This window comes from Pan paniscus, chromosome 5, assembly GCF_029289425.2.
Source record: "Pan paniscus chromosome 5, NHGRI_mPanPan1-v2.0_pri, whole genome shotgun sequence".
Lineage (NCBI taxonomy): Eukaryota > Metazoa > Chordata > Mammalia > Primates > Hominidae > Pan > Pan paniscus.
In genome coordinates this window covers 51023513-51095601 of record NC_073254.2, presented here as the reverse complement: position 1 = coordinate 51095601, position 72089 = coordinate 51023513, and the positions used below count along the sequence as shown (strand labels likewise).

The 72089-nt window shown below is 45.0% G+C and overlaps 1 protein-coding gene across 1 annotated transcript; it reads right to left on the bottom strand.

Annotated features, from left to right (window-relative positions):
• Positions 1–23260: 23260 nt before the first annotated feature.
• SRSF3 (serine and arginine rich splicing factor 3) lies at positions 23261–32547 on the bottom strand. Its single transcript, XM_003818903.7, has 6 exons — positions 31682–32547; positions 29204–29411; positions 27187–27321; positions 24984–25022; positions 24381–24467; positions 23261–24228 (listed from the first exon to the last, which is right to left on the bottom strand). The coding sequence occupies exons 2-6, from the start codon at positions 29407–29409 to the stop codon at positions 24201–24203; spliced, it is 495 nt and encodes a 164-aa protein (XP_003818951.1). The 5' UTR covers positions 29410–29411; positions 31682–32547; the 3' UTR covers positions 23261–24200.
• Between the last annotated feature and the right edge of the window lie 39542 nt (positions 32548–72089).

Sequence of the window (72089 nt, the reverse complement as noted above, 5' to 3'; positions counted from 1 at the left end):
TAACATGGCGAAACCCAGTCTCTACTAAAAAATACAAAAAAAATTAGCCAGGCACGGTGGTACGCGCCTGTAATCCCAGCTGCTCGGGAAGTTGAGGCAGGAGAATGGTGTGAACCCGGGAGGCGGAGCTTGCAGTGAGCCGAGATCGCACCACTACACTCCAGCCTGGGCAACAGAGCGAGACTCTGTCTCAATAAATAAATAAATAAATAAATAAATAAGTAAATAAATAAATAGTGCCTGGCATGTTTTGAGCTTTTGTTCACTTTTATTATTTATATTGTTGTTAGTCACTAAAATGTCCATAGAGGATGGATTTTGTTTTGTATACCAAACCTATCTCAGTGACTAGAACAATGTCGAGCATGTAGTAGAGGCTCAATTAATAGTGTTGAATTTTTCTATTCTGTAAACTCTGTTCCAGCCAAACTCTTTCCCATGACATACCTTATACATTACCACCTCTCTGCCTTTGCTCATGCTGCTCCCACCTCTTAAAGGGCCCTTGCCCCATCTCACATAACTCCTACCAGCTCCAGCTGCCCCTCTCCTCAGAAGCCCTCCCTGGACTCAGAACCTGCACAAAACAAATGTTCAGTGGTTTGTGGCTAAGGTTTTTTTATGCTTTGGCTCCAAAACAGAGTTTCCTCTCTTCCTGGCACTTAGTGCTCACCACCTCCGGAGATGGCCCCTAAGAAGTGGACCACCCTAGCTACTATATATATGTCTTTTATCTCATGGCTTTGACATTCAGAAAGGGCTTCCCAGGTGAAGCCATCTGAATTACTAGACATAACCAGACATGTGGTCTCCAAGCCACATTTTCTGGGCTTCCTAATTGGTGAGTTGAGAGACACGGCATCTGTTTGCCCAAGAAATCTGAGCCAGGCAGTTCCACATCAACAGGCTGCTTTCCACCCTGGACGGCACAACAGCTGCCTAAAACTTAGCTGTTTACACACTAAAAAAAGAAATTCCATGGAGACCAGTTGACTCAAGCCAGCTCCCAGTGTGAGGCAGAGAAGGGTTTCAAAGCAATCCCCAATGACACCAAAAGCTCTCCACCCAGTTCTCGATAAAAATAAAAAAGAAAACAAGAGCGAAATTAGAGCCAAGAATGAAGACTGCCTGGAGGATGAGGTGTTGGAAGCTGGAGTTGGACTGGGAATCAGACTGACAGTTCCCTCCAGGCAGGCTTGTCCACTGCCACCCCTGTCCCCACCCCAGGGACGGGACACTCACCACTTCTTGAGAAAGCCCATTTCGCCATTGGAAAGGTTTATTAAACATGAAATGAGGGAAAAGCCTAGTAGCTCCATTGGATTGGGAAGAATGGCAAAGAGAGACAGGAGTCATTTTCTAGAAAGCAATCTTCACACCTGTTGGTCCTCACCCATTGAATGTCCTCACCCAATCTCCAACACAGAAATGAGTGACTGTGTGTGCACATGCGTGTGCATGTGTGAAGGTATGAGTGTGAATGTGTCTATATGGGAACATATATGTGATTGTATGTGTGTAACTATGTGTGACTGGCAGCGTGGGGAGTGCTGGTTGGGAAGGTCCTCTCTGGAAGGCTGGGAGTGCAGAGGACAGGAGACTGACCTTGCTGAGTGGAAGCCATGGGCCAGGCTCTCCCCAGGCCTCATTGCCTAGAATGTCTTCTCCACACCCACCAGACGAGTACCACTCACACCCTAGACCTTCTTCTAAGTGCATCACGTACATAGCTCTTTTCATCCTCACACACTGCCGGGAAGGTAAGCTTGGTTACTTCTGCCATTTTACAGGTGGGGAAACTGAGGCTAAGAGAGGTTAACTTCTGCCGGCAACACTTGGAAATGGTTGGTATGGTTGGAAGCCGGCACCGCCGGGCCCAGGGTCTGGGGCTAAGTGGAATTCAGTGTGGGTCTTTCCTTTCCCATTAGAACCCCTCAAGTGTCAGACCCTCTGCCCCTCCTCGCAGTACTTCCGCCTTGCCTCATGCCTCCCAGGCACTATCTCTGTGAACTTTGAGCTCTGCCCCTATTGCCCAAGAAAGGCTCGCTGATGAGGAGGAAATTGCCCAGGTTTATAGTTTCCTCCCAGCCTCTCTGGCGACACCTGAGCCTGCTGCTTCTCCCCTTCCGCCTCCCGCCACAGTCATACACACAGCCACTCATGCATACTCACATCACACCACACTCCAACCAGCACTCCCCACGCTGCCAGTCACACATAGTTACACACATACAATCACATATATGTTCCCATATAGACACATTCACACTCATACCTTCACACATGCACACGCATGTGCACACACAGTCACTCATTTCTGTGTTGGAGATTGGGTGAGGACATTCAATGGGTGAGGACCAACAGGTGTGAAGATTGCTTTCTAGAAAATGACGCCTGTCTCTCTTTGCCATTCTTCCCAATCCAATGGAGCTACTAGGCTTTTCCCTCATTTCATGTTTAATAAACAAGCCGCTCTTGCGGAACGATGGTTGGATCCCTCATCAACCACCACACACTCCCGACCCCACCCTCCTTCCTGCCCCTGCCAGCAAACCTGACGGGTCCAAGGCCTGGAATTGAGAACCTGTTTTCTTCCCCATCCTGCCCCCTTGTGACGGGAGCCTAGAACTGCTGGCTCTGTGCCCAGAGGTTAACCACATTTCTCAGGAAGGTTCCAGTAGCCAGGCGGGTTGTTAGGAGAGGTCTGTATCCAACTCCCCTCCTCCTGCAGAGGGGCAAACTAACTAAATGAAGATCCACTCTTCCTTCACCCTGATCCTCAGGGCCACCAGAAGAGCTGACCGCTGTTTCACAGGCACACTCCACTGGCACAGGAGATGGGTGGGCGTGCCAACTGGACCAGCATATGGCAGGACCCTTATGATGATCAAGCCTACAGTCATCATACAATCACAGGATTGTTGCCCTATATCCATATTTTCTTGACACCCTAATAGTGCATTTGGCTAAACCTTGGTGAAATAAGCATGACAGCAGGTGACTGTGCCGCCTCTGACACTGACCACCCAGGCCTTTCTCTTCACTCCTTCCCTGAGGCCTTGGAGGGTCTGCCTGTGGCCTTTAGTCTGGTGTTTGAGCTCACAGAACTGGGTGTGGTTGACCCTCCCTTTGTCCTCACCCCCTCCACACACACACAGGGACGCTCTTGCAAGCTCCTGGTTTGATGAGGCAGCCCAGGATGTGTCCCCACCTTTCCTCTTTGAGCCCAGGGCCAGTGTATTTCAGGCCGAGTGATTTCACCCAGGGTCTTGTTTCCATTCCATTTTATTTTTAGTCCTCAGGTGCAGTGGGATGAGTCCCTCCTATTCCCCAGGTGATGGCTGGCTGTCATCATTGGTCCTGACTAGTCACCTCTTGCTTCATGTATTCCCCCCTCACTCCATTGTCATTTCCATGCCCCCACCCCACAGGCAGCCATTCTACTATATCCTTTATTTGTATGTGTTCTTGTGCAGTGCTTTGTAGGCATGGATTTTGGTACTGCAAAGTGCTGCATTGTACACATAGTATTGCATAGTGTTGCCTTATTACCATTTCTGTAACAAACTGAATGTGTTACTTTATGTTGGAGCGTGGTGGAGCCTTAAGAATTTATTGAGAATCTCTGCATTAATGATTATGAAAGTGACTGCAAGTTTTCGCTGAGTCTTATTTCCTGAACATAAACTCAGGATCCTGGACCATGGTCATGTGGGAATAGCAAGAGAACTGAAAGTGGAGCCTGTCACATCTCCAGACTCAGTTTTAGTTCTCTTGCTATTTCCACCACATCTTTCATCACTTCCTCCACTAAAGTCTTGAACTCCTCAAAGCCATCCACGTGGGCTGGAATCAACTTCTTGATGATGGATGAAGCCACTTCCTTGTGGCTGGAACCAACTTCTGTGTTTCCTAAAATGGAGACAGCAATAGTACCTACTCTCTAAAATTTGTTGTGGGCTAGGTGTGGTGGCTCACGCCTGTAATCCCAGCACTTTGGGAGGCCGAGGCGGGCAGATCATGAAGTCAGGAGATCGAGACCATCCTAGCTAACATGGTGAGACCCTGTCTCTACTAAAAATACAAAAAATTAGCCGGGTGTGGTGGCGGGCGCCTGTAGTCCCAGCTACTCAGGAGGCGGAGGCAGGAGAATCACTTGAACCTGGGAGGTGGAGGCTGCAGTGAGCCAAAATCACGCCACTGCACTCCAGCCTGGGCGACAGAGGGAGACTCCATCTCAAAAAAAAAAAGAAAATATTTTTTGTGAAGATCAAATGGGTTAATACAAGTGAAGAGTGCCTGGCACTACTAGTGCTCAGTAAACATTGTTTATGGATGCTTTCTTTTTTTTTTTTTCATTAGGCCTTATAATAGCCCTATGAGGTAATATAATTAGTTCCATTTTACTGATGAAGAGACCAAGGTCCAGGGAACAAAACAACTTGCCCAGGTTTGCATCATGATACTGCCAGAAGCTAAATCTAGATCTTCAGACCCCAAGACGGCCACAGGACCTCCATCCCCATGTGTTCCCTAGAGGTGTTGTGCAGAACCTTCCTGATGCTGATCTGGATGACGAGCGGTCACCCACAGGCTGCTGGAGATGATTCCTGGTCGGGTGGCCCTCAGTCCTCCTTGATCTTTCTCCCACACTGTGATCTTGACACCCACTGGCCATTCCTGAGAAAGAACCTGCCTTCTCCAGGGCTTTTGTGGGTGCCCATGTTCACCAAGCAGCCTCTAAAGTGATGTGAATCCTAGCGCCAGGCCTGGTAGTAGCACATATGCATGGTAGATGCGTGCTGGAAAAGTAGGAGCCCTAGGAGCCTGCCTTGGGTTCTAGTCCTAGCCATCCATTGCCTTACCCTAGGGTCTAACTTTCTATCTCTAACCTTCAGTTTCCACATCTGCACAATGGGGATAGGAACTTTTCTGTGAGGATCAAGTAGGTTTTAGGAGACTATTCCAATCTTGATCAAATACTAACAGTCGCCTGAACCCTGCAGAACAATCCCTGCTTGTTGTACAGTCTGATGCCACCTCAGATGAACCATTACCCACTGTATGCACTGAACATTTTCCCCTCCCCTCCAGGAAGATCATCCTCTGGATCTGCCCTCCTCACAACGGCCTTATTGCTTTTCTGGAGTCACCGAATCTTAGAATATCGGTGCTGGAAAAGAACTTGAGGACCATCAGTCCCAGTGTGGCAAACTTATCTCCTTATCAAGGACCCCCGCTGCCTAAAGCAGTGGTTGACTCAGTCATTGCTCCCCTCACTGCAGGGTGCAGTGTGAAGAGGGGACAGATCATCCTGTGAGTTACAGGCCACCTTCAGCCCAAATACCCCCTTTCTACAGATAGGCAAACTGAGTAAATGATGATCCCAACTTCCTTCACCTGACCCTCGCCTCAGGGCTACCAGGAGATAGGGACGCCATGTTGGCACAGGAGATGGGTGGGTATGCCACCTTCCCCATGGGCAGGCCCCTATTGCGGTCACATCTCAAGTGACTACTTACAACAATCAAACAATTAGAGTTTACTGGTGGATGTCTTTATCTTTTTGACATTCTGTAGAATTATGCTAACAGATTTTGGAAAACAATTTGCCCAAAATCTACGTGACTTCATCCTTTGATTTTTGTTTGTTTGTTTGAGACAGGGTCTTGCCCTTCACTCAGGCTGGAGTGCAGTGGCGCCATCACAGCTCACTGCAGCCTTGACCTTCCAGGCTCAAGTGATTCTTGTGCCTCAGCCTTCCAAGCGGCTGGGATTACAAGCGTGCACCACCACGCAGTTTTTTTGTTTTTTGGGGGTTTTTTTTGAGATGGAGTCTTGCTCTGTCACCCAGGCTGGAGCGCATTGGCATGATCTCGGCTCACTGCAACCTCTGCCTCCCGGGTTCAAGCGATTCTCCTGCCTCAGCCTCCCAAGTAGCTGGGACGACAGGTGCGTGCCACCACACCCAGCTAATTTTTGTATTTTTAGTAGAGACGGGGTTTCACCATATTGGTCAGGCTGGTCTTGAACTCCTGACCTCATGATCTGTCCTCCTCAGCCTCCCAAAGTGCTGGGATTACAGGCATGAGCCACCGCACCCGGCCATGCCTGGCTAATTTTTGTATTTTTAGCAGAGACAGGGTTTCGCCATGTTGGCCAGGCTGGTCTCGAATGTCTGGCCTCAAGTGATCTGCCTGCCTCGGCCTCCCAAAGTGCTGGGATTACAGACGTGAGCCACCGCACCTGGCCTTAATTTTTGTATTTTTTGTAAAAATGCAGTTTTGCCATGTTGCCAGGGTGACTTCACCCATTTTCAATGCAGAATTTTAACACAAGAGTGTACTTTAGCCAGTGAAATGTGCACGCTTACTTCTTTTAGGAAAAAACTGAAATATTTGCTGGGAACCCCACAACAGTTGCCACAGGAAAGACCAGAAGAAAGCAAAAACAGGTAAGGAGCATCCTTTAAAGTGAGGGGAGGCCGGGCTCATGCCTATAATGCCAGCAATTTGGGAGGCCAAGGCAGGCAGATCACTTGAGGCTAGGAGTTCGAGACCAGCCTTTAGCAACATAGCCAAACCCTGTCTCTAATAAAAATACAAAAATTAGCCGAGCGTGGTGGCACGCACCTGTAATCTCAGCTTATTGGGAAGCTGAGGCAGGAGAATCACTTGAACTCAGGAGGTAGAGGTTGCAGTGAGCCAAGATCGCACCACTGCACTCCAGCCTGGGTGACAGAGCAAGACCTTGTCTCAAAAAAAAAAAAAAAATGTGAAGGGAAAGCCCACAATGATAGCACTTTCATGCTGGCAAGCCCACGGTGCATACTCAGTGTCTCTGGGGGAGCAAAACTCAGGGGCCGACAGCCCTCACCTAGTCAGGTGGTTTATTCACAAACTTTCCACTCCCAGGACTTCAGGATGGGGCAAGTCACAAAGCAGGATGTTTTCAGTGGGGAATGTTTAAGTCCTTCAAGGAAAATACCATATCATGAGCTTTTCAGGGACAGCTATCTGTGACCCACCTGTGTGCAACGCCTCTGTGGTCCTGATATTCTGGTGCTGGGCTTGGACTCAAGTTGTGGGTTTCAACCCAGCTTAACCTTATCTGCATGACCTTGGGGAAGGCACTTCCTCTTTCTGGAATTCAATTGTCTCGTTTGCAAAGTGGGACCATGATATCATCTCTACAAAACCCTCTAAACACAAATGAAGAAACTTCCCATACCAAGCACCCAGAATAAAGAAAAAGGCTAGAAAAACCAGAAGCTATTGAGTCACTTTTTTCCCTTTTTTTGCTTATATGTGCTAATTTTTCTACCATGGTCATGGGTTACCTTTGAATTATTATAAAAGTGAGTAATTAAAGGGGGTGGAGCAGAGCTGATGTGAAGGAAAACGCTGAGCTTGGCAACTTTCAGGGCCTCCTCTGTGCCAGGCACAGTTGTTGATGCTTCACCTATGTGACGTCATCTCTTTGTCCCAACAAGCCTGAAAGGGAGGCATTATGGCTCCTACTTCCAGCTGGGGAGACTGAGGTTCCCGAAGGAGTCAAGCCCTCACTATCATGAGAGCCTGCGGTGATGGTGATGTACCAGGAAGGCGCATACAGATGTGTGGCAGCAGCAGCAAGGTGAGCACTGCAACTCTGAGAAAGCGGAGCCTCCCCCCTCTCTTGAGACACTGCCTCAGAGCCTCTGAGAAAAGCCTTCCCCACTGGTGATATGCCAGGAACCTGCTCCTGGGGGACCTGCTCTGGATTCTTTTAAGATCAAAAAAGTTTATTATTAAATAGCAGCATCGTGTCCAGTCAGAAAAGCTTAAGTGTATGAACGTCCTTTTTTATTTTTTATTTTTTTTGAGACGGAGTCTCCCTCTGTCTCCCAGGCTGGAGTGCAGTGGCGTGATCTTAGTTAACTGCAAGCTCCGCCTCCCGGGTTCACGCCATTATCCTGCCTCAGCCTCCCGAGTACTGGGACTACAGGCGCCCACCACCACGCCCGGCTAATTTTTTGTATTTTTAGTAGAGGCAGGTTTTCACCGTGTTAGCCAAGATGGTCTCGATCTCCTGACCTCTCGTGATCCGCCCACCTTGGCCTCCCAAAGTGCTGGGATTACATGCATGAGCCACCACGCCCAGCCTGAATGTACTTTTAAAACATGTTTCTGCTGCTGGGCGCGGTGGTCCACGCCTGTAATCTCAGCACTTTGGGAGGCCAAGGTGGGTGGATCACTTGAAGTCAGGAGTTCGAGACCAGCCCGGGCAACATGTCAAAACCCTGTCTCTACTAAAAATACAAAAATTGGGTGTGGTGGCACATGCCTGTAGTCCCAGCTACTTGAGAGACTAAGGCAGGAGGATCACTTGAACCCAGGAGGCAGAGGTGAGCCGAGATTGCGCCACTGCACTCCAGCCTGGGCAACAGAGCAAGACTCTGTCTCAAAAACAAAAACACATGTTTCTGCATAAAAGCATTGTTTGTATGTCATATTCTCCTTCTATTGAGTAGCAACACAATTCATCCTCTAAACAAAAAATGCTAATTATACTTTGCTAAAACATATCTCCAAATATGGATTTAATAAAATGCTTTTCTCAAAAAAGAAAATAAAAAGGGTCCTGCCATTTATAAGTAGATTGCTTCTTTCAAAAGGCAAATGCCAATAAATGACACTTTATCCTGGAGATGTGTAGTCCACCTGTTCTGTGCCCCTGAGCCACCACCTGTTGCCAATGTGTCTGCAGCCAACAGGGCTAGTCCTAGTAACACGGTGCCCCACCCCACACCACTGCCCCATCCTGATACTGAAACTGCAGCTGATGGGGTAATGCTCTGAGCTTCCCAGAGGAATGAGGCAGACAAGTACTGCTGTGGCCTGGAAAACCCTCAAAAGAGTCAGTGCAATTCTCAAGATCACAGGTATCTGCCTGTTGCTCAAGAGTCCCAACCTGGCCACAGTGAGGGTAGTGAGTGATAGAACAGGGGAAAGGAGACAGCCTGTGGCGCTGGCTCGGGCACAAACCACTGGTGAATCAGACCTGAATTGATTCCTGGAGCCAAGTACTGTTTGCCATCTGTCTGAGGCTTTATCTGCCAGGGAGATGGGCAAGTGGCCAGAGCCCTCTCAGGGTGAGGGGTTGAACAGCCAGGCTCCAGCACACTGCCATACCAGATGTCATGACTGGTCACTCAGAAAGGGCACCGGATGGGGTGGCAGGAGGCCGAGCCCCTGGAGATGGCCCCCCTAGGCTCCCTGAGTCTCAGCCACCCCCTCCTCCTCCCTGGGCCTCAGGCTCTTCATCTGTAGCATGAAGGTGTGGGCAGTATAAGGACTTTTCCCACTATGGCTGCAGAGGGCTCACAGGCACTTGGTTGAGTTGAAAATATATACACGTCTAACAATTTTTAAGTTTTCTGTTTTTTCCCCCACATAAAACCCATTCAACCAAATGCCTATAAACATGTTGAGGTGATGTTCTTCTGACGTCTGTGCTTCTAGGTTGTTTATGGGGTGGACCTTCCTATCCTGTCACCTCGGGGATTGCAAAATAAAGTGTTAAAAAATGTTACCATTTGCACTTCTCTATTCAACCAAAATAACAGAAGGAAATTGGATTTCTCTTGTCTTTATGAGCCAATATTATCTATTAGAACCTATACTTTTTATAGCTATACCATTTTTAGCTGTTTTCTGTATTCTACATAAGATTTCATTCCAAAAACTTTAGCTATGTTTAAAGTTTGAAAATCACCATCCCTGGCTGGGCGTGGTGGCTCACGCCTGTAATCCCAACACTTTAGGAGGCCGAGGCAGGCAGATCACCTGAGGTCAGGAGTTCCAGACCAGCCTGGCCAATATGGTGAAACCCTGTCTGTACTAAAAAAGCAAAAATTGGCCGGGCGCAGTGGCTCACGCCTGTAATTCCAGCACTTTGGGAGGCCAAGGCAGGCAGATCATAAGGTCAAGGAGATCGAGACCATCCTGGCTAACACGGTGAAACCCCATCTCTACTAAAAATACAAAAAATTAGCCGGGCGTGGTGGCGGATGCCTGTAGTCCCAGCTACTCAGGAGGCTGAAGCAGGAGAATGGCGTGAACCCGGGAGGCAGAGCTTGCAGTGAGCTGAGATCGCGCCACTGCACTCCAACCTGGGCGACAGAGCAAGACTCCGTCTCAAAAAAAATAAATAAATAAAAAATAAAAATTAGCCAGGCGTGGTGGCAGGCGCCCATAATCCCAGTTATTCAGGAGGCTGAGGCACGAGAATTGCTTGAACCCGGGAGGTGGAGGTTGCAGTGAGCCGAGATCACATCACTCTACTTCAGCCTGGGCAATAAAGTGAGACTCAGTCTCAAAAAAAAAAAAAAGAAAAAGAAAAAGGAAATCACCATCCCTGATAATCTCTAAGGTCCCTGTAGCTCTGACATTCTACTAGTCTACCTACCATTCTAAAGCTCTGAACGAATTCATAGGGTTTTAAACCTGTCAACATGGAACCTTTTAGTTTCCTGCCTTTGTTTTTATGCACTTGGCTCTTCATATATCCAACTTCCTATCCAAATCCCATTCTTTCAGCACTTCAGTAAAACCCCTTCCTCACAAAGCACTTAACATGGGTCTCGGATCTAAGCCTTGGTTTCAAAATAGGGTAACAGAGCCTCCCTCAAGTGGTTAGGTTTAAGTGAGTAGGTAGTATGTATATGTAAAATGCTTAGCAAAATGCTGACACATAAAGCTCAAGGATCAGTAATTACTGTTATGATTATCTTTGTTAATGTGTTATTATTGTCATGGTGGAAAAGTCAGTGCAGACTCAATTCCCTGAAGAGATGTGCAACCTCAGGCAAAAAGTCTGGCCCATTCTCGATGGTGCAGTACTGCCTCCTAGTGGGTAGCTGGGCATTTTTTTTTCTTTTTTTTTTTTTTAGACTCCTGTCCCCCAGGCTGGAGTGCAGTGATGCAATCACGGCTCACTGCAACCTCAATTTCTCAGACTCAAGCGATCCTCTCACCTCAGCCTCCAGAGTAGCTGGGACAACAGGCACGTGCTACCACACCCGGCTAATTTTTTATTTTTAGTAGAGACAAGGTCTTGCTATGTTGCCCAGACTGACTCCTAAGCTCAAGCAATCCTCCCACCTCTGCCTCTCAGCCCAAGTGCTGAGATTACAGGCATGAGCCAGTGCGCCCAGCCAATTTTTTTTTTTTTAATGACTGTCACACTGGCCAGGGAGGTTAACTGGCTGTAGGGTGAAGAGGACAGAGATATTAAATGTCTGGCACACAAAGAATTGCCCATGCCCACAGGACTGAATCCATTACAGGTATAAAATATAAAAAGTGCTTTAAATTTTTCGAAACCTGGCTGGGCACGGTGGCTCACGCCTGTAATCCCAGCACTTTGGGAAGCTGAGGCAGGTGAATCACCTGAGGTCAAGAGTTCAAGATCAGCCTGGCCAACATGGTGAAACCCCGTCTCTACTAAAAATACAAAAAAAAAATTAGCTAGGCTTGGTGGCAGGTGCCTGTAATCTCAGCTACTCGGGAGGCTGAGGCTGGAGAATCACTGGAACCCAGGAGGCAGAGGTTGCAGCGAGCCAAGATCGTACCATTGCACTCCAGCCCGGGTGATGGAGATTCCATCTAAAAAAAAATAAAAATTCAAAAGCTGGGGAACTTAGCACAAGAAAACATTATGTGCACATTTCACATATAGACATACCTCAGATATATATGGGTTCAGCTCCAGACCATGTCAATAAAGCAGGTCACACAATTTGTTTCCCAGTGTATATAAAAGTTATGTTTACACTGTACTGTAAGTGTGCAAAAGCATTATGTTTTTAAAAATGTACAGGGGCTGGGCATGGTGGCTCATGCCTGTAATCCCAGCACTTTGAGAGGCTGAAACAAGTGGATGGCTTGAGCCCAAGAGTTTGAGACCAGTCTGGGCAACATGGTAAGATTCCGTCTCTAAAAAAATAGAGGCCAGACGCAGTGGCTCATGCCTGTAATCCCAACACTTTGGAAGGCCGAGGCAGGTGGATTACCTGAGGTCAGGAGTTCGAGACCAGCCTGGCCAACATGGTGAAACCCCATTTCTACTAAAAATACAAAAATTAGCAGGGCATGGTGGTGGCTGCCTATAATCCCAGCCACTCGGGAGGCTGAGGCAGGAGAATCACTTGAATCCAGGAGGCAGAGGTTGCAGTGAGCCAAGATCGCACCACTGCACTCCAGCCTGGGTGACAGAATGAGACTCTGTCTCAAAAAAAAAAAAAAAAAAAAATTAGCCAGGCATAGTTGTGTGGGCCTGTAGTCCCAGCTATTCAGGAGGCTGAGGCAGGAGGATCACTTAAGCCCAGGAATGCTTACAATCATATAAGCCTTCAGCCACATAACCTTGCTGGTGGAGGGTCTTCCCTCAGTGTTGATGGCTGCTGACTGATCAGGATTGTGGTCGCTGAAGGCTGGAGTGGCTGTGGCAATTTCTTAAAATAAGACAATAATGAGGTTTGCCGCATTAACTGACTTGTTTTCACAAGATGTCTCTGTAGTATCTGATGCTATATGATAGCATTTTGCCCACAGTAGAACTTCTTTCAAAGTTGGAGTCAATGCTCTGAAACTCTGCCATTGCTTTTTCAACTAAGTTTATGCAATATTCCAAATCTTTTGTTGTCATTTCAACAATGTGTGCAGCACCTTCAGCAATAGATTCCATCTCAAGAAACCACTCTTTGCTCATCCATTGAAACAAGTCTTCATCCGTTCAAGTTTTATCATGAGATTACAGCAATTCCGTCACATCTCTACGCTCCGTTTTTAGTTCTCTTGCTGTTTTTTCCACCACATCTGTCATTACTTCCTCCACTGCAGTCTCAAACCCCTCAGTCATCCATGTGGGTTGGAATCAACTTCTTCCAAACTGCTAATGTTGATATTTTGACCACCTCCCATGAATCGCATGTGTCGTTAATGACATGTAAAGCAGTGAATCCTTTCCAAAAGATTTTCAATTTACTTTGCCCAGATCCATCAGAGGAATAAATATCTATAGCAGTATAGCCTTATGAAATGTATTTCTTAATAAGACGTGAAAGCTGAAATGACTCCTTGATCCACCGGCTGCAGAATGGATGTTGTGTTTGCAGGTATGAAACTACTAATCTCCCTGTACATCTCCAGCAGAGCTCTTGGGTAACCAGGTGTATTGTCAATGAGCAGTAATATTTTGAAAGAAATCTTTTTTGAGCAGGTCTCAATAGTAGGCTTAAAATATTCAGTAAACCTGGCTGGGCACGGTGGCTGACACCTGTAATCCTAGCACTTTGGAAGGCTGAGGCAGGCGGATCACTTGAGGTCAGGAGTTCAAGACCAGCCTGGCCAACACGGTGAAACCTCACCTCTACTAAAAATACAAAAAATTAGTCGGGCGTGGTGGCAAACGCCTGTAATCCCAGCTACTTGGGAGGCTGAGGCAGGAGAATTGCTTGAACCTGGGAGGCAGAGGTTGCAGTGAGCCGAAATAGCAACCACCGCACTCCAGCCTGGGCGACAGAGCAAGACTCCTGTCTGAAAAAAAAAAAAAAGAAAAAAAAAACAGTAAACCATGCTATAAACAGATGGGCTGTCACCCAGGCTTCGTTCCATTTATAGGGCACAGGCAGAGTAAATTCAGCACAATTAAGGGTCTTGGGAATTTCAGAACAATAAATGAGCATTGGCTTCCACCAGCTGCCTCAGTCCTCAACGAGAGTTAGCCTGGGCGGGGCGTAGAAGCTCCACGCCTGCAATCCCAGTGGAGTTCAGGAGTTTGTAAAGATGGGGTCTCACCAGACTGGTCTCCTGGGCAACATGGTGAGACCCAATCTCAATAAAAAAATTTTTACAAATCAGCCGAGCATGGTGGCGCGTGCCTGTGGTCCCAGCTACTTGGGAAGCTGAGGCAGGAGAATCGCTTGAGCCCAGGAGGTTGAGCCGTGTTTGTGCCACTACACTCCAGCCTGGGCCACAGAGCAAGACCCTGTACCAAAAGCAAAACAAAAAATCAAGAGTAAGACTGTCCTTTGAAGCTTTGAAACCAGGCGTTGGCTTCCCCTCTCTAGCTATGAAAGTCCCAGATGGCATCTTGTTCCAATGGAAGGCTTTTTTCTACAATGAAAATGTTTAGTGTAGTCACCTTCATTCATTATCTTAGGTAGATCTTCTGGATAACTTGCAGCTTGTACATCAGCACTTGCTGCTTCACCTTGCACTTTTTGTTTTTTTGTTGTTGCTGTTGGTCTTTGTTTTTGTTTTTGAGACAGAGTCCTGCTCTGTCACCCAGACAGGAGTGTAATGGTGTGATCTTGGTTCACTGCAACCTGTGCCTCCTGGCTTCAAGCAATTCTCCTGCCTTGGCCTCCCAAGTAGCTGGGATTACAGGTGTCCACCATCATGTCCGGCTAATTTTTGTATTTTCAGTAGAGACGGCGTTTTGCCATGTTGGCCAGGCTGATCTCAAACTACTGACCTCAGATGACCCGCCCGCCTCGGCCTCCCAAAGTGCTAGGATTACAGGCCTGAGCCACCGTGCCCAACCTGACTTACATCTTACAGCACACTCATATCTGATATTTACATACAGAACATTTATTTTATAAACTGCTTTTCTTGTATTTTTATATTATTGTTAAGGCTTTGCATTTCTATAATCCATATAGAAAATGGATTTCACTTCAGAAGAGTCAAGGGTCATTACCAATTTTTTTTTTTTTTACAAAAAAGGGGCCCATGTCTGATAAGTCAAGACCACTTGTCCTCTCTGAGCTTCTTGAGTAATGGGAGATAATTCCAACGTCACAAGGTTGATGGAAAAAAGCACCATTCATGTGCTTGGCATCTATTTATTCCACTTCAGTTTTCTTCCTATCTGGTTGTCTACTTTTTCTCTCCTACACCTTGCTCAGGGGATATCCCCAGTACTGGCAATATGAGTGTGTTTAATAAAGGAGCAAAGGAAAGCATTTTCTGGTGACAAGTCTCATCTGGCTGTTCAGTGACACCAAGGCACATGCCCGGGAAACTGGTAGTTTCCAGTCTGGCACCACAGCCTCTAGAGAAACTGAACCAGGGCACCTTTCCCAGCAAGTTTATGGAGAAAAAACAGGGATGGGCAGGTATCATCAGGAAGCAGGGTCCCAGGCTGAGGGCAGAGATGTGGCTTGTTTCCCTATCTAGGGATGCCTGGGGGGAATTAGGGTAAAAAGGCAAACAGCAGGTCAGGGTAGCTTATTTGGGCCAAGGTTGAAGACTGCAGCCTGAGACACTTCCAGGTTGCCTTGGAGAGTATTCCATCAAAGGACAGGCTCAACTTTTTACAGAAAAAAGGATGAATCAGAAGACGGGTGATTACAAAAGTTGTTCGTCAGGAATTCTCATTGGTTTACAGAAATAACACTGGTTAGTGATTGGCTATCCACTGTTGAATTACAGGACGATGGCACTTTATGGCTACTTGGCATCACAGTCTAGAACCCACATGGCAAGTGACTTCAAGAGGTAATTATTTAGCTCAAGGAGGGAGTGAAGACAGGACTGCTGTTAAATGCCTCTCTGGCCCTAATAATTTAAAAGGAATCACATTCCTCAGATTAAAAGGTGTTTTTCTTCCTTAAAACATACTGGGTCAAAGTGACAAACTGCACTTCTGTGGGATCAGAAACAGACTTTAATCTTGACTGCCCAGGCCGTAGTGCAGTGGCGCGATCTCAGCTCACTGCAACCTCTGCCTCCCAGGTTCAAGTAATTCTCCTGCCTCAGCCTCGCCTCCCCAGTAGCTGGGATTACAGGCGCACTCCACCACGCCCGGCTTTTTTTTTTTTTTTTTTTAGTAGAGACGGGGTTTCGCCATGTTGGTAAAGCTGGTCTCGAACTCCTGACCTCAAATGATCCGTCCACCCGGGCCTCCCAAAGTGCTGGGATTACAAGCATGAGCCACTGTGCCCGGCCCAAGTTATTGGTTTTCTAAAGTTCCCCATGATTCCAATGTGCAGCAAAGGGGAGAGAAAACACCATGAATACCCTGTGAAGTATACCGTTATCCCCCAACTTTTCAAACAAGGAAACTAAGGAAGTGACTTGCCCTCAGCACACAGCCAAAAAAAAAAAAAAATTTGAACTCAAGAAAGCCTAATTTGAAAACCTATTTTAAAACAGCTATCTAGCAGTTTTAACCCACACCATCTTTCCTACCTACCTATCCCTTCAGAATCCCCTTTCTTAACATATGCCCATACTCCCTTATCCACAAATGTCCCTCTTGACCTTGGACCACTCAACTCAGTAGTCCCCCTTCCGCACTCTTCGAAACTGGCCAGATTCAAAAGTGGCTGAGGAGGAGCAAGGTCAGCGGAAGCACACTCACAGCAGGCAAATTAGGGTCATTTCTGCCTGCCCAGCACCCAAAAGAGCCTTTCTTAAGCCATTACCTGAGTGCTTACTGCATGCCAACACAAGCCTGCACAGAACACCTATTATTTACTGAGCAGTGTGCTATGCTCCGTGCTGAGTGCTTTACTTGCATTACACTATATTCTTGATATTAACAATAGGGGATAGGTGCTTCCTATTATCACCATTTTAAAGATGAAAAAAATGAAATTCCAGAGATTACACAATTGGCCCAAAGCCACAGAGCTGTAAGGAAGCAAGGATTCAAATCTGGGCTGCTATTTCCAAGCCTGATGGCCTTAACGTTACACTGCTCCCTATAACGAGCCCTGGATTTGCTGTTGAGGCACCAGAGCCCTGCTCTGCCACTGTGTCCCTGTGTGACCTTGAACAAATCCACTTTCTTATCTCTAAACTAATAAGAATTTGGACTATCGACTCTGAAGCCCTTTCCAGTTTATCTACACCAGGTCCTGCAACCAAGTTTATAGTTTCAGCTCCATTACCACTGGGCTGCGAAGTTAGACAACTTGCCAAGCCCCTCCAAACTTAAATCTCTTCCTCAATAAATGGAGATGATCACATTAACCTTACTACTAACACCCTTTTGAATCATTTTATTCCTGTCAACTGCTGTCATACCCAAGAGCTGGCAGTGGTTCAGGTACCAGTCTTGGATGACAGAGTAAGTAAAAACCTTTCCTTCCACCCACTTCTGTTGAATATTAATCAAAATTACTTGAGGAAAGGAATGGAGCTTTCTTCCAGGTCAATAGACTGCCAGCTGCTGTAGAGAGCTTGTTTTTGTTTTTTGTTGTTGTTTTTGAGACAGGGCCTCACTCTGTCACCCAGGCTGGAGTGCAGTGGCACAATCTCAGCTCACTGCAACCTCTACCTCCTGGGCTCAAAGCGATCCTCCCACCTCAGCCTCCTCAGTAGCTGGGACTACAGGCACATACCACCATGCCCAGCTAATTTTTGTACTTTTTGTAGAGACGGGGTTTTGCCATATTGCCCAGGCTGGTCTCCTGAGCTCAGGCAATCCACCTGCCTTGGGCTCCCAAAATGCTGGGAAGAAAAAGAGCTTTAATTACCAAATAAGTGATCACTTAAATTTGTCTACTTAACTTCGACCACTATTTTTTCAGCAGCAACTCAGAAATAAGACACAACAGTCTCCTAACTTGGGCTATCATTTTTAAACAAAAGAGCTCATGAATCTCTGGAAGAAAAAAAAAAAGAGAGAGAAAAAAAGGTTTGTATACTTTTCTCTGTAAAACTGAAAAGTCCTCCCTGTTTGATGTTTTGGGTTTGTTTTTTTTTTTGACAGTTTCACTCTTGTTGCCCAGGCTGGAGTGCGATGGCATGATCTCGGCTCACTGCAACCTCTGCCTCCCAGGTTCAAGCGATTCTCCTGGCTCAGCCTTCCCAGTTGCTGGGATTACAGGCATGTGCCAACACGCCCGGCTTTTTTAAGCAGAGACAGGATTTCTCCATGTTGGTCAGGCTGGTCTCAAACTCCCAACCTCAGGTGATCCGCCCGACTTGGCCTCCCAAAGTGCTCGGATTACAGGTGTGACCCACAGCACCTGGCCTAAGGCAGATACTTTCAATGATTCAGTTCTTAGCCCTCCTTGTCAGTGTGTTCATAGTCCAACTTACAAAGCACGTGACTTCTTCCAACCTCACTCTGAGGCCAATTTCATGTCAAATGGATTGCTATATATTGCCAACTGAAATCTAACCAAGACTGCCAGCTCAGTAAACCTGTCCTCATTAAACTCCAAGCAGCTAGAATGAGCGAGCCAGCCATTCATCAATGCACTCTAATATTCCCAACTTCTTGGCTTTCCTGTCAGTGTTAAAGCTGGACAAGTTATCTTATACACGCTTATTCAAATACATGGCTAAAGGAAAGTAAAAAAAACCAATCAGATTTGGACCCACTTCAAACTTAAATAAACCCTTTTATCTCTAAATCCTAGTGCAGTTTACATTCTCAACCGTTTCTGGCTCTAAACCCCTATTTCATGATTAAGGCATTTATTTCTTCCTCTTCACCTCAGATTGGTTAGTCTCTCCTTATCATTTGAATGTGAGCTCTGGAACTGGGATGGCCAGTTGCAGTGGCTCATGCCTATAATCCCAACACTTTGGGATTACAGCCAAGGCTGGAGGGGTCCTTGAGTGCAGCCTGGGCAACAGTGAAATACCATCTTATAAAAAACAGCCTGGGGTGGGGCGCAGTGGCTCACGCCTGTAATCCTAGTACTTTGAGAGGCCAAGGCGGGCGGATCACGAGGTCAAGACATCGAGACCATCCTGGCCAATATGGTGAAACCCGTCTCTACTAAAATACCAAAAAATTAGCCAGGCATGGTGGTGCGCACCTGTAGTCCCAGCTGCTCAGGAGGCTGAGACAGGAGAATCACTTGAACCTGGGAGGCAGACATTGCAGTGAGCTGAGATCACACCACTGCACTCCAGCCTGAGTGACAGAGTGAGACTCCGTCTCAAAACCAACCAACCAAAAAGAAAACTGGGGTGAAAATGAATTGTTAAAGGTCAACAGCCTAAACTTGCACTCCAGTCAAACACAAATATTATATAGATTTTTCTTTCTAGATATTGAGCTGGTGTTGTGATTTATCACTGTATCCCAGTAAGTGTTTGTATCATGGACTTTTGACATGTAGGAAAAATATGAAACAATTAAATGACAAATCAACATTCCAATTTGTATTTGTAAAATATTTTCATTGAAAACATGGGTAGTTTTATCTAAACTAAAAATAAATGTCATTACGAGATTCTGGTGGCAGCCAGCCAGCTGGATGAGGTTTTTTAAAGTTACCAGCTGCCTGAGCTTAAGATTTAGAATTGTTTCCCAAAGGAGTTATTCTTTCAAAAATGAAACTTCTAGGTCGGGCGCGGTGGCTCACGCCTGTAATCCCAGCACTTTGGGAGGCCAAGGCAGGCGGATCACTTGAGGTCAGGAGTTCAAGATCAGCTTGGCCAACATGGTGAAACCCTGGCTCTACTAGAAATACAAAAAGCAGCTGGGCGTGGTGACACGCGCCTGTAGTCCCAGCTACTCGGGAGGCTGAGGCAGAATTGCTCGAACCCGGGAGGCGAAGGTGGCAGTGAGCCAAGATCGAGCCACAGCACTCCAGCCTGGGTGACAAAGAAAGACTCCATTTCAAAAAAAAAAATACATAAATAACATTAAATAAAAAATAAACTTCCGTATCTCGACTTACATTTTTTTTTAAATATTCAAATATTTCCTTCTCCAAATGACCAATATAAACTTCACATCTCCACCCCACCTCCTCCCCGATCCCCCACTGCCGCTGCCCAGCTCCAGGCAGCATTAGGCAACAACTTCAACAACATTCCCCTTAGCTCTACATTTTGGGGCTTTGTGAGCAAATAAAAAAACAGTGAACAACGCTAACTTGGCCAGGGAAAGGTGCCTCAGGCCTGTAATCCCAGCGCTTTGGGAGGCTGAGGCAGAAGGATCGCTTGAGGAGTTCCAGACCAGCCTGAGAAACATAACCACGTCTCTTAAAAAAAGTTTTTTTTAATTAGCTGGGCATGGTGGTGTGTGACTGTAGTCCTAGCTACTTGGGAGACTGAGGTGGGAGGAACGCTTGAGCCCAAGAAGCCAAGGCTGCAGTAAGCTATGTCACCACTGGTCTCAAAAAACAAAACAAAAACAGGAATGCTAACTTGCCCCAGATGAAATCTGAATGAAGTATATACTGAAATAAAGGTGCACAACCACAAATGAACAAGGCTTTCAAAAGAGGAGGACTCCTTCAACCTATAGACTACTTTTCTGAAAGGTTTAATTTTGCCCTGGAAATAGTATCCATCCCAGGACATTCCAAATGATTAGGGAGAAGCAAAGTATCAATGTTTTGATATTTCCACTTGCTCAAGACACATGTACATGTACAGTGAGGCACTACATGGCCATATTCTACATCTTTTATAGTAGAACAACTATACAATGCCTTACATCAGAAATGAGGAAAACTAAAGATTAAAACAGCAATGTTTTACACACATATTTCATGTGTTAGTTTAGGAATCATTTTGGGTACCTTCATCAAATCCAGACAGAGAAAGCAGGATACTAAATGAGAATCTAAATACTGTATTATTAAGTACAGTCCAACAAGGGGAAAGTTGCATGGACAAAACTAATCAATTATACTAGGCTTACCAAAACAAACTTTTTTTTTTTTTTGGAGACGAAGTTTTGCTTTCACTCAGGCTGGAGTGAAGTGGCTACATCTCGGCTCATGGCAACCTCCACCCACCAGGTTTAAGCACTTCTCCTGCCTCAGCCTCCCAAGTGGCTGGGATTATATGCGCCTGCCACCACACCCAGCTAATTTTTGTACTGTTAGTAGAGACGGGGTTTCACCATGTTGACCAAGCTGGTCTCCAACTCCTGACCACAAGTGATCCGCCTGCCTCAACCTCCCAAAGTACCGGGATTACAGGCATGAGCCATCACACCCAGCCAAAACAAATTTCAATGACCTTGTCTCAGAACCTTAAAGGGTCTACAGCTGAATTATCTTCAGGTACCCGATGAATCCCCCTAATAAAACAGGATGAAAAAAATTATAGTGGACATAAAATCAAATTCAACACTACTGGATTATTTAGAGAAAAATATACTTCCAACCCAGTTTTTCTTCAGTAACTTTAATTAGAAATCTTTCTCAAAAAGATGGAAAACCAGAAGGCAACAATCTGGCAGTACAAAAATATACAACTAAGAAATTACCACCAACTAGGTATGACAACTAAATCTCATTCAGAACTCTGAAAAAAAGCATACTTGGACAAAATACTAAACTAGTGGTTCTCACATCACCAAGGGTATTTATCAAGTAGAACTCCTCAAAATTACACAGGGTTAGGTCACCCTGAAAAACTAAGTTAATGAGCCTGGAGTCTGGCTGTTATCTATTCTGAAATACCTCTTCAACAAAATTTCTAATTAGGCAGCACTGTACTAAAATGAATGCAGTAATAACCTGGATTTTCCATCCACATATGGGTTCGTGTGAAAGCCACTGACAGCAGTCTAACAGGGTGGGAGTGTCATGGACATTGACGGATCACATGTTTATAAGGATCTCTAAGATACTCAAATGGTAGATACAGGGTACCTGTGCTTGGTAAAACTACAACTTCCCTACTTTCTGCTTAAGACATGGAGGTCAGAAGCAACCCACAATGAACTGTGAACCAGAGATCAAGCTAAATATTCCTTTTAATAGAAATGTGAATCTTGCCATGTTGGGCAGACTGGTCTCCAACTCCTGGCTTCAAGAGATCCTCCCACCCGCCCTAGCCTCCCAAAGTGCTAGGAATTACAAGCGTGAGCCACCACATCCAGCCAGTGTCTTTGAAAACAATCAAATATAATCCTTAATATTTCTTTACATTGTCATCAAGTATTAGTAACAGTGACTTCTAGTGAACACCTTAATCCTTAAACCACAGGTCTAAGTTCAGTTTTGTGATTCCTTTCATTTTTACACTCAACCCTGAATATGGACAAGACTGGTTAGTGTGACCTGTTATTTTGGGAATTACAACAACTTTAAAAATTCCTAATAGCCACAATCTAAATGTGCAATTCAAAGCTTTTAACAATTTCCATGTTCTAAAGTTTCTAAGAGTCTTGAGGTTGTGCTAGGGCTCCTGGTTAAAGTAACTGCAAACTGGGACTGTATGTCACCTAAGTCAGGATAACTCCCTGGTGAAGTTACTTTTATTTCAGGTTCTGTATTATTTCTCTTACCCATATTATACCTGTAACTGTCCTTTTTACAGAAACCCTTCCAACTTAAGAGCCTGCAAGGAAGTCATATACTGCCCAAAAATGCCCACATAAGTTGTCCATTTATAAAAAGCAATGTAATTGACATATTGCATGGCTTCCATAACTTCTTAGCTATCTTGGCTTGTTCCTAACAGGAACAGGTTGTAGGCTATGTGGGAATACTGAAAGACAAAATGCCCAACGCCAGAGCTCTCAGTAAATAAACAGGCTGTCTGAAAAGTGTCTTTCTTGAACATGCTTAACTTTAAGGCTGAACCTTCCTGACACCAATTCTCCCAAGATTTGTGTAAGAGGTGGAAATAAATAATTTGTTTAGGAACTGTATCTTAATATATCCATTTAGCTTGAACTCTTAATGCAATGACTTATCTTTCATATTTAAGACAGTCAATACCGCATAATCCAAAACTATCTTGAGAGCATATTTAAGGAAACTAAGCCACAAGACTGTTGCATTATGATTTAATCTAATTGCACAAAAATTTGAAATTACAACACCTCCCATTTTCTAAGAGGAAGGTTATGCATGCCTCCATATTCAATTCTGCACTGTTACATTTGAACCATATTGTGAACTTTACATCATGATGGATCAGCTTAGAATTCCCATGCAACACCTCAAATTATAAAATGGAAGCAATTTTTAGACCTGTGGAAAGTTTTCATGCTAAAGATAAAAGCCATTTGTTAATGGGCAACTTACTTTGTGTTTAAGAACCAGGTTGCTGCTATACTTTAAAATGTTGGTCACTAAATATTATGGACCCTGAACTGGCTTCTATGCCTTAAAAAAAAAAATGGGTTAACTATCACTTAGGTGACATCTATATTTCCTTCACTTCAGAAGACTAAGCCATAGTGCCTCTCAGCTGTTTCTTATAAAATAAGAATCGTGTAACCAACTGCTTCCCATGGGATAAGAACAATGGTAACAGTGGGTTCAACTGACTATACACAATTATGCTAATATTTTATTAATTCAAAAGCACTTTACAAGAAAATATAAGTATGGCTTCCAATAGGAATGTTATACCTGGACTTGGTACCAAGCTCACAGATTTGAGTTTGCAAGGAAAAACAGGCTTTCAAGTTAAAGAACAATTTGTAACCAAAACTTTAATCCCAAGGATTCTCACAAAACATATTACAAATGACAGCATGAAAAAAAAATCTTGCACAGTAACTCAAAGTTCGGCTCTACAATGTACCCTTAAACTGGCAGGACATTTTTGAAATCACAAATTTGCACATAAAGAATGTCATGAACAGCCATGTATTCATATACAGCAATCAAATAAGGAACTTATGACCTAAAGCAAAGGTAAACTTTCTTGAAACTTAACATTCTATACCAACTAGGCAACCTCTGCCCAGGATGAAAGTGAGTTGGATTTTTCAAAAACCTCTAATTTAATAGTGCAGCGTTTCGTTTTACCTGATGGCCTGTGTTTCATAGCAGTTTTTGAAGACTGCTTGTTCAACTATAGCTGCAGCCTATATCCCAGCTATGGAAAAAAAAGTAAATCTTAGTTCAATTTTTGCCAGTTGTTTCTGTATTTAAATTTAAAAAAAACACACTTCTGCTGGGCAGGTTTAGAGGTTTATTATCAGTCTGTGCATAACTAAAAGTTCAAAGCAAATTCAATTTTGCTTAAGGGAACATTGTAAAGTAACAATTCTTGGTATTACATGCCTCGTATGATCCATTTCAAACCATAAGAGAATTACACCTTTGTGTCACTGTTTCAAGACACAAACAGATTTGAACAGCTAAAACATCTTAAAAATGCACCAAGCTTATGAAGTCTCAAACAAAACTTGAATTTTCTGTACATACTCCTGTCAAATGAAGTAATTTCCTGTACACCACTTCTCTTGCAAACTATCTTCTATTTCCTTTCATTTGACCTAGATCGACTAAAAAAAAAACAGAAAACAAAACATTACATCTGTAACTTGGTGACACTTTATCAAAATAGAACTTTAAGGTAAAAAATTTATGGCTTAGAAGACAGGCCTTAGCATACGATGTATGCAAAGTCTTAAATACAAGTTATCAAAGATCTTACCTACGAGACCTAGAGAAGGATCGGGACGGCTTGTGATTTCTCTCCCGAGACAGCGATCTCTCTCTTCTCCTATCTCTAGAAAGGGACCTAAACAAGCAAAAAAAATTAGGACCAATGAGGTATGATAAAATTATACATAAATATTTTCTTGATCTGGCATGGTGACTCATGCCAGTAATTCCAATATTTTGGGAGGCAGAGGCAGGAGGCTCACTTGAAGCCAAGACTTTGAGAACAGATTGGACAACAAAGTGAGATCCCATCTCCACAAAAAATAAATTAGCCAGGTGTGGCAGTACGTGCCTGTAGTCCAAGCTACTCAGGAGGCTGAAGAGGGAGGATCACTCCAAGGCCAGGAGTTAAAGGCTACAGTGAGCTATAATCACACCACTGCACTCCAGCCTGGGTGACAGATCCTTTTTTAAAAAATTAAATACTTTCTAAAAAGCCTTTGAAAACTCAAAGAAAGCTGACTCATCCTTACAACTTGATTCACTATTAAAGCCAAGGTTTATTCCCATTAACTAAGCCACCTGGAAAAGTTTAGGAATAGCAGAAACACTGCCATTTCTAAGAACGTAGCCAAAAAAGGTAGGCATTTACCTGCTCCGGCTGCGAGAGAAGCTTCTCCTTCTTGGAGATCTAAAAGCAGAAACAGGAAAATTAGGCTCATCATCAATTAGTATTTATGGCGTGAGGCATTTCCCAACTTTTCAATCTCACTGTTGGGCCCAGTGAATGTGCCGAAGAACTGGCACCCATCGTCCAAAAAAAAAAAAAAAAAAAAAAAAAAAAGAAAAGAAAAAAAAGGCACAGAAGGATTAAGAAACAAAAAGCTCAAGTGAAAAGCAGGTATTCCAACCATGGATTCACTTTAACAAAGAATGCTTCACAGCAGATCTGTCCAATGCAAAACTTCATGTCAAACTAACTTCACTACCCAAACACCACACCAAAATATAGTCCCACAAGTAGTTCCAAAAACAGTACCATAAACCAGTATTTGGAACCCATGCAAACCTTTAAGTCCATGACAAGACTTAGGTACCAGGTGGATAGTGTAATTTTGTGAAAACGCGGTAGGTGTAAATACTGATGCCATTAAGTGCTACATTAGAACTGCATTTGTGATCGTCACATTTAAGAGTGTGTTTAGGCTTACCAAAATTACCTTAGCTTGGCCCACACTTCAACCCCAAAATTTTAAATTTTGAAACTGTTAGTAAAACCATTTAAAGGTGATAGGATTCAACAAATTTTTGCCAGAAAAGCTAATCTGTTAGAGATATTAAAATTTTTAGTTTGGCATCTTGCACATGCAAATAAGTTTCACTTGAAGGCCTAGTTACATTACGAGTTCCCTATCACCCTTAAAAGTTTTTCAAGCAATATATATGTACGTTACCATTCAATTATGCACAGCCAGCCTTTGATCCAGAAAAAAGAATTACTTTAAGCCGCTTACTCCTTATTTTAACCAGCAGTAAACTGTATAAGCAGGAAAAACTTACTAGTTTTGGGTTTCAACAAGCTAGAAATGGTGAGGTGAGGCTGCCGGACTGACGGCCAGGAAGAATTTGCTGAAAAGGTTTTGCCAGATGTTGCGTTGGATTTAGTTGGTTGGCGAAGGGGGTGTTGTGGATTTTTCCTGCTTTTTTGTTAGCCGAAGGCTGCTGCTGTAGTTGTTGTGAAGACATTTGGTAAATAAACAGCTGAGCTGATTGGCCAGGAATGTGTGGGCGGTCGAGGTGGCTGCTGCCGATTTGGTTAAGGTTGGAGAGAAGGCTGAGAGAAAACAGCATGCTCGGGAACCAAAGGGCGGTGCAACCTGACGACTGGCCAGCCTGGGTCATGTGAAACGACACCAGCCAAGCTGAATGGGGCGCGCTGGTCACATGACGCTGAAAGGGCTAGTTGACTGGCTAATGCAGATTCAGAGGGTGGTGAGAAGAGACATGATGGTGACTCTGTAACGGGGTTCATTTTTATTAATAGATGGACCAAAAAGCACAAAAAAAATGAAAAACAAGCCATCAGTACAACCATCTATTAGCTAACAAATACTCTTTATTATGATGGGCAACAGTGTGCTGTTGTTTTTCAAAATAGCAAAAGGGGCAAGATTTTGAACTCCTGTCTCCTAGAAGGACTCCACTCACCTGTAAGAGGTAAATTTAGTCCTATAGAAACTATTTTGGAGGTCTGAGGAGATGTGGAGTTAGCACCCAGACAATAACTGCCTGGTCCAAGAATGATGCCATTTTCAATTATAAAAAAACTGAATTTTCTCCTATTTGGGATTGAAGAACAGATGACTGGGATTACTTCTTTTTTAGCCCCCTTTATTGGTCAGTGACTTAAGTTAGTCTCAGAATGATTTCTACTTTACCAGTTGTAACATTAAAACAGCTGCCTGTTTGATAAATATTACAATTGTGCTAGTAGTAGAAAACACAAATTTGTGAAGAGCTAGAGTTGAATGTAATGTTTGTCATTATGGAGCCAAGAAATGGAAAAAGGCCTAAACTGAAGTATAAGGGAAGATTTGGAAAGATGCAACTAGAAAGATGAACTAGAAGACAGATCCAAGATAGAAGTTACTGACTACCAACATGAACAGTGACCTAAAGACAAAAGCCAACACTCAGCACAACTCACATACCCCAAATTACACCCAACAAATGTTTCACAGAAACCTCCGATTCTTCCAAAGTTTAAAACCCACCAACAAACTTTAAGAGAAATACCTGCTCCTACTAGCTACTCCATTACACCAATACCTCTTAACAAGCTTTCTCTCAAGTACCTGCGACGAGGTGGAGGACTCCTCCTACGATAATCATCTCGAGGGCGACGACCCCAAGAGGGAGGTGGGCCACGATTTCTACTTCTTTTTTCACCATTCGACAGTTCCACTCTTACACGGCAGCCACATAGTGTTCTGAGGGGGCAAAGATATTAAACTTAAAACAGCCTGACTTTCTGACATGTGTATTAAAGCCAAAAGTACTCTCAGTTGACTATTCTGCAAAGAACACACCTAAGTGTCTGTGGAATTTAACATCAAATTTCTAGCTCCCTTATTTTTACTAATATAAAATGAGCTTTGGCCAGGCACGGTGGTACACGCCTGTAATCCCAACACTTTATGAGGCCGAGGCAGGCGGATCACAAGGTCAAGAGTTCGACACTATCCTGGCCAATGTGGTGAAACCCTTGCTCTACTAAAAATACAAAAAATAGCCAGGTGTGGTGGTACATGCCTGTAATCCCAGCTACTCAGGAGGCTGAGGCAGGAGAATCACTTGAACCCAGTAGGCAGAGGTTGCAACGAGCCAAGATCACACCACTGCACTCCAGCCTGGGGGACAGAGCAAGACTCTGTCTTGAAAAATAAAATAAGCTTGTTTCCCAGTTTCAAATTAAAATTTCAATTAATTTCAAATTAAACAAATAGGATTTTCTAAAGTACCAATTCACAAGGAAGTCAAATTCTATTTTATCACCTAATTGTTAGAGCCAGTCTGATTACTGAACTCAATGTTAATTTGTTAACAGTTGCAATTTAAGTGTGAAGATCCATTTATCCTTGAAAAACAAGTTCTCCTGTATCTTCATTATGATTTCTTCCCTTGAAGTCCCTGCACTTATTTCAGTTATTTACCAGGCTGTATTTATTGGTCTCCCCCTGCCCCACTCCAAGTAAAAAATCGGTTCAAGACAAGACAGAACCATTTTGGCCATTTTACAGCACCCTCTCCCCTCAACAGTCAGCACAGAAGAAATTATAGCTGTGGCCAGGTGAGGTGGCTCATGCCTGTAATCCCAGCACTCAGAGAGGCTGAGGCAGGAGGATGGCTTGAGCCCAGGAGCTTGAGGCCAGCCTGGGCAACACAGACTGTCGTATTATTTTTTAAATAATAAATATACATTTTTTTAAAAAAAGAAATTATAGCTCACAGTAGTAAAAAAAAAAAAAAAGACCATTATTCCTCACCCTTAATACAACCAGTCATTAAATTTAGATAAGCTATCATATTTGGAGAGTGACTGGGAAGAGGTGGGCCCTGGAAAACTTTACTACAACCTGCTTGAATTGACCAACCTTTCATGCAGCTTTACAGTGAACACTCAGCTCCTTTTTCCCATTATACTTCCAAATATGAGGAAAGGGGGGGAGGGGGCACGGAGGTCAATACTCAGGCCTTACTCAGCCAGCTAACAGGACACTATTAACACAAAGGGAAATAGTAACATTCACTTTCTGGAGTAAGTATTTCAAACACATAAAAGTAAAGGTACAACCAACCCATGTAACCATTTTGTAAACAATTTTTTAAACAAGGATCAGTTCACAACTACTCTTAAAAATATTTGATCCTGGCTGGGCACAGTGGCTCCCACCTGTAATTTCACCACTTTGGGAGGTCAAGGCGGTCAGATCACCTGGGGTCAGGAGTTCGAGACCAGCCTGGCCAACATGGTGAAACCCCATCTCTGCTAGAAATACAAAAATCACCCCGCATGATGGCACACGCCTGTAGTCCCAGTTACTCAGAAGGCTGAGGCAGGAGAATCACTTGAACCCCGGAGGCCGAGGTTGCGGGGAGCGGAGATTGTACCACTGCACTCCAGCCCAGTGACAGTGCAAGACTCGTCTCCCCCCACAAAAAAAAAAAAAAAAAAAAAAAAAAAATCCCAATTGTATCTAAAGATACAATTGGCCAGTGATTGGGAAAGCCATATAAGAGCCACATATCCTGTAGATTTTAAATATGAAAAACACAAGCAACACATTTTTATCAGCGTAATCATTAAATCACCTTCCATCTAGCTCTCGGACTGCATCAGCTGCATCTCGGGGATCTTCAAATTCAACAAAAGCAAAGCCGGGTGGGTTTCTAGCAACCCACACACTCCGGAGTGGTCCATAGTAGCCAAAAGCCCGTTCCAATTCGGTCTTGTTGCCATTGTTTCCAAGATTGCCTACATAAACCTTACAGTCCAATGGACAGGAATCACGATGCATTTCTGTAATGAAAAATACCAAAAATATTCATTCATCTAAACATCTACAGTTAAAACCACAGATCCTTAGAAAGAATTCCATTAGAGAGGACAAAAGAGTTTAAGGTAGCACGTAAAGAGAAAAAAAATTCCAAAAATGCTAGAAACCAAACAAGAAATGTTACTGCTAAGCACCCATTTCCCCCACCCCGCCCCATAATCTTTACTCCTAACCCTCAAGAAGCCAGCAATTAGTGAAGAAAAGAACAGCTTCCTTGGAACGTTGAGAACAACTGGAGGAGCATTTACCACCATCTGGGCCGTGAGTTAAGAGACTTAACCTGTTATTTCATTTAATCCCGAAAATAAAGCATTTCTAGAAAAATAGAAGAGAATTCTGTTGGGGACTCAAAACCAAATAAAACAATGATGAAGAAAGCTAGTCCTTAAGGTTATACTACCAGGCAAGTGATTCAAAGTACCTACACAAGCCAAAACTTACCAGCTTTAACAAAAATAAGGCCAACGATTTTCACTTTTAAAAAAATAACCATGGACCGGGCGCGGCGGCTCACACCTGCAATCCCAGAACTTTTGGGAGGCCGAGGCGGGCGAATCACGAGATCAGGAGTTCGACCCAGCCTGGCCAATATGGTGAAACCCCGTCACAACTAAAAATACAAAAATTAGCCGGGCATGGTGGCGTACACCTGTAGTCCCAGCTACTCGGGAGGCTAAGGCAGAACAATCGCTTGAACCCGCGAGGCGGAGGTGGCAGTGAGCCGAGATCGCGCCACTGCACTCCAGCCTCGGCGACAGAGCGAGATTCCATCGCCAAAAAAAACACAAATAAATAAATAAATAAATGCCTATTTTGGTCATTTGGAACTATAGGAACAAGGCTACTATCAAATGTCATTAGATAGACCAGTCTTACGCGGTAAAAAATTTATCAAGCAACGAGACCAACTTTACAGTTTTTTAAAAAATGTAAACTCATAGTAGCACTTATTCACAGTAGCCAAAAGATATTAACCCAAATGTCCATCAACAGAAACGGATAAGCAAAATGTGGTATAGACATAAAATGAGTATTATTCAGAATGATGTACTGACAAATGCTCCAACGTTGGAAAATCTTGAAAACATTACGCTAAGTTAAAGAAGCCAGACATAAAAGTACACGATTCCATAAATACTAAATATCTAAAATAGCTAAGTTCAGAGAGACAGGAAGATTAGTGCTTGCTAGGGACTAGAGGAAGGGGGACAGGGAATCTGGGAGTAAGTGCTCAATGGGTAGTAGTCTCCTGGGGGGGGGGAGGTGACGGAAATGTTTTGGAACTACGTGTAAGTGATGATTACACAACACTGAATATACTAAATACCACTTAAAGATAATTTCACTTTAATAAAAAATTACTAAGATATTTGCTACTAAAAAATTTACTGCACTTTGGGGACTTTTTTTTTTGTTCTTCCTTGGCGGACTTGTATTTGATAAAACTTTATTATTGAGTCACTTCGACGATGAATCTGATAAACTTGTAGACCAGTTTCAATTACATAAAAACCATCTACTCAATAATTCAGCTGAAGTGCTTTCCATAAACACCACGTTCTTCTTACTCTGGGCTTGTCTAATTAAAATATCCAGTCCAGACACATCTTATTTGCTGTGACCACACCCTGTGCCCAGGAGTAAGTTCTAAGACCAAACCACTGGTGAAAATTTTTAAAAACATTGCTGGTACCTGTCTTAAGCCTACATTTTAATGGGAAGCGGCTGAAAGAACGAATCTTAAGTTCAAGGAAGATCTTTCGGTCTTAGAAAAAGATGATTAGATTCAGGCTGCAAAATCTGAAACTACATGAAAATAAAGGTGACTACGGGGGCCATTTAATATGAACTGAAAGGTCCGGTCTTGGTTAGTGACTTTACAAAAACATTCTGAGAAGCTTCCCAATTAAATGAGGGGCCAAAAAAAAAAGGCGCCATAAAAATAAAAAGGCCGTGACCTGGAATACAACTCGGCTATCGGCTCCCCTTTGTGGTTCCCAACTCCCAGGTAACCCCCTATCCTGGCTCATGCCCCAACGAGGAATATAAACATCTCCACTCCAAGACTAGGAAACCCTCTGATGGGCCGGGAGCCCCCGCCACCGCCCCGTGCCGAACGTCACAAAATGGCGGCGGCGCCTCTTTGTCTCAATCTGGCGCCGCCATTGGGCCTGGCTCCTTGGTACAGTTAAATTCCACTTTCACCTCATTCCCTCTTTCGCTGGTCTCTTACCGAGATCTAGGGTTAAAAAATGCGGCGGCTCAAATCCACACGCTCCGATGAGTCTTCCCGCTTTCCTCCGGCCCGACACCAACCAACTCTCCCACTCACCCGGCGTCCACGAAATGGCGGACCACCGCCTTCTCCTCGCCTTTATTTATACGCCATACTGGAATCACATGATTGGACGGGCTCCCCCAATGAGAAGCAGAAGAGGCCGTGACGTAATGGCTACAAACGCGCGAGAGCCGCGGTTGCTGGGAGCGCGCTCTGGCGGTTGCGCCGGGTGGGTGGAGACGTGCGTCGGCGCGCGCTCGTTGTAACAGGCCTGGTGCTCCCTCGAGCGTTCTTCCCGGTTTGTCGACCTCCAGGTTACCCACAGACTCCTCTTCCTCACCTCCAAATAGGCTGGGGCTTCATAAACAGCACCGTCGCCGTCACGCTCAAACACTAATAGGAGCCGTTGGCCCCTAACAAGATTAAGAGATGAATTAATTAAGTGCTTCACCCTTGTGAGCGGTTAGTCTGGAACTAAGAGCATCGCGTTTACAAACAGGTCACGGAGCTGTTTGTGACCCAGCTGGCACCAGACTGTGGCCGCCTAGATTCCACACTAAAGGAAAAGCCTGGTTTGGAAAGTTTGCCCAACTCTTGCTGGTTTCTCGTCTCTCACGCAAACTTGCAGGACTTGGCGCCGACAGCAAAGGAGACCGGTCAGGTGACCTGGAAACTATCACCTTTAGCAAACACCCGGAAAGGGAAGTTTCTGAAGAAGATTGAATGTAAATTCTGGCCCCCAAGCAAATGCCAGGAGGGGTATCTCGAGCCTTTCTCCTAGCAGCCCTTGCACTGCCTGGCATGTATTTTGTCCGGGCCACTTCCCTTAGGAAGACAGAGCCGCAAGAGTAATTAAGGGGAGAGAGACTGTGATTGGGTTAGAAAAATCACCAAGGGCTGGGCGCGGTGGCTCATGCCTGTAATCCCAGCACTTTGGGAGGCCGAGGCAGGCGGATCACTTGAGATCAGGAGTTCAAGACCAGCCTGGCCAACATGGTGAAATCCCGTCTCTATTAAAAATACAAATATCTGGGCATGGTGGCAGGCGCCTGTTAATCCCAGCTACTTGGGAGGTTGAGAGCAGGAGAATCGCTTGAACCCAGGAGGCGGAGGTTGCCGTGAGCTGAGATCCTACCACTGCACAAAAAAAAGAGAGAGAAAAAGAACCTGTCTTTTTATTTATTCCCTCTTAGCTGAAAGATATGCCAATTATTATGTTTTATCTTTTTTCTTTTTTTTTTTTTTTTTTTTTTTTTTTTTTTTTTGAGATGGAGTCTCGTTCTGTTGCCCAGGCTGGAGTGCAATGGCGCGACCTAGGCTCACTGCAAACTCCGCCTCCCGGGTTCAAGCGATTCTCCTACCTCAGCTTCCCGAGTAGCTGGGATTGCAGGCAACTGCCACCACACCCGGCTAATTTTTGTATTTTTAATAGAGACGGGGTTTCACCATGCTGGTCAGGCTGGTCTCGAACTCGCCACCTCAGGCGATTCTCCCGCCTCGGCCTCCCAAAGTGCTGGTATTACAGGCGTGAGCCACAGCACCCGGCCAGCCAATTAATATGTTTTAACTTTCCCAGGTATTTTTCTTTTGAAGCCTTACCTCTTATTGTGGTTCTAAAAGGTTTATCTGTAGTGGAGGAGAAAAATACAGATTTATTACATCTCAGCCTAGTTTCCTCACCTGTAAAAGGGGGGAAGGGGATCCTAGCAAACCTTTTCTTATTTCTCTCTCGTCTAGATTTTTTTTTTTTCTGGCTCACTTATATTTGCCTTGATTTGTTCCCCTCCTCTATGTAAGCTTTTCTCCTCTTTTTCATTTTCTTTCCTTCTATCAAATCAAAGTCTCTGGAGTCAGGCAGTCCTGGATTTGGCCCCAGCCCCCACTGCTAGTTACTGGCTGAAGCATCCTGAGAAGAACGTTTAACCTCTCTATTTCCTCTGTATAAAATAACCCCAAGCTTGCAGCGTTACAGATGTTAGGTTTTCTCACTTTGGCCAATTGTGGTCACACCTGCATCCCCAGGGCTTGGAAACGATACAGCAGCCAAGCAATACATATTTGTTTATTTTTAGTTATTTATTTATTTTTGAGACTCTGGGTCTGGCTCTGTCACCCAGGCTGGAGTACAGTGGTTCGATCTCGCCTCATGGCAACGTCCACCTGCCGGGCTCGAGCAATTCTCCTGCCTCAGCCTCCCCAACAACTAGGACCACAGGCGCGAGCACAAATGCCCAGCTAATTTTCGTATTTTTTGTAGAGACAGGATTTCACCATGTGGCCCAGGCTGGTCTAGAACTCCTGAGCTCAAAGCCATCCACCCTCCTCTGCCTCCCAAAGTGCTGGGATTACAGCCATGAGTCACGGCACCTGGCCTTTTTTTTTTTTCCTTTTTTTTCTTTCTTTTTTTTTTGAAACAGGGTCTTGCTGTCTTACTCAGACAGGAGGGCAGTGGAGCAAACTTCGCTCACCACAACCTGGACCTCGTGGGCTGGACCTCATAGGTTAAAATTAGCCACCATGCCTGGCTAATTTTTTGATTTTTTTGTAGAGGAGTCTCACTTTGCTGCCCAGATTGGTCTTGAACTCCTGGCCTCAAACAAGTCTCTCAAAGTGCTGGGATTACAGGCGTGAACCACTGTGCTGGGCTGTTAAATTATTTAATTAAGAGAAACGATGTATGTAAATCATCGGCACAATCACTGCTTTTAAAAATGCTGGCCAGCTGCGTGCAGTGGCTCACGCCTGTAATCGCGGCATTTTGGGAGGCCTAGGCTGGTGGACCACTTTAGACCAAGAGTTTGAGACCAGCCTAGGCAACATGGGGAGAACCTGTCTCTACTAAGAATACAAAAAATTAGTCGTGGTGATGAGAACCTGTAGTCCAGCTACTCAGAAAGCTGAGGTGGGAGAATCGCCTGAACCTGAGAAGTTGAGGCTGCAATGAGCCAAGATAGTGCCACTGCACTCCAGTGCATTCCAGTGTAATCGAATGAGACCGTGTCTTATAAATAAATAAATAAATGCTGGCCTTTTAAAATTTTTCTTTTCCCATCTCATTTTCCCATTCTTTCCCACCACTTTTCCTGTTTTTTGTTTGTGTGTTTGTTTTTGTGTGTGGTGCTAGTCAAGTCTAGTCAAGTGTGTTGTCTTTCAGTGGAACTCTCTTAATCCCTCCACCTCTAGTAACGAAAACATTCTGAACCTCCCCTGGCCATCCACAACTTTTCATCTTCTAGCGACTTCAGACAAATGAATTATCCACTTGCTTTAGAGGTGTTTTTTGTTGTTGTTGTTGTTGTTTTTGTCTCACTCTGTCACCCAGGCTGGAGTGCAGTGGCACAGTCTCCATCTCGGCTCACTGCAGCCTCCACCTCCCGGGTTCAAGCGATTCTCCTACCTCAACCTCCCGAGTAGCTGGGACTACAGGCATGCGCCACCACGCCAGGCTGATTTTTGTATTTTTAGTAGAGATGGGGTTTCATCATGTTGGCCAGGCTGGTCTCGAACTCCTGGCTTCAAGTGATCTGCCCACCTTGGCCTCCCAAAGTACTGGGATTACAGATGGGAGCCACCACACCTGGTCCTGTGGAGTATTTTAATATTCCTTTAAACTTATACGACCACTACTCTTGTCTGGACCCTCGACTACCTGAAGCTTCAAGGAGACATATCAGAGTTTTTGGTACAGACACAGAATGGGAATCATATGTTGTAGGAATATCTCTTGATTTTCTTTGGGAAACCACCTTTCTCACAGTAGTACATATTATTGATTTGAATGTGGTTGGGTCCTACACCCCTCTTTTTCAGGGGTAGGGAAGTAACCATTCTGGATTAATTAAATCATCCAAGTTCTTAGTCCTTCCCTTGCGCCTCCCCCACCATTAGGAATGAGGATGAGTAATCCAGTCAGACCAGTCAGCTGCTGATCCAGCACGGTTCATAGGCCAACCAGAGAGAGGTGTGCTATTTCCCCTGATTAGCACAGTCCTGAGCCGGGGCAGCCAACCTGTTTCCAGGAGGGAAGAAGCAGCCTGAGGTAGACCCAACACAGTGGGAAGGAGAACTGCAAGGTGGGAAATAAGGAGCCATGGAGAGTCTTGCTTAAGAAGGCTTGAACCCAGCTCCACTTTCTGAATTCCCAGTTATTTTTTTTTTCTTTTTTTTGAGATGGAGTCTTGCTCTGTTGCACAGGCTGGAGTGCATCGGCGAGGTCTCGGCTCACTGCAACCTCCGCCTCCCAGGTTCAAGCAATTCTTGTGCCTCAGCCTCCCGAGTAGCTGGGATTACAGGTGTGCACCACCACACCCGGCTAATGTTTGTATTTTTAGTAGAGACGGGGTTTCACCATGTTGGCCAGGCTGGTCTCGAACTCCTGACTTCAGGTGATCCGCCCGCCTCAGCCTCGCAAAGTGCTGGGATTACAGGTGTGAGCCACAAAGCCCAGCCTGAATTCCCAGTTACTTGAACATACAGTCAGCCCTCTGTATCTTCAGGTTCCTGCAACCAACTGCAGATCAAAAATATTTTTTAAAAGAATAAAACATAATACAGCAATATCAATACAGCATAACAACCATTTACTTATATTGTGTTAGGTATAATTAATGTAGAGTTTATTTAAATTATAGGAGAGGATGTGCATAGATTATATGCAAATACTACATTTTATATAAGGGACTTGAGCATCCTTGGATTTTGGTATCCTCAGGGGTCCTGGAACCAGAACACCCACCACAAAGAGATCACCATACAAGTTCCTACACTTTCCTCAAAGTGGCTTAAGCCACTTTGAGTTAGATTTTTTCCTGTCACTAGACATCAGAAAGATTCTAAATACAAATATTCTTTTTTATTTTATTTTACAGAAGTGGGGGTCCTGCTATGTTGGCCAGGCTGGTCTCGAGCTCCTGGGCTCAAGTGATCCTCCTGCCTCTGCCTCCCAAAGTGGCCACCACACCAGGCCAAGATTCCAAGTACAAAAATTATTCTGACACAGACTTCTCACTATCTCAAGTTGAGAGCATGGTACTAAGTTACCTTTCAATTCTAAAATTCACCTGTTACCAATTCACTATTTTTGTTTGTTTGTTTGTTTGTTTTTGAGAGGGAGTCTCACTCTGTCGCCCCGGCTGGGAGTTCAGTGTGTGATCTTGGCTCACTGCAACCTCTGGCTCCTGGGTTCAAGCAATTCTTCTGCCTCAGCCACCCAAGTAGCTGGGATTACAGGCGTTTGCCACAACGCCCAACAAATTTTTTATTTTTAGTAGAGACAGGGTTTCGCCATGATGGCCAGGCTGGTCTGGAATTCCTGACCTCAAGTGATCCGCCCGCCTCGGACTCCCAAAGTACTGGGATTACAGGTGTGACACACTGCACCTGGCCGCATATATATATTTTTTAACTTAAAATTTAAAAAATGTTTAATTTAAAATTAAAAACAAAAAATGCTGGGCACAATGGTTCGTGCCTGTAATCCCAGCACTTTGAAAGGCTGAGGCGAGAGGACCACTTCAGGCCAGGGGTTTGAGACTGGCCTGGACAACATAGCAAGACCCCCCCGCCCCATACAAAAAAATACAAAAATTAGCTGGGCATGGTGTTGTGCGCCTATAGTCCCAGCTACTCAGGAGGCTGAGTTGGGAGGATCACTTGAGCCCGTGAGGCAGAGGTTGCAGTGAGCTGAGATTGCACCACTTCACTCCAGCCTGGGGCACATAGTGAGACTCCACTCAGAAAAAAAAATATTTTCAAAAAAGAAAGAAATTACTGATGGCCAGGTGCTAAGAGTTTTGTATAAGGTTTAATGTTTTTGTTGTTGTTGTTTTGTTTGTTTGTTTGAGACAGATTCTTGCTGTGTCACCAGGCTGTTGTTCAGTGGCGTGATCTTGGCTCATTCCAAACTCCACCTCCCAGTTTCAAGTGATTCTCCTGCATCAGCCTCCTGAGTAACTGGGACAACAGGCATGCGCCACCAAGCCCAGCTAATTTTTGTATTTTTAGTAGAGACAGGGTTTCACCATGTTGGCTAGGATAGTCTCAATCTCTTGATCTCGTGATCTGCCCGCCTCAGCCTCCCAAAGTGCTGCGATTACAGGCGTGAGCCACTGCACCCAGCCTGGTTTAATGTTTTATGTTTCGGGGGGCCAAGATGGGAGAATCGCTTAAGGCCAGGTGTTCTGAAACCAGCAGTTTTACTATTGTCTCTACAAAAATTAAAAAAAACAAATTAGCAAAGTGGTGCTGCATGCCTGTAGTTCTAGCTACTCAGGAGGCTGAGACGGCAAGGATCTCTTGAGTACAGGAGTTCGAGGCTGCAGTGGGCTATGATTATTTCACTGCACTCCAACTTGGGCAACATAGCAAGACCTTGTCTCTAAAAAAAAAAAAAAAAAAAAAAATTTGGCTATAATCCAAGCACTGTGGGAGGCTGAGGCAGGCAGATCATCTGAGGTCAGGAGTTTGAGACCAGCCTGGCCAACATGACGAAACCCTGTCTCTACTAAAAATACCAAAATTAGCCAGGCATAATGGTGCGCGCCTGTAATTCCAGCTACTTGGGAGGCTGAGGCAGCAGAATCCCTTGAACCCAGGAGGCAGAGGTTGCAGTGAGCCAAGATCATACCACTGCACTCCAGTCTGGGCAACAGAGTGAGACTCCGTTTCAAAACAAATAGATAAATAAATAAATAATAAAAGATTTAATGTTTTAAATATTGTGATTGACTTCAAGTATCCGTGAAGGAAAATCTTAAACAGTATGAACCTTCACAGGCTGGGCGTGGTGGCTCATGCCTGTAATCCCAGCACTTTGGGAGGCCGAGGCAGGTGGATCACCTGAGGTCAGGAGTTTGAGACCAGCCTGGCCAACATGGTGAAACTCCATCTCTACTAAAAAATACAAAAATTGGCTGGGCGCGATGGCTCACGCCTGTAATCCCAGTACTTTGGGAGGCCGAGGAGGGAGGATCACAAGGTCAGGAGATCGAGACCATCCTGGCTAACACAGTGAAACCCCGTCTCTACTCAAAATACAAAAAATTAGCTGGGCGTGGTGGCACTCGCCTGTAGTCTCGGCTACTAGGGAGGCTGAGGCAGGAGAATCGCTTGAACCCAGGAGGCAGAGGTTGCAGTCAGCCGAGATCACACCACTGCACTCCAGCCTGGGCGACAGAACGAGACTCCGTCTCAAAAAAGAAAAACCCAAAAATTAGCCAGGCATGGTGGCTCACGCCTGTAATCACAGCTACTCTGGAGGCTGAGGCAGGAGAATCTCTTGAACCCGGGAGGCAGAGGTTGCAGTGAGCCAAGGTTGTGCCACTGCACTCCAGCCTGGGCCACAGAGTGAGACTCCGTCTCAAAAAAAAAGTAAAAATTTTTTAAAAAAGAGCATGAACCATCACAATAGTTCATTAACTACATGGTTCAGTCAAGATCCTGGCAGAAACCAGATGGCACACTTAAAGAGTTAACTGCATAGGGAATTACGTACAGGGGTGTGGGCAGAGTTAAGGAAACCCATAGGGGGTAAGGGCAATCCCAAAGGCAGCTCGTAGGCCCAATGGGGCAAGGAAGGGAGCAGGGTTACCAAAAACAGCCAGCTGCTGTTGCTATGGGAGATGAGCTATTATAGCTTTAGATAGAGGAACTGTGGCAGCCCAGTTTTGGGGGTGTGGGGCTAGAACCACTCTCTCCATTGTCCCATCTTTTAATGGTGACATCTTTTGCTCAAAACCAACTGGAAGCCTGAGGGCAAGAGAACTGGGTGATACAAGTCTAGAGGTTGGTTGGCCAGGGCACAGAGCAGGGCTGAGAAGGCTAGAGAACTGATCTAGGGTTGTGCTGTCTAATATGGTAGCCACAGGTACCTGTGGCAAGTTTAGTCCTAATTGAGATGTGCTGTAAATGAAAAAATAAATGCTGGATTTTAAAGACTTTGTATGAAAAAATAATACATTATTTCATTTGATTTCAAGTTCAAATAGTTTTGATGTACTGAGTTAAAAAACTAGATTAAGGGCTGAGTACAGTGGCTCACACCTGTAATCCCAGCACTTTGGGAGACCGAGGCAGGCAGATCGCTTGAGCTCAGGAGTTTGAGACCAGCCTGGGCAACATGGTGAAACCCCATCTCTATCAAAAATACAAAAATTAGCTAGGCATGGTGGCAAACGACTGTAGTCCCAGCTACCAGGGAGGTTGAGGTGAGAGGATCACTTGAACTCGGGTGAGCCGAGATCATGCCACTGCACTCCAGCCTTGACAACAGAGCGATACCCTGTCTCAAAAAAATAAATAAATAAAATAAACTATATTAAAATTAATTTCAGCCAGGCACAGTGGCTCACACCTGTAATCCCAACACTTTGGGAGGCTGAGGAGGGCAGATCACCTGAGGTCAGGAGTTCGAGACCAACCTGACCAACACGGTGAAACCCTGACTCTACTATAAATACAGAAATTAGCTGGGCATGGTGGCGGGTACCTGTAATCCCAGCTACTCAGGAGGCTGAGGCGGGAGAATCGCTTGAACCCGGGAGGCAGAGGTTGCTCCAGCCTAAGCGACAGAGCAAGACTCTGTCTCTAAATAAATAAATAAATTCTGGCCAGGCGCAGTGGCTCATGCCTGTAATTCCAGCAATGTAGGAGGCCAAGGTGGGTGAATCACTTGAGGTCAGGAGTCTGTGACCAGCCTGGCCAACATGGTGAAATCTCATCTCTCTAAAAACACAAAAATCAGCCAGGCATGGTGGTGGGTGCCTGTAGTCCCAGGCACTCGGGAGGCTGAGGCAGGAGAATGGCTTGAACATAGGTAGTGGGGGTTGCAGTGAGCCAAGATCCCACCACTGCACTCCAACCTGGGCAATAGAGCAAGACTCTGTCTGAAACAAAAAAAAAAAAAATTAATTTTATCTGTTTCTTTATACTTTTTAACTGTGGCTGCCAGAACATTTCAAATTAGCCAGGCAAGGTGGCATGGGCCCATAGTCCCAACTACTCTGGAGGCTGAGGCAAGAGTAATGCGCTATTATGGCACTACCAGTAGCTACTGCACTCCAGCCTGGACAGCACAGCAAGACCCCACCTCTAAAAAAATTACATATGTAGCTCTCATTCTATGTCTACTGGACTGTGTTGATCTACAGGGACAAATAGAAAATAAGCACACACAATTACAATAGATAGTCATTTAAAAGGTCATTTTAGTTCTGTATCCTGGACAACTATGTGAAAAGAGTGTTTTTACAAATTACATAGTTTTAAGCTTTTTAAAACTTAATTGCTTTGGTGGCCGGGCATGGTGGCTCATGCCTGTAATCTCAGGACTTAGGGGAGGCAGAGGCAGGCAGATCACCTGCGGTCAGGAGTTCGAGACCAGCCTGGCCAACATGGTGAAACCCCGTCTCTATTAAAAATACAAAAATTAGTCCAGCCTGGTGGCAGTCACCTATAATCCCCAGCTACTCGGGAGGCTGAGGCAGGAGACTTGCTTGAACACCAGTACTCGGGAGGCAGAGGTTGCAGTGAGCCAAGATCTCATCATTGCACTACAGCCTGGGTGACAGAGCATGACTTTGTCTCTGCCAGGTGTGGAGGCTCATGCCTGTAATCCCAGCACTTTGGGAGGCCAAGGCAGGTGGGTCACTTAAGGTCAGGAGTTTCAGACCAGCTTAGCCAACAAGGTGAAACCCTGTCTCTACAAAAATACAAAAATTAGCCAGGCATGATGGCGGATGCCTGTAATCCCAGCTACTTGGGAGGCTGAGGCAGGAGAATCGCTTGAACCCGGGAGGCAGAGGTTGCAGTGAGCCAAGATCACACCATTGCACTCCAGCCTGGGCAACAGAGTGAGACTCCGTCTCAAAAGAAAAAAAAAAAAAAGATGCCATTTCCAAAATAAAAAACAAAAAAAACCTTAATTGCTTTGATACTTTGAGATACCACCCTTCTATGTACTTTTTACCATTATAATCTTTATTATACCTAAAATAATGAACAATAATTCCTTACTACCAAATATTCAATCAGTTTTCAAATTTCCCTTATTGCTTCATAAGTATTTTTACTTTTATTTTTATTTTTGAGATGGAGTCTCACTCTGTCACCCAGGCTGGAGTGTGGTGGCATAATCTCGGCTCACAGCAATCTCCGCCTCCCGAATAAGCTGGGGTTTAAATGATTCTCCTGCCTCAACTTCCCGAGTAGCTGGGATTACAGGTAAGGGCCACCATGCCTGGCTAACTTTTGTATTTTTAGTAGAGACGGGGTTTCACCATGTTGGCCAGGCTGGTCTTGAACTTTACCTCCCGTGATCTGCCCACCTCAGCCTCCCAAAGTGCCGGGATTACAGGCGTGAGCCACTCGCCCAGCCCAATTTTTTTTAAAGTTCATTTAAAAATGAGTAAATGGGCCGGGCGCGGTGGCTCATGCCTGTAATCCCAGCACTTTGGAAGGCCGAGGAGGGCGGATCACGAGGTCGGGAGATTGAGACCATCCTGGCTAATATGGTGAAACCCCGTCTCTACTAAAAATACAAAAAAACTAGCTGGGCGTGGTGGCGGGCGTCTGTAGTCCCAGCTACTCGGGAGGCCGAGGCAGGAGAATGGCGTGAACCCGGGAGGCGGAGCTTGCAGTGAGCGGAGATCGCGCCACTACACTCTAGCCTGGGCGGCAGAGCGAGACTCCGTCACAAAAAAAAAAAAAAAAAAAAAAATGAGTAGATGAAAGTTCTTATTCACAGCCTTCCCCAGAGACTTTGCCACAATCCTCTAAGTCTTGGTTTTAGAACAGAGACTGACGCAAGGACCCATAGTGATTGCACCTTTGCTCCCTGTTTCTTTCCGTTCTATCCAAACACATCTTGATAGCATCTGATTGCTTGTCACATGTTTGGGTTTTTTTGGGTTTTTTTTTTTTTTGAGACGGATTCTTGCTCTGTCGCCCAGGCTGGAGTGCAGTGGCGCGATCTCAGCTCATTGCAAACTCCGCCTTCCTGGTTCATGCCATTCTCCTGCCTCAGCCTCCTGAGTAGCTGGGACTACAGGCACCCGCCACCTCGCCCGCCTAATTTTTTTTTTTGTTGTATTTTTAGTAGAGACGGGGGTTTCACCGTGTTGGCCAGGATGGTCTCCATCTCCTGACCTCGTGATCTGCCCGCCTTGGCCTCCCAAAGTGCTGGGATTACAGGCGTGAGCCACCGCACCTGGCTGGTTGTCACATGTTTTAAAATTTAAATTACAAATTTACCCAGATCTTTATTCTGTAGCCAGAAACCTATAACTTGCTTTACAAAGTGTTCTTGTTGATATTTGTTTTTGTTTTAACATTTTAAGGATGGGGTCAGCAAACGAGGGCTGGTCATTTCAGATTATAGTTTATGATTCTATTCAAGTTATACTTCCTGTCATTTACCATGTTGTGTCCTGGGAAAGTTTAGTCGTCTCAAAGTATGTTATAGAATCAAAATATTAGAAAACATTGAATCAGCAAAGAGGATTTACGTATGTAAGGAAACTGGCAAGGCTAGGGGGCATTGAGTGGGTTTGTTTGTTTGTTTGTTTGTTTGTTTGTTTGTTTTGAGGAGAAGGGTCTCACTCTGTCGCCCAGGCTGGAGTGCGCTGGTGCAATTTCAGCTTACTGCAACCTCTGCCTCCTGGGCTCAAGCCATCTTCCTGCCTTAGCCTCCTAAGTAGCTGGGAACACTGGCTCGCGCCACCACATCCAGCTAATTTTTGGGGTGTGTGTGTGTATTTTATTTTTTGTAGAGACGGGGTTTCGTCATGTTGCCCGGGCTGGTCTTGAACTCCTGAGCTCAGCGATCCACCTGCCTTGGCCCCCACCTGCCTTGGCCCCCGAAAGTGCTGGGATTACAGGCGTAAGCCACCACTCCCACCCAGCCTTGAGTAGGTTTTAAGAAGATTCAGAGCTCTTCTTTTTTTTCTTTTGAGACAGAGTTTTGCTCTTGTTGCCCAGGCTGGAATGCAATGGCATGATCTCAGCTCACTGCAACCTTCACCTCTTGGGTTCAAGTGATTCTCCTGCCTCAGTTTCCCAAGTAGCTGGGATTACAGGCACCCGCCACCATGCCCAGCTAATTTTTTGTATTTTTAGTAGAGATGGGGTTTCACCATGTTGGCCAGGCTGGTCTTGAACTCCTGACCTCAGGTGATCCACCTGCCTCAGCCTCCCAAAGTGCCAGAATTATAGTCGTGAGCCACTGCACCTAGCAATTCAGAGCTCTTCTTACCATTGCCCCTCAAAGCTTGCAGAACAACGCAGGCATGATCAACTTTCCAAATATGCAAGTATTTATATGTGTATATGTATGTCTGTATGTATATACATATAGACACAGAAAAAAGTACGAAAGTTTAACACTTAGCTCTAGATGACAAGACAGCTGAGGAATTTTTTTTTCCTGTTTTCTGCTTGGTTTAATTTTTGTTTTTCTTTTTTCTTTTTTTCCTTTTTGGAGACAGGATCTTGCTCTGTCACCCAGGCTGGAATGCAGTGGCATAATCACGGCTCACTGCAGCCTCAACCTCCTGGGCTCTTGCAATCCTCCCACCTCAGCCTTCGGAGTAGCTGAGACTACAGGCATGCACCACCACACCCAGCTAATTTTTTTACTTTTTGTAAAGATGAGGTCTCACTATATTGCCCAAGGTGGTCTTGAACTCCTGGGCTCAAGCAATCCTCCTGCCTCAGCCTTTCTTTTTATTTTTTTGAGATGGAATCTTGCTTCTTCACCCAGGCTGGAGTGCAGTGGCGCGATCTTGGCTCACTGCAACCTCCGCCTCCTGGGTTCAAGCAATTCTCCTGCCTCGGCCTCCCCAGTAGTTGAGATTACAGGCACCACCATGCCCAGCTAATTTTTGTATTTTTAGTAGAGACAGGGTTTCGCCATGTTGGCCAGGCTGGTCTCAAACTCCTGACCTCAAGTGATCTGCCGCCTTGGCCTCCCAAAGTGCTGGGATTACAGGCTTGAGCCACCAGGCCCAGCCCTGCCTCAGCCTTTCAAAGTGCTGGGATTACAGGCGTGAGCCACCACATCCAGCCTAATTTTCTATAATTACATTTTGGTGCAAAATTAATAAAAGTTCTTTCTACAGAAGTAGAGAGCCAAAACACCTAAAAGAATGGCTTGGCTTTACAACTTTCATTTTAAATTGGTCCACAGTTAGTTTCCAACTGTTGTCAGTTAATTATCTTATTTCTCCCAATCTGGGAATGTCTCACAAACACCGAAGTGTGGGAGTTTTCTGGGCACATTTGGGTAATTCTACTTTCCTGACACGCCGCCCCCCTCAACACATTTCTCCACATGCAACCACACCCCACCCACCTGACACACACATGCACACACACTAATTTTCACCCTGTCATTTTTCCTGGAGTGTACCTGACTTATAAAATGTAATTGTAGTACTTGAAACAAATGAAAACTAGGACACAGAGAAGTTAAGTAATTTGCCAAAGGTCTCACAGTTTATAAAGGATGAAGGTGGGGGCCGGGCTCAGTGGCTCACGCCTGTAATCCCAGCACTTTGGGAGGCCGAGTCAGGCGGATCACCTGAGGTCGGGAGTTCGAGACCAGCCTGAGAAACATGGAGAAACCCCATCTCTACTAAAAATACAAAAGTAGCCAGGCGTGGTGGCACATGCCTGTAATCCCAGCTACTTGAGAGGCTGAGGCAGGAGAATCGCTTGAACTTGGGAGGCGGAGGTTGCGGTGAGCCAAGATCGTGCCATTGCACTCCAGCCTGGGGAACAAGAGCGAAACTACGTCTCAAAAAAAAAAAAAATGGGTGAAGGTGGGATTCAAATCCCAGGTGAGACTCTGGAGCCTGGTGTCCACTTGAGGAGCAGAAAGCAGCTATGATTGGGCCACATGCGGTGGTTCACACCTGTAATCCTAGCACTTTGGGAGGCCAAGGTGGGTGGATTGCTTGAACTCAGAAGTTTGAGAACAGTCTGGCTAACGTGGCAAAACCCTATCTCTACCAAAAATAAATAAATAAATAAATAAATATAGCTGGGCGTGGTGGTGCGTGCCTGTGGTCCCAGCTACTCGGGAGGCTAACGCAGGAGAATTGCTTGAGCCCAGCCATAAGGGAGGCTGCAGTGAGCTGAGATTGCACCACAGCACTCCAGCCTGGGCAACAGAGGGACTCTATCTCAGAAAAAAAAAAGAGAGAGAGAAAAAGAAAGCAACAACGCTTGGAAATTGCCTGCGTTTGGTGTCTCTGGGGGGTGTGTGTTTGCTTTTTCAGCCCCCCCTTTCCTCCAGAGAGCCCTAAGGAACACCATGTTACATGGACAGACGTCCTTCCTCGCATGCTGGGCCCCCTGAGGCAGCACAGTTCCTGAGCTCCAAGACTCTTCCCCGTTTTGATTTCAGCCCCACCCTCCCTTCCCACTCAGTGGTGCCTTGGACTTCAATGCCTGCCTCGTGTGTGTTACCTTATTTGGTTCTCAGACCTACAGAGAGGTCTGGCAAAGGATCCAGGCTAGAATAAAAGGATTGCTTGTGCAGCTGGAAGATGAGAAACCTTTGTTTCGGTGACCCTAGCTTGCACTCTGGAACTCACAAATACAGGGAAGTAAGTTTAGCCTCAAAAGCAACGACAAGAAGCAACTGAAGAGGGCAGAGTGGAGATGTCAAGATGTCACAATCTTTAGTGTGTGCTTAATTCTGTGTTTTGAAAGATATTTGTCTATTTAGCTCCAGTATGGCTTTCTTTTTTTCCTGAGTTTCTAGAGTTTACACACTAATCTAGTTTGTAGCCAAGAAAACTCAGGCCCAGCGAGTGATAGCTGTCATAATTTAGCATAAGCTTGTATGTAGCATTTACTACTTTTTTTTTCTTTTCTTTTCTTTTTTTTTTTTTTTTTTTGAGATGGAGTCTCACTCTGTCACCCCAGGCTGGAGTGCAGTGGCATAGTCTCGGATCACTGCAACCTCCACTTCCCAGGCTCAAGCGATTCTACTGCCTCAGCCTCCCCAGTAGCTGAGTTTACAGGCGCCTGCCACCATGCGTGGCTAATTTTTGTATTTTTAGTAGAGCTGAGGTTTCACCATGTTAGCCAGGCTGGTCTCCAACTCCTGACCTCAAGTGATACACCCACATCGGACTCCCAAAGTGCTGGGATTATAGGTATGAGCCGCTGTGCCTGGCCCATTTACTACTTTCTTTTTTTTTTTTTTTTTTTTTTGTGACGGAGTCTCACTCTGTTACCCCAGGCTGGAGTGCAGTGGTGCAATCTCGGCTCACTGCAACATCTGCCTCCTGAGTTCAAGAGATTCTCCTGCCTCAGCCTCCTGAGTAGCTGGGATTACAGGTGTGCAACACCTGGCCCGGCTAATTTTTTGTATTTTAAATAGAGACAGAGTCTCACCATGTTGGCCAGGCTGGTCTCAAACTCCTGACCTCAGGTGATCCACCCGCCTCGGCCTCCCAAAGTGCTGGTATTACAGGTGTGAGCCACCACGCCTGGCTCATTTACTACTTTTTAAACCTGGTTCAGAGCATCTCTCTCTCAATCTCCCTCGCTTTCTGGCTGTCTTTCTGTCTCTATCTTTTTCTCTCTCTCTCTCCTCTACACATGCACACACTCATGCACACACACACACACACACACACACACTCATTTAATCCTTGAAACTCAGGTAAATGTTATTATCTCCGTTTTATAGAGGAAAACAACTGAGGCACAAGAGATTAAAACACTTGCCAAAGGTCACAGAGCTCAGAATTACCAGAGCCAGATTAGACCCCTGCAGTCAGGCTACCTAACCATAGACCCATACTGCGTCTGGGGCCCAGCAGATGTCTGAGTCCTTATCTTACTGGACTCACAGCATCTCAGCCTGTTAATTCTCCCTCCCAGTTTCCACGTTCCCATCTCTCTGGCTCCTCTTCCTTAGTGCCCTCCAGAGTGCTCTTCCTCCTCTGCCTGCTAATGCAGGGGGCCCGTGGGATTCCCTCCCGTGCCCCTTCCCAGCTCCCCGTGTGCTCTCTCCATGAGGGACTTCATCTGCTTTCAGGACCTCTGTTCTCTGCTTTATCTTTGGAGGAGTGGGGGCTCTCCCTGACCCCTGAGCCATATATCCAACACACATGCTTCTTTCTCATGTCCCCAACATGCTTCAGACCTCCAATTCACTATCTTTCCATTCTGTGTCCCATATCGGAGGGTCACTGCCTCCTGGTCACTCTCGACAGACCATGGGCCTCATGGCCTTCATACCTGGCCCCCGCCTACCTCCAAGGCATCTCGTATTTCCTCTCCAGAAACAAGCTGTGTATCCCTGCATTCAGTCCCCTCTACCTGGAATGCTCTAATCTGGATTTTTCAAACTTTTGATCACAACAGTAGGAAAGACATATGATATCACCAGTACCTAAAAGTCTATGACCCAAGGGTAGACAGAGTTGAGGCTGTCTGAATGTTCGCAAACAGTGGTTGGTGACACTGTGTTCAAGTTAGAATACCGTTGCCAGGCCGGGCACGGTGGCTCACACCTGTAATCCCAGCACTCTGGGAGGCCGAGGCAGGTGGATCATGAGGTCAGGAGTTTGAGACCAGCTTGGCCAATGTGGTAAAACCCCGTCTCTACTGAAAATACAAAAAAAAAAGCCAAGCTTGGTGGCATGCACCTGTAGTCCCAACTACTTGGGAGGCTGAGGCAGGAGAATCACTTGAACCCAGGAGGAGGAGGTTGCAGTGAGCCGAGATCGCGCCACTGCACTCTGGCCTGGGCAACAGAGGGAGACTCCATCTCAGAAAGAAAAAAAAAAAGAATACCGTTGCCAGGTCACACTAGTTAGAATTCCAGTCTGGTTTGTGTCCACACCCAGGGAAGTTATTCAAAATATTTAACCACAGTTCAGCCTGGATCCTAACTAATCAAAACAGTCATCAGAGGGTGGCAAGAGAAGAGACTGGGTGCCGGGGGTGGGTAAAAGATAAGCGCTGGCTTGAGGTCTCAGAGCAGCTGCTGTCTACCAATGAACACACAACTATTTAAATATTTTAATAATTGCTACCTCTGTTCCAGAGGTAGCAATCCCATCACCCTGTCCACCCTTTAGCTTCTTCTTCTTTTTTTTTTTTTTCCCCCATGGGCAGCCTTCTGAGCCAGGGCAGGCTCAGAAACTCCCTCCCACTTAGATTCTGAGTCCCTTGCTGACTCCACCGTCTAGTCCCTCTCTCAGATTCCTGGCTTTTCTGCCACTTGCTAATTTTTTTTTTTTTTTTTTTTTTTTAGAGATGGAGTCTTGCTCTGTCGCCTAAGCTGGAGTGTAGTGGCACCATCTCGGCTCACTGCAAACTCCGCCTCCTGGGTTCTACCAATTCTTCTGCCTCAGCCTCCCGAGTAGCCAGGATTACAGGCGGACTCCACCACACCCGGCTAATTTTTTGTATTTTAGTAGAGACGGGGTTTCACCGTGTTGCCCAGGCTGGTTTTGAACTCCTAAGCTCATGCAATCCACCCGCCTCGGCCTCCCAAAGTGCTAGGATTACAGGCATCAGCCACCACGCCCAGCCACTACTTTCTACCTCTATTTTTGCTTGGAAAAGAGCCCAGGAGGTCTAATTAATTCTAATTTCTGAAAGAAAAACAGAAATCAATGAACAGGGCTTTCATGAGTCAGGCCTGTTGGGTAACAGTGTTCAGTTTCTGCCTTATACCAGCAGGTGCTGGAAAGGGGAACACAACAGCCTGTGAGACATAGGACTGTAGAGGCCTTGCCGAGATGAGGGAGTTCACGGCAGGGAGGTGAGACGTTTCTCACTAGACTCTGACCATGTTACTAGGAAGCAGGTGTCCAGTAACAGGCATGCAGTTACAAATCTTCAAAATACCTTGGCAACTGAGAGCTTTTATTTTATTTTTTATTATTATTATTATTTTTTGAGACAGAGTCTTGCAGTGTCGCCCAGGCTGGAGCGTAGTGGCAGGATCTTGGCTCACTGCAACCTCCGCCTCCTGGGTTCAAGCAATTCTCGTGTCTCAGCCTCCCGAGTAGCTGGGATTACAGGCGTGTACCACTACACCCGGCTAATTTTTGTATTTTTAGTAGAGACGAGGTTTCACCATGTTGGCCAGGCTAGTCTTGAGCTCCTGATCTCAAGTGATCCTGCCTTGGTCTCCCAAAGGGCTGGGATTACAGATGTGAGCCACCGCACCCAACCGAGAGCTTTTATTTTAGAAGCAAATTCTAATCAGGATTCTTGATTGTTGGCTGGGATTAAAACCTTGAGAAACTCCTTTTTTGTTTTTTTTTTCGAGAAGGAGTCTTGCTCTGTCACCCAGGCTGGAGTGTGGTGGTGCAATCTTGGCTCACTGCAACCTCCGCCTCACCGGTTCAAGCAATTCTCCTGCCTCAGTCTCCCTAGTAGCTGGGATTACAGGTGCGTGCCACTACACCTGGCTAATTTTCATATTTTTACTAGAGATGGGGTTTCACCATACTGGCCAGGCTGGTCTCAAACTCCTGACCTCGTGATCTGCCTGTCTTGGCCTCCCAAAGTACTGGGATTACAGGCGTGAGCCACCATGCCTGGCCGAGCAACTTCTTTAAACTCTTTTGAGTCTCATTGTCATATATTTTGTATGCAAAAGGAGAAAACAAGAATGACCTAAAGCTGGGCTGATGCCTGTAATCTCAACACTTTGGGAGGCCAAGGCAGGTAAATTGCTTGAGCTCAGGAGTTGAGACCAACCTGGGCAATGTGGTGAAATCGCGTCTCTACAAATAAGACTAAAATTAGCCGGGTGTGCTGGTCTCAGTGAGAGGACTGTTTGAGCCCAGGAGGTCAAGGCTACAGTGAGCCAAGATTGTGCCATTGCACTGCAGCCTTTGTGATAGAGCGAGACTCTGTTTTAAAAAAAGAATAAAAATAAAAAAATAAAAAATAAGGGCCACACACAGTGGCTCAAGCCTGTAATCCCAGCACTTTGGGAGGCCGAGGCGGGTAGATCACTTGAGGCCGGGAGTTCGAGACCATCCTGGCCAACATGGCAAAACCCCATCTCTACTAAAAATACAAAAAATTAGCTGGACATGGTGGGGCACGCCTGTAATCCCAGCTACTTGGGTGGCTGAGGCATGAGAATTGCCTGAACCCAGGAGGTCGAGGTTACAGTGAACCAAGATCACACACCACTGTATTCCAGCCTGGGTAACAGAGCAAGATTGTCTCAAAAAAAAAAAAAAAAAAAAGAGAGAGAGAAAAAGAATGACCCACCTGAATCAAAAAGGTGTGTGAAGATTAAAACAACTCTTTATTTTGAAAACTGGTAATTAAAAAAGAAAGAATTAGACATTTTACCTTCCTTTCCAGTGGGAAATATATTTAGGGTAACTATATCATGTCAGTGGATAAGATAAGGCTCTATTTTATCAAAGAATGCCAGGTAATCAATATAGAAATAATGTTAGAAATATAATATCAGCATTTTGTAAGCTTTTTGCAAGCATTTTGCAAACCTTCAAGCAAGGATTGTCCATAGGTTTTTAAATCATGAGGTGACCTACCTATTAGGTCAAATTAAAATTTGAAAGCCTGACCATACTAAGTGTTGGTGAGGATATGGATGAAATGAAACCCTCAAGCATTGCTGGTATAAATGTAAAATGGTACAGCCACATTGGAAAACAGTTTGGCAATTTCTTAAAAAGTTAAACATACACTTACTTTGTGACACAGGCATTCTACTTCTTGATATTTGCTCAAGAGAAATTAAAGCATATGTCCACACAAAGACTTGTACATGAATGTTCATAGCAGCTTTACTTGTAATAGCCAAAAAAAAAAAAAAAAAAGGAATCAACTCAAATATCTTTTAGTAGGTAAATGGATAATATGGCATAAAAGGAATGAACTACTATTATATGCAACAACATGGATTAATCTTAAAATATGCTGAGTGAAAGAAGTCAGACAAAAAAAGTGCATGATTCCATTTATATAAAACTCTAGAAATGCAAACTAATCTATAGTGACAGGAAACAGATTAGTGGCTATTTGAGGATGTGGAGTGGGAGGAGCAGAAGCAAGGAATTGTTATTATTATTTATTTATTTATTTATTTTTTGAGGTAGAGTTTCACTCTTGTTGCCCAGGCTGGAGTGCAATGGTGCAATCTTGGCACACTGCAACCTCCGCCTCCTGGGTTCAAGTGATTCCCCTGCCTCAGCCTCCCAAGTAGCTCGGATTACAGGCGCCTGCCACCACACCTGGCTACTTTTTGTATTTTTAGTAGAGAAGGGGTTTCGCCATCTTGGCCAGACTCAGCTGAAGCAAAGAATTATTAAGGGGCAAGAGAAAACTACTGGGGGAGATGGAATACACACACACACACACACACACACACACACGCAGTCATGCATTGCTTAAGGACGGAGGTACATTCTGAGAAATGCATTGTCAGATGATTTCCTCATTGTGGGAACATCATAGAATGTACTTACACAGGCCGGGTGTGGTGGCTTACACCTGTAATCCCAGCACTTTAGGAGGCCAGGGCGGGCAGATTATCTGAGATCAGGAGTTTGAGACCAGCCTGGCCAATATGGCGAAATCCGTCTCTACTAAAAATACAAAAATTAGCCAGGTGTGGTGGCGAGTGCCTGTAATTCCAGCTACCCAGGAGGCTGAGGCAGGAGAATCGCTGGAACCTGGGGGACAGAGGCTGCAGTGAGCTGAGATTGCGCCACTGCACTCAGCCTGGGCGACAGAGCAAGACTCTGTCTCAAAAAAAAAAAAAAAAAAAGAATGTACTTACACAAACCTAGATGGTATAGCCTATCACATACCTAGACTATATGGTATAGCCTAGTCCTCCTAGGCCAGAAACCTATGCAGCATGTTACTTACTGAATACTATAGGAAATTTTAACACAATGGTATTTGTGTATCTAGACATATTTTAACATAGGAGAGGTACACAAAAACACAGTAAAAAAGATTTTAAAATTGCACACTTCTGTAGGGCATGTGTCAGGAATGGGGCTTGCAGGACTGGAAGTTGCTCTGGGTGAGTCAATGAGTGAGTGTGAAGACCTAGGACACTACTGTAGACTTTATAAACACTGTACACTTAGGCTACACTAGATTTATTTATTTATTTTTCTCTCTTCAGTAATAAGTTAACCTTACCTTACTATAACTTTTTTTTTTTTTTTTTTTACTTTTTATACCTTTTTTTTTTTTTCTTTTTTTAAGAGACAGGGTCTTACTCTGTTGCCCAGGCGGGAAAGCAGTGGCGCAATCATAGCTCACTGCAGCCTCGAACCCTTGGGGTCAAGGGATCCTCCCACCTCAGCTTCCTGAGTAGCTGGGACTACAGCATGTGCCAACAGGCCAAGCTAATTTTTTTTTGTTTTGTTTTTGTAGAGATGGGGTCTCCCTGTGTTGCCCAGGCTGGTCTCAAACTCCTAGACTCGAGCCATTCTCCTGCCTCGGTCTCTCAAAGTGCTGGAATTACAGGAATGAGCCATAGCGCCAGGCATGCTACTTTTATAAGTAGGTTTGTTTACACCAGCATCACACAAACACATGAGTAAGACATTGTGCTACAACATTGCAATGACTATGACATCACTAGGTGATAGGAATTTTTCAACTCCTTTATAACCTCATGGGACAAACCACCATCTTTTTTTTTTTTTTTTTTTTGAGACGGACCTTTGCTCTTTTGCTCAGGCTTAAGTGAAGTGGCATGATCTCAGCTCGCTGCAACCTCCCCCTCCCAGGTTCAAATGATTCTCATGCCTCAGCCTCTGAAGTAGCTGGGATTATAGGTGCCCGCTATCATGCCCGGCTAATTTTTGCATTTTTAGTAGAGACGGGGTTTCGCCATATTGGCGAGGCTGGTCTTGAACTCCTGACCTCAGGTGACCCACCGGCCTCGGCCTCCCATAGTGCTGGGATTACAGGCATGAGCCACCACACCCAACCATCTTTTGTGTGTGTATGTGTGTGGTTTTTTTTTTTTTTTTTTTTTTGAGACAGAGTCTCACTCTGTCACCCAGGCTACAGTGCAGTGGTGCAATCTTGGCTCACTCCAACCTCCGCCTCCTGCATTCAAGTGATTCTCCTGCCTCAACCTCTGGAGTAGCTGGGATTACAGGTATGTGCCACCATGCCTGTCTAATTTTTTTGTATTTTTAGTGGAGATGGAGTTTCACCATGTTGGCCAGGCTGGTCTCGAATTCCTGACCTCAGGTAAATCATCCGCCTCGGCCTCCCAAAGTGCTGGGATCACAGGCATGGGCCATCACACCCGTCCAGACCACCATCTTATATGTGGCCTGTCTTTGACTGAAATGTTGTCATGCAGTGCATGCCTGTATGTCAAAACTTATCAAATTGTACCTGTGATCGTCCTTTTGAAGTGTCAATTTAGCTAGGCTATAGTGCCAGTTATTCAGCCAAATTAATCTAGGTGTTGCTGTGACAGTCTTTTGTAGCTGTAAATTCCACAATCAGTCGACTTTCAGTAAGAAAGATTATCCAATCTTAGTGGGTCTGATTCAATTAGTTGAAAGGCTTCAAAAACAGAGTTGAAAGCCATTTGTGGTGACTCATGCCTATAACCCCATCACTTTGGGAGGCTGAGGCTAGTGGATCACTTGAGCTCAGAAGTTTGAGACCAGTCTGGGCAACATGGTGAAGCCCCATTTCTACAAAAAATACAAAAATTAGCTGGGCATGGTGGCACACACCTGTAGTCCCAGCTACTCAGGAAGTTGAGGTGGGAGGATTGCTTGAGCCCAGGAGGTCAAGGCTGCAGTGAGCTGTGATTGTGCTACTGCATTCCAGCCAGGGCAACAGTGAGACCCTGTCTCAAAAAAAAAAAAAAAAAAAGGAAGGGTCAGAGAGATGCAACATTGCTGACTTTTAAGATGGAGGAAGGGGCTATGAGCCGAGGAATGTGGGCAACCTCTAAGAGCAAGAAAAAGCAAGAAATATATTCTGCCTCAGAGCCTCAGCATAGAAATGCAGCCCTGCTGACACCTTGATTTGAACCCAATAAGATCCGTGTTGAACTTCTCTAATCCTATAGAACTGTAAGATAATAAATTTGTACTGTTTTAAACCACTGTTTGTGATAATTTGTTACATCAGCAATGTAAAATTATTAATACAGTACCCTTTTAAAATGTGCCATTCTTTTTATGTCAGTTAGTATTATTATTATAGTATTATTTTTAAGACAGGGTCTTACTGTCACCCAGGCTGGAGTGCAGTGGCACAATCACAGCTTATTGCAGCCTCAAACTCCTGGGCTCAAGTGATCCTCCCTCAGCCTCCTGAGTAGCTGGGACTACAGCCATGCACCATCACACCTGGCTAATTTAGAGATGGGGGTCTCGGCCGGGCGCAGTGGCTCACGCCTGTAATCCCAGCACTTTGGGAGGCTGAGGCGGGTGGATCACCTGAGGTCACGAGTTCGAGACTAGCCTGACCAACATGGAGAAACCCCATCTGTACTTAAAATACAAAATTAGCCGGGCGTGGTAGCGGGTGCCTGTAATCCCAGCTACTCGGGAGGCTGAGGCAGGAGAATCACTTGAACCTGGGAGGCGGAGGTTGTGGTGAGCCGAGATTGCGCCATTGCACTCCAGCCTGGGCAACAAGAGCAAAACTCCATCTCAAAAAAAAAAAAAAAGAGAGAGAGAGAGAGATGGGGGTCTCACTATGTTACCCAGGCTGGTGTGTGTCAATTATACTACAATAAAGCTGCTAAAAATTAAATGAAGCTGGGCAATGATACATGCCTATGGTTCTAGTTACTTAGGAGGATCACTTGAGCCTGGGAGTTCAAGTCCAGCCTGGGCAATAAAGCGAGAACTGGTCTCTCAAAAAAAATAAAATAAAACAAAATAAAATAAATGAATGGTTAATAGAGAACTAGACATACAAACAGTGCCAGTTAATACCACATTGTTTCACTTCTACTTTCAAATTGAGGGTGAAGTGGATGCAACTGTATAGTGGGAAACACACTATTGTTCCCCTAAGCGCAGTTCAATTGTAGCATCAGTAATGGCTCTAGACCAAGTTTATGCAACTCACCCAGAATGGCTTTGAATGCGACCCAAACTTGAAAACTTTCTTAAAACATTATGAGATATTTTTGTGTGTGATTTTTATTTTAGCTCATCAGCTATCATTAGGGTATTTTTTGTGTGGCTCAAGACAATTCTTCTAATTTCAGTGTGGCCCAGGGAAGCCAAAAGTTTGGACACCCCTGTAAGTCTAGACATTAGGTATCTTCTGATGATATATATGAATAGACAACACCACTGAGACTACAGTCTAGCCATAATGTTTAAATTGAGTCTCTTATACCTTTAGATATAACCATTAATTTTCTTTTCTTTTTTTTTTTTTTTTTTTGAGATGGAGTCTCGCTCTCTTGCCCAGGCTGGAGTGCAGTGGCACCATCTCGGCTCACTGCAACCTCCATCTCTCAGGTTCAAGAAATTCTCTGCCTCAGCCTCCTGAGTAGCTGGGATTACAGGCACCTGCCACCATGCCCGGCTAATTTTTTTTGTATTTTTAGTAGAGATGGGGTTTCACCATCTTGGCCAGGCTGGTCTTGAACTCCTGACCTTGTGATCTGCCCACCTTGGCCTCCCAAAGTGCTGGGATTACAGGCGTGAGCCATCACGCATGGCCCATCGTTTTAATTTTCAGTAAATATAGGGTATAAAATAAATATTTGTCACAAGTAAGCAGACAGACAAATCCAGAAGGTGAAACATTATTTTGCAGGGCAGCTGGCCTGGTCTCTTGGAAAGTCAATATCATGCCAAAAGGATTGGAAGAGACTAAAGGCCATGATAATCAGATCAACGAGTAGTCCTGCATCAATACTGGTTTCAGGTTGGGCGCAGTAGCTCATGCCTGTAATTCTGACACTTTAGGAGGCTGAGGTGGACGGATCACCTGAGGTCAGGAGTTCCAGACCAGCCTGGCCGACATGGTGAAACCTTGTCTCTACTAAAGATACCAAAATTAGCTGGGCATGGTGGCGCAAGCCTGTAGCCCCAGCTACTCGGGAGGCTGAGGCAGGAGACTTGCTTGAACCCGGGCGGCAATGGTTGCAGTGAGCCAAGATTGTGCCACTGCACTCCAGCCTGGGCAACAGAGAGACTCCGTCTCAACAACAATAACAAAAACTGATTTCAACAGATTTGATCTAAAGGACATTTTGGGGCCGGGCACAGTGGCTCACGCCTGTAATCCCCCCACTTTGGGAGGCCAAGGCGGGCTGATCACAAGATCAGGAGATCGAGATCATCCTGGCTAACGTGGTGAAATGCCGTCTCTACTAAAAAAGAAAAAAAAATAGCCTGGTGTGGTGGCGGGCGCCTGTAGTCCCAGCTACTCAGGAGGCTGAGGCAGGAGAATGGCGTGAACCCGGGAGGCAGAGCTTGCAGTGAGCCAACATTGCGCTACTGCACTCCAACCAGCCTGAGCGACAGAGCGAGACTCCGTCTCAAACAACAAAACAAAACAAAACAAAAAACAAACAAAATACTACTACTACTACTAATAAAGGACATTTTGGGGGAAATTTGAATATGGTATAGATATTAGATAAAGTGAAAGTTTACAAGAGTGAAAAGAGAGAGTTTGTTGACCAAAAAAGAAAGGTTACAAAATAGTACAAAGCTTATGATTTTATTTGGGTTAAAAAAATGTGCATTGAAAAAGGTCCAGGCCAGGCGGGGTGGCTCACATCTGTAATCCCCACACTTTGGGAGGCTGAGGTAGGTGGATCACTTGAGGTTAGGAGTTCGAGACCAGCCTGGCCAATATTGGTGAAACCCCGTCTCTACCAAAAAATACAAAAATTAGCCGGGTGTGGTAGCAGGCACCTGTAATCCTAGAAACTCGGGAGGCTGAGGTAGGAGAATCGCTTGAACTCGGGAGGCAGAGGTTGCAATCAGCTGAGATCATGCCACTGCACTCCAGCCTGGGTGACAGAGTGAGATTCCATCTCAAAAGAGAGAAAAAAGGTCCAGAGTGACATATGCTAAGCTGTTAGCAGTGGAATCTTTGGTAATGTGATAATGATATTTTCTTATTTTTGCCTGCTTGGATTTTTCTAACTTTTTATCCTGAACATGCGTGATTTTATAATAATAAAACATTATTTTGGCCAGGCACAGTGGCTCACGCCTGTAATCCCAACACTTTGGGAGGCCGAGGTGGGGTGGATCACCTGAGCTGAGGAGTTTGAGACCAGCCTGACCAACATGGTGAAACCCCATCTCTACTAAAAATACAAAAATCAGCCAAACATGGTGGTGCATGCTTGTAATTGCAGCTACTCGGGAGGCTGAGGCAGGACAATCACTTGAATCCAGGAGGCAGAGGTTGCAGTGAGCCGAGATCGCACCACTGCACTCCAGCCTGGGTGACAGAGTGAGACTCTGTCTCAAAAAAACAAAATAAAACAACAAAAAACTCCATTATTTTTAAAAGCATATTAGAATTACATGAGCTAACAGATAATACAAATACAGCATTTTGACTACATTAAGCATACCTATGGCTGCTCCCCAGTGTCTAGCAGGCTAGTAATAACTAACATTTAGTGAGTTCTTACAAGGTGTCCCGCACACTTCTAATTGCTTTAACTGTATTCATTCAGAGGTGTTCCAACTTTTTGATGGTGACTCACAATCAAAAATACAGTTTACAGGCCGGGTGCGGTGGCTCACGCCTGTAATCCCAGCACTTTGGGAGGCCGAGGCGGGTGGATCACGAGGTCAGGCTAACATGGTGAAACCCCATCTCTACTAAAAATACAAAAAATTAGCTGGGCAGGCGCTTGTAGTCCCAGCTACTCAGGAGGCTGAGGCAGGAGAATGGCATGAACCCGGGAGGCGGAGCTTGCAGTGAGCCGAGATGGCACCACTGTGCTCCAGCCTGGGCGACGGAGAGAGGCTCTGTCTCAAAAAAAAAAAAAAAAAAAAGAACAGTTTACAGAGCAATGCAGTACACTCATGCATACACACATACTCATATACTTTCTTTTCTTTTCTTTTTTTGAGATAGGGTCTGGCTCTGTCACCCAGGCCATGGTGCAGTAGTGCAATCTTGGCTCACTGCAGCCTCAACTTGCCAGGCTCAAGCCATCCTCCCACCTCACCCTCCTGAGTAGCCAGGGCTACAGGTACACACCACCACACCTGGCTGATTTTCATATTTTTTCGTAGAGATGGGGTTTTGCCGTGTTGCCCAGGCGGGTTTCGAACTCCTGAGATCAAGCGATTCGCCCACCTTGGCCTCCCAGGTGCTGAGATTACAGTTGTGGGCTACCGTGCCCAGCCTGCACATACTTTCATACCATACACAACAGAAATAAAAGCTTTCAGAAAATAATTACCTGCCCTGACTATGTAACACATTCTGAATTCTTGTATTTTATTATATTCCATCCAATTCTATTTTATTTTTTAAAAATTCTGGTTAATCTATTAAATCAATCTTACGACCCACTAATGGGTTTTGACCTGCAGTTTGGAAAACTCTTTTAAAACTAATTTAATACGTTTACACACAGACACATACAAACCCCTATGAGGTAAGAACTATTATTGCACCAATTTTTTACAAGAGGACGTTCTGGCACGAAGAGGTTAAATAACTTGCCTAAGCATACACTGCTAAGGATGAGGTAGGAGAAACGGGGTTCCAACCCAAAGGGCCAGGTCCAAAGTCTGTCCTTTGAACCGTTGTCTCACAGGGGCTCTCTCATCCCATCAGGCACATGGTGATAAATAAATATCTGCTTGGGCCAGGTGCGGTGGCTCATGCCTGTAATCTCAGCACATTGGGAGGCCTAGGTGGGTGGATCACCTGAGGTCAGGAGTTCGAGACCAGCCTAGCCGACATAGTGAAACCCTGTCTCTATTAAAAAATACAAAAAATTAGCTGGGTGTGGTGACGGACACCTGTAACCCCAGCTACTCAGGAGGCTGAGGCAGGAGAATCGCTTGAACCCGGGAGGCGGAGGTTGCAGTGAGCCAAGATGGCACCATTGCACTCCAGTCTGGGCAACAAGAGCGAAACTCCATCTCAAAAATAAACAATTAAATAAATATCTGCTGATACATATTTGACCCTTCAAAGGGGTGATGCAAGTAATATTTTAACAGAGAGCTCTGTTAAATTTATTGGAGTGTTCAAGTTACAGCAGATTTAGGGAGCAGAAGTCGTATTTTCTCACTCTTCTATTTCATGATGAACAGTACTACTGTGCAAAGAGACTTCAAAGTCAGATAATACTGGGTTCAAATACTGGCTCCACACCAGGGACAGATCCAGATTCTGTGGGGCCTAAAGCTTATGCAATTTTGAAAGCTCCTCTTAAGAAGATAGGCCAGGCATGGTGGCTCACGTCTGCAATTCCAACACTTTGGGAGGGTGAGGCGGGCGGATCACTTGAGCTTGGGAGTTTGAGACCAGCCTGGTCAATATGGTGAAACACTGTCTCTACTAAAAATACAAAAATTAGCCAGGTGTGGTGGCGCATGCCTGTAATCCTAGCTACTTGGGAGGCTGTGGCAGGATAATCACTTTAACCCAGGAGGCAGAGGTTGCAGTGAGCCGAGATGGCACCACTGCACTCCAGCCTGGGCAGCAGAGTGAGACCCTGTCTCAAAAGACAAAAACAACAAAAAACAAAATGATGGATACAGAATTAGGTATAGGGCCTTGAATAGAGCCTATCTAAAGAAGAGTGCCTGAGGCTTGAGCTTCATTCGCTTTCTGGTTAATCTGTGTCTGTCTACCATTCATTTCTGACACTCAGCTTCTAATCTCTGAAATAAGGGTAAAAATTCCTATTTCTCATGGTTGTCAGAAGATCAATTAAGACAACCTAACTGATGGGCCTAGCACAATGTTCATGGAGCAGGCACTCAATACATGATTGTTGGTAATAATAATGATAATAAATAATTAAACACTTCAATTAGAAGCCGGAGTTTTTTTGTTTGTTTGTTTTTTGTTTTGTTTTTTTTTTGAGATGGAGTATCGCTCTGTTGCCCAGGCTGGAGTGCAGTGGCACGATCTCTGCTCACTGCAAGCTCCACCTCCTGGGTTCACGCCATTCTCCTGCCTCAGCCTCCCGAGTAGCTGGGACTGCAGTTGCCTGCCACCACGCCTGGCTAATTTTTTTTGCATTTTTAGCAGAGACAGTGTTTCACCATGTTGGGTAGGATGGTCTTGAACTCCTGACCTTGTGATCTGTCCGCCTCGGCTTCCCAAAGTGCTGGGATTACAGGCGTGAGCCACTGCACCTGTCCCTGTTTATTTGTTTTTGAGACGGAGTTTCAGTCTTGTTGCCCAGGCTGGTTGCAGTGACACGATCTTGGCTCACTGCAACCTCCGCCTCCCAGGATCAAGCAATTCTCCTGGCTCAGCCTCCTGAGTAGCTGGGATTACAGGCACCCATCACCATGCCCAGCTAATTTTTGTATTTTTAGTAGAGATGGGGTTTCATCATGTTGGCCAGTCTGGTCAGGAACTCCTGCCCACAGGTCATCCGCCCACCTCGGCATCCCAAAGTGCTGGGATTACAGACATGAGCCACCACACCCAGCCAGAAGCCAGTTTTTAATCATGGTTTTGAAATAAGAACATAATATGGAGAAAAATTATTTTGTCAGTTCATTTACACTTCAGCTCTGCAACTAGCTCTCTCTAGAGGCTAATTATTTTGGTTTATCCAAAGCTGCCTCTCCAGAGAGAAGACTAAGTGAGAACAAGAAAATAGAGCATCCAAAAACAAAGACAGCCAGGCGCAGTGGGTGCGGTGGCTCACGTCTGTAATCCCATCACTTCGGGAGGCGGAGGTGGGAGGATCACCTGAGGTCAGGAGTTCGACACCAGCCTGGCCAACATGGTGAAACCCTGTCTCTACTAAAAATATAAAAATTATGCCGAGCTCGGTGGCTCATGCCTGTAATCCCAGCACTTTGGGAGGCGGAGGCGGGCAGATCATGAGGTCAGGAGATCGAGACCAGCCTGGCCAACATGGTGAAACCCCGTCTCTACTAAAAATACAAAAATTAGCAGGGCATGGTGGTGGGCTCCCATAATCCCAGCTACTCGGGAGGCTGAGGCAGGAGAATTGCTTGAACCCGAGAGGCAGAGGTTGCAGTGAGCCGAGATCCTGCCACTGTACTCCAGCCTGGGCAACAGGGAGAGATTCCGTCTCAAAAAAAAAAAAGAAAAAAGAAAAAGAAAAAAAGAAAAAAAACCCCACAAAAGCAAAAATTAGTCGGGCATGGTGGTGGGCGCCTATAGTCCCAGCTACTTGGCTGAGGCAGGAGAATCTTTTGAACCCAGGAGCCATGGTTGCACCACTGCTGTCCAGCCTGGGTGACAAGAGCAAAACTGTCTCAAAAAACAAAAAAAACAAAGGCAGATAGAGTATTATGGGAGAGAGTCATTTGCAGGAGCCTCAGAAGGCCAGATTTCTACCATGTGGATGTCAATAAGAAAAGATATTTAACCATTTCACACCTTTCTAGTCTTTCTCAGTTAGCCTAAGGAAGGCAGATTTCAAGGTGCATTTTGGAGAGAAGGCAGCTGGATAGACACTATCCTGCAGCTTCAAGTTCTTAGTCACATGCAGGCAGATTCTTGGCAGTTGTTCTGCTGTGTCCTGAGGGATTATCTAAAAGCAAGAGGCCCCTGGGGTCGGTTCCTTCCCCCTAGAGAACCAATAGTATTTGCAGAAAAGCTTCCACTTACATTCTCTTCCCAGGGTTTGAGTTTCTTAAAAAGGAGGTATCTTAACACAGGTTTCAAAGAAAACATGATAGGAGTCCTTCCCTACCTTGTGGCTTCCCTTGGTTATCTGTGGGCTTTTTGTTTAGAGTGACTGGGTTTTGTTTGGGTAAGAAACAATAAATGGGTTATGTGGTCGAGAAAGGCCGAAAGATGGTAGGAGGCAATTAGATTAATTAGGTAATTAAAGGGAGATCTGTGGGTGATTATTAACTTTGTTGCTAGCTACATTTAGGCATCAGTACATGTCTTATTTTTGTTAATATTTACAAATGACTCATACCTTTTGCTACTCAACAATCACAAAATATTCACATTTCTCTTCAGAAATTCCTCTTTGTAATACTGAAGATGAAACAGACCTTCTTTTTCTTTTTCTTTTCATCTATTTATTTATTTATTTATTTTTTTGAGACAGAGTCTTGCTCTGTCACCCAGGCTGGAATGCAGTGGCACAATCTCGGCTCACTGCAACGTCCGCCTCTGTGGTTCAAGCAATTCTCCTGCCTCAGCCTCCTGAGTAGTTGGGATTACAGGCACCTGCCACCACATCTGGCTAATTTTTGTATTTGTAGTAGAGATGGGTTTTCACCATGTTGGCCAGGCTGGTGTCTAACTCCTGGCCTCATGATCTGCCCGCTTCAGCCTCCCAAAGTGCTGGGATTACAGGCATGAGCCACCATGCCTGGCCAAGACTTTCTGTTTCTAATCTCTGGCAAAATGATCCTTTCTCCTCCTGCTATACCTATTTGTCTACCTCTTAAGAACATGGGGCAGTTCTGGATTTGTCTGTTGTCTCGAAGCCCATTTTCCCTAGATTCTCAATATCCACAGTACATGCACTGTGTCATGATGCTATTTTAGAATATTAACTATGGGTTTCATCCCCAGGATTTTCTTTTCTCCACGGCCTTTCCCCAGTGAACTAAATTGTCTCAGCTTAGGACAACATGAACCCAAAGGGGAAGGAGACTTTTGTTGGCTTTTGAGCCACAATCTTGTGGGAAAGAGAAAGGACTCATGCACAAAGACAACATTTGAGGCTTGCAGGAATCTACCTCCAGATGAGATCAGGTCCTCGGACTGAGGGGAACGTGACTGGAGAATTCAGAAGCTTGTGGCTCCCAGGCCCTGTGCTGTGCCCCCCCAATAACTGCACCAGGGAATTAGGAATGGGGATGAGAGGAATTCCCTGAAAACTGTTTTGTGTGTTCAGTGGTTGTTAGGTTAAATCTTGTACAAGGAGGGTGTGTGGCCACTATCAGGCCACCTGGGGGATTGCTGCTTTAATAATTTACAATTATGACTTTGGACAACGTCTGGAAAAACACAGGGAAATTTGCATGCAAATAGTCCATTAACAAAGAAACAGGGAAAAAATGAAAATTTGTGAGAATGAGGGGGAACATTCAGATCACTTTAATCTAGTGTGTGTGAAGATTGTGCTCGTTCAGTACATTTCAGCTCAGCCAGTATAACAGATGATATGCGGGAGCAGAAAGCCTCCCTCCCCTATGTCTTGCCATCAGCGAAGTCCTTGGAAATTAAATACAACCCAGGGGAAAATCTGGGGGTATAGAATGACCCTAGCACATCTAATTGCAATCTGTGATAATTGCTGCTCTGGCAAAGCCCAGGAAACCACACAAACCAGTCCAGGGGGACAGGGAAGGGCTCCCTGAGCAGAGACCTGAAGGGTGAGTTAGAGATAACTAGATGTTTGTGAAGGTAGAAAGAAAATCCAGTCCCTGGGCTGGCAATTACCTGGTGAGCCACTCAGAACCATTTTAAAAACATTGTCATGAGGAAGATGATGAGTAAACAGAGAACTTCAGGAAGGGACTGGTCCATGGTGGCAAATGCTGCAGAGAGGCCAAGCAAAATAAAGACCAAGAAGAGTCCATTGAAATACCATGGAGGACATTGGTGCTGACGTTGTCAAGTACAGCTGGAGCAAGTTGTGGGAAGAAGGCAAAAAAAAATTTTTTTTCCCAAGATGGAGTCTTGCTTTGTCACCCAGGCTGGAGTGCAGGGGTACAATCTCCACTCACTACAACCTCTGCCTCCTGGGTTCGAGCAATTCACCTGGCTCAACCTCCCGAGTAGCTGGGATTACAGGTGTGCACCACCATGCCCAGCTAATTTTTGTACTTTTAGTAGAGACAAGATTTCACCATGTTGGCCAGGCTGGTCTCGAACTCCTGACCTCGTGATCTGCCTGCCTTGGCCTCCCAAAGTGCTGGGATTACAGGTGTGAGCAACTGTGCCTGGCCAGAAGTCAAAATTGCAGGAGGTCGAGACACATGGAAGGTATATAAATAAGAGATGGTAAATGGAGAAAACTCTTCCCAGAAACTTGGCTGTGAAAGAAATGGTGAATGGCAGTAGTGAAAGCTGGACTTGAGGTCGAAGGAAGAGGCTTTTCCGATAGGGAGTCTTTGCACACGTACAAACATTAGGAGGAAGCAGCCTGTCCAGAGGGCAGGTAAAAGACAGGATGGAGACTCCTAAAGAGCCAGGAAGTGACACAAGCCATAGACCAGGTAGGAGTGTGGCCTAAAAGGGAGGAGAAAAGAATGAGAGTGGATGCAGATGCCCGTAGATTTGGTGGCAGAAGAGGGTGCTGTCTACAGCCTCTACTTTCTCTGTGACATGGTAGGATCTGCTAACTGGGGAGGGGCATCAGGAGTGTGGATGGGTTGGAAGGGTTGGCAAAACCAAAGAACTGAAGAAGGCAGAAAGGATTTGAACTAGTCATTACAGTAGTTACAAATTCCAGGTGTATAAGAAAAATTTCATCTTCCTATACTTTTCCAGTGTTTCTATTTGAAGCTCTCATTCCTTTCGATAGTCAGTTTCATCTCAGTCAATTCATGAAGAGAGGACAGGTAGGCAGCTGGGTACATGGGTCTTGTAGCTCAGAAGAGGAGTATGGGCTGAAAATCTCAATTTGGGATTCATCAGAATAGTTTGTCTTCTTGAGTCTTGGGAAATATTGACTCAGCTCAGGGAGATGGAAGAGGCTGAAGAGCCAAACTTGGGAAAACCCCAACATTTAAAGGCCCTTGGAAGAAGAAGAATCTGTGAAGAGTCAGAAGGTAGGAGGAAAAGCAGGAGAGTACCATGTCCCAGAACTAAGGGAAGTGAGTATTTTAAGTAAGTGGAAATAAAACGTCAACTAGGATTAGAATTATAAAATATCCACTGGGCCAGGTGTGGTGGCCCATGCCTGTAATCCCAGCACTTTGGGAGGCAGAAGTGGGAGGTTTGATTAAGGTCAAAATTTGAGACCAGCTTGGGCAACATAGTGAGACCCTGTCTTTACAAAAAATTAAAAAAAAATTAACCAGGCACGGTGGTAGTGCCTGTAGTCCCAGCTACTCAGGAGGCTAAGGCAGGAAGATTACTTGATCCTCAGGAGGTCGAGGCTGCAGTGAGTGATGATAGTGCCACTGCTCTCCAGCATGGGTGACAGAGTGATACCTTGTCTCTAAAAAAGTAATAATAATAGGTCAGGAGCGATGGCTCATGCCTGTAATCCCAGCACTTTGGGAGGCCAATGTGGGTAGATCACCTGAGGTCAGGAGTTCGAGACAAGCCTGGCCAACATGGTAAAATCCCATCTTTACTAAAAATACAAAAATTAGCCAGGTGTGGTGGCACACGGCTGTAATCCCAGCTACTCGGGAGGCTGAAGCAGGAGAATCGCTTGAACCCGGGAGACAGTGGTTGCAGTGAGCCAGCATCATGCCACTGCACTCCAGCCTGGGTGACAGAGTAAGACTCTGTCTCAAATAAATAGATAAATAATAGTAATAGTAATTAATTAGTAAAATATCTGTTGGATATCCTGTATTCTTCTTTCTTTGGGTTGAGGCACAAAGAACAGCGAGAAGATATAGTCATGACAATAGTCATAGTATCTACTATTTATTCAGTACATAACTCCTGATTATGTCATTCAACTAGCCAATCAATCAACCACATATTAACTGAGAACACAGCATGTGCCAAACACTAATGACAGTGTTTCCTCTCATGGTGCTCATTAGAGCTTCTCAACCTTTTTCACGGTCACACATGAAAAATCATGCCCTTTGTACATCCCCAGAGGTAAATGAATGATGAGGCTACTCAAGGCTGCCTGAGCCCCTTGGCTGCCCTGAGGGCTGGGAGATCAATATCTCATCATCCCCTGCCTCTGATCAAAATTCTTTCTTTCAATATCTATTCTGATATTGAATGTGACTGTGGAGAAGTTTTGAGGGCAGAGGTGAGGACCAGCATAGGGTAAAAGCTGCTAGTAGTCTTCAGTGAGTTAAGTAAGAACCTTGGAGAATGGGGCTGGTTTCAAAAGCTTGGAGCCGAAAAGAAAAACAGAAAAGCAGCATTAGATTGTTCTGCTTTCAGTAATGAGGAGAGAAAGAGAGACGGAAGCTCATTCTAAAAATCAGGAAATGGAAAAAGTTACTCTAAAAATTAGGAAGATTAAACTGAGGATCTTTAACTAATCTGAGATTCAATCCTAAGGTTTCAGAGGTGAAAACACTTGTGAGTTTCTGTTGGCACATCTGTTTGTAGACACTGATGCCTGCTTATTGTGCACTGTGCACAGATGGAAGCACCCTGAGAGCATCTTGTTTCCTGCAATAGAGTGCAACTGAAAATAAGACTGCAGGAATTAAATCAGATTGTCAATGGAATAGTTGAGTTCACTATGAAAAACAGCCCCATTTAGATAAAATTCATTTTGATCTATCTGTCAATGGAAAATTATGAAGCCCTTAAAAAAAAAAGAAGGGGACTGGGCTCAGTGGCTCACACCTGTAATCCCAGCACTTTGGGAGGCCGAGGCAGGCGGATCACGAGGTCAGGAGTTCAAGACCAGCTTGGCCAACATGGTGAAACCCTGTCTCTGCTAAAACTACAAAAATTAGCTGAGCATTGGCCAGGCGCGGTGGCTCACGCCTGTAATCCCAGCACTTTGGGAGGCCAAGGCGGGCAGATTACGAGGTCAGGAGATTGAGACCATCCTAGATAACACGGTGAAACCCCGTCTCTATTAAAAATCCAAAAAATTAGCCAGGCGTGGTGGCGGGTGCCTGTAGTCCCAGCTACTCGGGAGGCTGAGACAGGAGAACTGCTTGAACTGGGACCCAGGAGGCGGAGGTTGCAGTGAGCCGAGATCATGCCACTGCACTGGGCTACAGAGCAAGACTCCGCCTCAAAAAAAAAAAAAAAAAAAAAAAAAAGGACTGAGGCATTTCTATTTCTCCTGATGATCTGGAAGGCTTTCCAAAGTATATTTTCCAGCAAAGGATAATAAGGTGCAAAACTGTATGTTTAGAGTGTTATTTAAAAAAATATATATGTACAGCTATGTTTGCATATGCAAAGAATATGGAAGGATACAGAAGAAACTGGTAAGACGTGACCCATGGGGAAGGGAGCTCAGTGGCTGGGGATCAAGGTGGAAGGTTTTCATTGTATACTCTTTTGAATTTTGTACCAGGTATTATTTATTTAGTGAAAAAGTATATGCAAATACAGGAAAAAAAAAACTTTTGATGAATCATTTTTGCAAGGTTCATTTGTAACGCAAACAGACACTCCCTAATTTGCTTTGGAAATGTTGACATTTGTGTACTGGATTTTCTTAAAGCATGAAATACCAGTGTCTGCAAACCACGCCCCGGGTGCTTAAATTTGAGGTCACTGACAAAACCAGCCATACAAGTGTGACTTTCCAAAAAGCTAAACATTGTTGAGAGAAGCAGAGTGAGTGTCAGGGGCTTGATGTATCCCCAGCATCTGAGAATCTCAGAGAGAAGGGACTGTGGAGAGTTGGTGCAACCTCCTATTTTTTTTTTCCGAAATGGAGTCTCCCTCTGTCACCCAGCCTGGAGTGCAGTGGCGCGATCTCGGCTCACTGCAAGCTCCGCCTCCTGGGTTCAAGTGATACTCCTGCCTCAGCCTCCTGAGTAGCTGGGATTACAGGCACATGCCACCATGCCCAGCTAATTTTTGTATTTTTAGTAGAGACGGGGTTTCACTGTGTTACCCAGGATGGTCTTGATCTCCTGACCTCGTGATCCGCCCGCCTTGGCCTCCTAAAGTGCTGGGATTATAGGCGTGGGCCACAGCTCAAGGCCTGCAATCTCCTTTCTTCAGAAATCAGGAAATGAGGGTCCAAAGGGGAAGAGACTTGCCTAATAAAAAGATTGTGCCATTTTGTGTAAAAAAAATGAGAAACATAAGTCTCTGTATCTATATTTGCTTCCAATTGCATGAAGAACTCCAGAAGGATACACAAAAACAAATGGGAAACTGTATAGAGAGGGAAGGGGAACAATGAAACGATGCGAGACAGAGGTAGAAATGAGATTTTCACTTTTAATCTTTTATAATCCTTGATCTATTCTTTAAAAGAATACGAAAACATTAAAAAGAGAGATGGACCATGACATCTCTATGACCCACAGTGCAGTTTTCAAGGATGACATCATGAGACTGTGTTCAGAGACAAATTAAGAATCCTGTGTTGGGAGCGGTGGCTCACGTCTGTAATCCCAACACTTTGGGAGGCTGAGGCGGGTGGATCACCTGACATCAGAAGTTGATCAGCCTGGCCAACATGGTGAAACCCTGTCTCTACTAAAAATACAAAAAATTAGCCGGCTGTAGTGGTGGGCACCTGTAGTCCCAGCTACTCGGGAGGCTGAGACAGGAGAATCACTTGAACCAGGAGGCAGAGGTTGCTGTGAGCTGAGATCGTGCCATTGCACTCCAGCCTGGGCAACAAGAGGGAGACTGTCACAAAAAAAAAAAAAAAAAAAAAAATCCTGTGTTGAAATCACAGATCAAATTCTACTGCTTCAAATACCAATGACTATCTAGAATATTTTGTCATATTGAAGTTTTGTCTTACTGAGATTTGTTTGAGATAATACAGGCCATCAGCTAGGCTTAAATCTCATTTTTAATTATAGGCAAATTTGTCAAAATTGTGTGATAACAGCCCATTGCTAGTCTGTGGATCCAGTCATACCAGGAGGTACCACAGCGCAGGAGAAAAATCAGTGGACAGAAAGTCAGGAAACCTGATTCTAACCAAGTTTTGTAACTTAATTAACGTTGTAATTTTGCGCAACTTAATTCCTCTCCTTAGGCCAGTTTCAACATCTGTAAAATAAAAGGACTACATGAGGTGATCTCTAGGTTCCCTCTTAGCTGTGATATGATTGGATTCTGAAACCATTATTAGCAATTTAGAATGAAAAGGAAATTTACGAGGTCATTTTTGACATCCAGGAGACGGTAACAGGCAGTTGGGCCTCCTTTTGCTCCTTTGACTTGTAACTACATGAGAACTAGCAGGTGATCTTCTTGGCCCTTTTCTCTTGAGCCCACACCCTGATGATGGTGATTATCTAGATCCAGGTTCCTGAAAGAATGAGTTTAGGGAAATGTTAATCATTCTCCACAAAGCATCTCAAATACATTTGGGAAATCCTGTATAATAAGTGTTCCTGATGGAAGGTCAGAATGCAATTAAAGGTCCTGAGAAGTCCTGCAACAAAGAAACATGTAACTTTTACCTAACCCAGCACTCTGCACATTTATGGATATAAAACACTTTGGAGAGAGAGAGAGAGAGAGAGAGAGAGTGTGTGTGTGTGTGTGTGTGTGCATGCTGTTACCTCTATTTGGAACAAATGGGATCCAAATGCTTCCATTTTTAGGAAATTTATGAGATCAGTTATCAGATGGCAGTTAGGACAATTCTGGGGCCTCTGCAAATATGGAAGATTTAGCACGTTCCTAAGGGAGCCTGAGAATCTTGTGATTCATGCAGCTTTCCACCCCACCAGTTTTTTTCAACAGTGGGAGCCTCAGAAACTCCGTTTTACAGGGAGGTTCCCATCTAAGCACAATTAGGTCAATGGACATCTTATCCCTTTCACTTCTGGCTTTCAGAATTTTTCAGAACTATAATTTTTATTCAGAAATTATAATTCTCTTTCCTTCCCCCCAAGGCCTTCAGTCTACATTTGCATATATATATGCGTGTGTGTATATATATTTATATGTGTGCATGTGTGTGTGTGTGTGTGTGTGTGTATATATATATATATATATATACACATATATTCCCTCCCTCCTAATATCTGCAATCCCCAGTGGGTAGGTGGGAAAAGTTACGTGTCATTTGGGCACTGGACCTGACACACTTCACATCGTTTATTAGTTTTCGAGATTTTTCACCCTCAATTCCCAAAGAAACATTGACTCATCACAACATACACACACAGTCATTTGGAAAAAATTAATTTAAAATGTGTATCTCTTAAGACTTCTCAATTATTTTCGTCCCATTTTTAAGCATTCACTTTAAAGAAAGTAAAAAAATCTCTAAGCAGGCACAAACATATAGTCAAAGCTCTCATTGTTTTCTGGGTTGCTATATCTCCAAGTCTGAAACCAAGGAACAACATGAAATGCTATTTTTGCATTTAGTGCTTTCTTTACTCGGAGGTTTCCAGGCTTGTAGTTCAAGCATCAGGATAAAAATGACCAGCCAGACAGCTGTTGCAGGCCCAGCTAATTATACTAGTGCTTCCCTGAAGGGCTTGAGCTGCAAATAAATTCTTTTTCTCCTGGTCAGGCTTGGTCATTGGCAGTTACTCTGGAGTATATACACTGCCTGGGCTCAGCGCTCTCCCTCCTAGAACAGTGTTTCCTAGAACAGTGGGAAATAAATGGAGGTGAGGAGGCAGCTGGCTTGGGGTGGAGGATGTGCCCACTGACTCTCCCATCCACCCTGTGGGATTTTTTTTTTAAATTAATTTAGTTTTTTCAGACGGAATCTCGCTCCGTCGCCCAGGCTGGAGTGCTATGGGGCGATCTCGGTTCACTGCAACCTCCGCCTCCCGGGTTCAAGTAATTCTCCTGCCTCAGCCTTCCGCACAGCTGGGACTAAAGGCGCCAGCCACCACGCCCAGCTAATTTTTTTTGTATTTTTAGTAGAGACGGAGTTTCACCGTGTTAGCCAGGATGGTCTCGATCTCCTGACCTCGTGATCCACCCGTCTCGGTCTTCCAAAGTGCTGGGATTACAGGCGTGAGCCACCGCGCCTGGCCCAATTGGTTTTTTTTTTTTAACACTTTGTCTACCCTAGCGCAATTCCCTGATGGGTTGTCTTTTTTTTTTTTTTTTTTTTTGAGACAGGGTCTTACTTTGTCACCCAGGGTGGAGTGCACTGGTGCAATCTCAGCTCACTGCAGCCTTGACCTCCCGGGCTCAAGCCATCTTCCCACCTCAGCCCCCAAAGTAGCTGGGAGTACAGGCGTGCACCACCACGCCCAGCTAATTTTTTTTTTTTTTTTTTGAGATGGAGTCTAGCTCTGTCACCCAGGCTGGAGTGCAGTGGCGCAATCTCAGCTCATTGCAGCCTCTGCCTCCTGGGTTCAAGCAATTCTCCTGCCTCAGCCTCCCAAGTATCTGGGATTACAGGCGTGTGCCACCATGC

Coding starts and splice junctions, on each gene's coding strand:
- SRSF3 (XM_003818903.7), bottom strand. CDS start 29,409: ATGCATCGTGATTCCTGTCCATTGGACTGTAAGGTTTATGTAGGCAAT. Junction 24,468..24,983: donor TTCTCTCGCAGCCGGAGCAG/GTAAATGCCTAC, acceptor TTGCTTGTTTAG/GTCCCTTTCTAGAGATAGGA. Junction 24,229..24,380: donor TCCTTCTCTAGGTCTCGTAG/GTAAGATCTTTG, acceptor TTTTTTTTTTAG/TCGATCTAGGTCAAATGAAA.